Here is a 69,705-nt window from a genome sequence, read left to right on the forward strand (position 1 = left end):
AAAGTGCCGTCCTTGAGTTGCTTCACTTGGAACCCAAGGAAGTAGTTCAACTCGCCCATCATCGACATCTCGAATTTCTGCGTCATCACCCTGCTAAACTCTTCACAAGACTTTTTATTAGTAGAACCAAATATTATGTCGTCGACATAAATTTGGCACACAAAAAGATCACCATTACAAGTCTTAGTGAAAAGAGTTGGATCGGCTTTCCTAACCTTGAAAGCATTAGTAATTAAGAAATCTCTAAGGCATTCATACCATGCTCTTGGGGCTTGCTTAAGTCCATAGAGCGCCTTAGAGAGCTTACACACGTGGTCGGGGTACCGTTCATCCTCGAAGCCAGGGGGTTGCTCCACGTACACCTCCTCCTTGATTGGCCCATTGAGGAAAGCGCTCTTCACATCCATTTGGTACAACCTGAAAGAATGGTGAGCAGCATATGCTAGCAAGATACGAATTGATTCTAGCCTAGCCACAGGAGCAAAAGTCTCCTCAAAGTCCAAACCTGCGACTTGGGCATAACCTTTTGCCACAAGTCGAGCCTTGTTCCTCGTCACCACCCCATGCTCGTCCTGTTTGTTGCGAAACACCCACTTGGTTCCCACAACATTTTGCTTGGGACGAGGCACCAGCGTCCAAACTTCATTTCTCTTGAAGTTGTTGAGCTCCTCCTGCATGGCCAATACCCAGTCCGGATCTAGCAAGGCCTCCTCTACCCTGAAAGGCTCAATAGAAGAGACAAAGGAGTAATGCTCACAAAAATTAACTAATCGAGATCGAGTAGTTACTCCCTTGCTAATGTCACCCAGAATTTGGTCGACGGGATGATCCCTTTGAATCATCGCTCGAACTTGGGTTGGAGGTGCCGGTTGTGCTTCTTCCTCCATCACATGATCATCTTGTGCTCCCCCTTGATCACATTCCTCTTGATGAACCTGTTCATCATTTTGAGTTGGGGGATGCACCATTGTTGAGGAAGAAGGTTGATCTTGCTCCAATTGTTCCTGTGGTCGCACATCACCAATCGCCATGGTGCGCATAGCGGCCGTTGGAACGTCTTCTTCATCTACATCATCAAGATCAACAACTTGCTCTCTTGGAGAGCCATTAGTCTCATCAAATACAACGTCGCTAGAGACTTCAACCAAACCCGATGATTTGTTGAAGACTCTATACGCCTTTGTGAAAGGGAAATGTGCCCTTGGGCCATTTCTAAGTATTTTGGTGATTAAGTGCCAACACAAGTGTTTAAATGTGAACAAAGTAAAAATCAAGAGCAAAGGTATGTTTCTAAGTCTTAGTACATTGGTTTTGTGTACTAATATATTTGTCTAAGTGTTAGAAACAGAGAGAAGAAGAAAAGGAGAAGGTTAGCTGTGTACAGCCAACAGGCTGGTTCGGTCTGGGGCACCGGACTGTCCGGTGGTGCACCGGACAGTGTCCGGTGGTGCACCGGACAGTGTCCGGTGAGCCAGGCTGCCTCGGCCGAAGAGGCCGCTCTCGGGAATTCGCCGACGGCGTACGGCTAAAATTCACCGGACTGTCCGGTGTGCACCGGACTGTCCGGTGAGCCAACGGTCGGCCAGGGCCAACGGTCGGCCACGGATTCTGCGCGTGACACGTGGTCTGGCCAACGGTCGGAAGGAGGCACCGGACTGTCCGGTGTGCACCGGACTGTCCGGTGCGCCAGATCTGCAACGGTCGGCAACGGTCGGCTGAGCTGTTTATGGAAATAAATCGGGCACCGGACAGTGTCCGGTGTGCACCGGACTGTCCGGTGCGCCCGACGACAGAAGGCAAGGATAGCCTGCCAGATGTGTTCTCAACGGCTCCTAGCTGCCTTGGGGCTATAAAAGGGACCCCTAGGCGCATGGAGGAGTACACCAAGCATTCCAACAACCTTTCTAAGCACCAAGACATTGCTCTAGCGCATTCGATTCATTGTGATAGCATATAGAGCTCTTGTGGAGTTGTGTACTCTTTGAGTTGTGTTGCGAGCTCTTATTGCTGCTTGTGTGCGTGTTGCTCTGATCTTTTGAAGTCTTGTGTGTGTTGCTCATTCCCTCCCTTGCTCCGTGATTCTCTGTGAACATCTTTTGTAAGGGCGAGAGGCTCCAAGTTGTGGAGATTCCTCGCAAACGGGATTGAGAAAAGAAAAGCAAGAACACCGTGGTATTCAAGTTGATCATTGGATCACTTGAGAGGAGTTGAGTGCAACTCTCGTCCGTTGGGACGCCACAACGTGGAAGTAGGCAAGTTTTGTACTTGGCCGAACCACGGGATAAATCTCTGTGTCTTCTCTGTGATTGTCATATTGTGCAAGATCTCCTCCTTAGCCACTTGGCAATTATTGTGCTAACTCTTAACAAGTTTTTGTGGCTTAAGTTTTGAAGTTTTACAGGATCACCTATTCACCCCCCCCCCCTCTAGGTGCTCTCAATTGGTATCGGAGCCGTTCTCTTCAAGAAAGGGACTAACCGCCCGAAGAGATGGATCCTAAGGGGAAGGGAATTGTGATCAACGACAAGGAGAAGGAGTCTTTCGTCAACGAGCCAAGGGATGACAAGTCCAACAACTCGGGCTCGGGCCACAAGCGAAAAGATGGGAAGAAGAAGAAGACAAGACGCATCAAGGAGATCGTCTACTACGACAGCGATGAGTCCTCTTCTTCCCAAAAGGACGACGACAACGACTACAGGAAGACGGTCAATTCGAACTTTTCATTTGATTATTCTCGTATTCCACATAGTTCGAATTCGCATTTGCTTTCCATTCCTCTTGGCAAACCTCCACACTTCGATGGGGAAGACTACGGATTTTGGAGTCACAAAATGCGTAGTCATTTATTCTCTCTCCATCCAAGCATATGGGAGATTGTAGAGAATGGAATGAAATTTGATAGCTCGGATAGCCCTATGTTTATCAATGAACAAATTCATAAAAATGCACAAGCTACTACTGTTCTCTTAGCATCTTTGTGCAGGGAAGAGTACAATAAGGTGAGCGGCTTGGACAATGCCAAGCAGATATGGGACACCCTCAAGATCTCTCACGAGGGGAACGACATCACCATGCTCACCAAGATGGAGTTGGTGGAGGGCGAGCTTGGACGATTCGCCATGATAAGGGGAGAAGAGCCAACTCAAACTTACAACCGGCTCAAGACCCTTATCAACAAGATAAGGAGCTACGGAAGCACGCGTTGGACGGATCACGACGTCGTCCGCCTAATGCTCAGGTCATTTACCGTTCTTGATCCTCATCTCGTGAACAATATTCGTGAGAATCCCAGGTACACGATGATGACGCCCGAGGAAGTACTTGGAAAATTCGTGAGCGGGCGGATGATGATCAAGGAGGCAAGATACGTCGACGACGCGTTGAACGGTCCACTCCACGAGCCTCAACCCATTGCTCTAAAGGCAACAAGGAGCAAGGAGTCGCTACCTAGCAAGGTGGCACAAGTTGAGGCGGCCGGACTCAACGATGAAGAGATGGCTCTTATCATTAAACGCTTCAAGACGGTACTAAAAGGTCGCAAGGGGCAGCCAAGCAAGACCAAGACAAAGGGGAAGCGCTCATGCTTCAAGTGCGGTAAGATTGGTCATTTTATCGCTAACTGCCCCGATAATGATAGTGACCAGGAACAGGGAAACAAGAGGGAAAAGAAGAAGAATTACAAGAAGGCAAAGGGCGAGGCGCATCTAGGCAAGGAGTGGGACTCGGACTGCTCCTCGTCCGACTCCGACAACGAAGGACTCGCCGCTACCGCCTTCAACAAGTCATCCCTCTTCCCAAACGAGCATCACACTTGCCTTATGGCAAGGGAAAAGAAGGTAATCACTCGTAACACTAGTACTAATGATTCTTCTAGTGATGAGTCGAGTGATGATGATGACATAGACTGTTGGGGTCGTGCTTCGGTACGCCGAAGGTCTCACACGAAGAAGCAGCTTCGGCCAAAGTCGTCTCTAAGAGATGGCCGAAGGTCCCTTTTTATGGAGCTTCGGCGTTTTAAACCGACATAGAGGCAGAATGACCTTTTTATCCATAGAGGTCTAACATAATGTTGTAAACTTTTGTAAAGGGCATAATTGTAATTCGTCACAGGCTGCGTCCTGTGTCTATAAATAGATGAACAGTACCCCCGTACTGTTCACGCTGACTTGGCATTTGCTTTGGCGTCACGCTAGTACTTTTCACCTTCTCTCAGGACCGAAGGTACACTTGTAATTTAAAATCATTTCTATTTTTCCATGTTAATAAAATAGAAATGATTCTATGTTGATGCTTATATTGTATTTCATGCTTTATATGAGTCCTTCGTTATTACTTGTTATGTATACGAAGGTATGTCTCTTATGACCTTCGTCCGAAATTCATTATTTCCCGAAGGGACATAATGCTTCGAAGGACGAAGGACTTTGACACTTAACACTTTTTATGTTGCCTTGTTCTTAACTCTTGGCATTTGAGAACAAGTCCCCAACATTGGCGCCCACCTCCGGTGAACCCACTTCCACTTCGAGTTTTTTGAACACCTTCGGAAGCTATAGACTCTCGCTATGGCGCCGAAGAAAGCTTCAGCGACTGGGGCTGCAGCACTGCAATCGCTGGACCCCAACCAGCTCAATACTTTGCTAGGAAGCCTCCTCAGACCCTGGAGAAGCTGCTCCAAAGGATGGACGAGTACATTCGTGCTGACAATGACTTTCGTCAAAGAAGGGAGGAGGCCTTCAGATTTTCTGAAATGACCAGGGGCTTCGGAGGAAGATCCTATCCGAGGCTTCGGGGCAACAACAAACTTTCTTCCGGACACCAGCTCCAAAAGGCAGAGGCGCCAGGGGCTTCGGCGGAAGATTCGGAGATCAATCAAGGAAACTGTTTTGCTTGTTCTGTGGAGAAAGCAAGGGCCATACCACCAGGACGTGCTATATTACAATCCAGAAGCAAAAGGAAATAGCCGAAGCTGCATCTCAACAAGCTCAGCCGAAGCAGGTCATGCATACTGCTTCGTATCATCCACCTTACATCCCACAATACATAGACAACCACCCTGCAGCTTCAGTAGCTTCGGCAAGTCAACCTCAAGCTTCCTGGCAGCAGCCTCCGTCTCCACCTCCACTGCAACAGGGTCAACAGCCAGAAGGGAGTCAATATGCCCCATACCAAAGGGACTTCAGAGAACAATCCGAAGCTCACACAGTCAACAGCATTGTGCCAGAGTCGAAGCACATTTATTGACACATATCCTACCTTTGATAGTAGTCTTTTCTATTCAGTTTTATTTTCTGTGAAACAAAGAACATTGTTAGTTTTCATGTAATAATTTCGCTGTTTCCCACGAGGAAAACCCATTTTCTTCACAGACTTTACCCCATTCAACTTATTATTCGGAGACGAAGCAATAACCCCGAAAGAAGCCAAAGCTGGATCAATAAGTGGTAGCTTCGGCAGAATCAGGTCCCGAAGATACTTGTCTCGTGGAAAAAGATGCCTTAGAAGGGATCAGGCTTCAGGCCGTGGAGAATATCAATAAGTACCAGGCTGAAACAGTTAAATGGCGAGATAGAAAGGTCCGGCTAAAAAATATTGAGCCAGGACACTTGGTGCTTCGGAGAGTGGCCAATCCGGATACAGTGGGCAAATTGCAACTGAAATGGGAAGGGCCTTTCTTAGTAGCATCTTCGTCAAGGCCTGGTTCGTACAGACTGAAGGACATGGATGGCAATGAAATTCCAAGATCTTGGAATGCGGATGAGCTTCGGCGGTTTTATGTATAACTCGATGTAATTTTGACTTTTCTTTTCTTTTTCATGGCACCCTTTTCCTTTCTAAAGGGGGAGAAAGGTTTTTAATGGGGCCATCTTATGTAATTTCCTTTTTAGTTTTATAAGAGCAAAATCCCCCAAAGAATGTAAATGTAAAAGCTGAGAGCGCACCATCGAGTGCCGAAACTAAAAAAGAGAAGAAGCTCCAAAGACGTCCCTAAGGGGATGCAGAGCTCACAGCGAAAAGTCAACGCTGATTCCGCCGAAAGTAAAAGGCGAAGAAGCTCCAAAGTCGTTCCTAAGGGAATGCAGAGCTTATACCGTCTAAGTAAAAGACGAAGAAGCTCCAAAGACGTCCCTAGGGGGATGCAGAGCTTACAGCGAAAAGTCAACGCTGATACTGCCTAAGTAAAAGGCAAAGATGCTCCAAAGTCGTTCCTAAGGGAATGCAGAGCTGACGTGTGTTTTGCTCCTAAGAAAATGATGGATGAGTGTGGCTTCGGATATACGCTTCGGACATTCATTTGCACATTACATTACATCATGGCATTTGCATACATAAGCATTCATTCATAGCATTTATGTACCAAAGTGGTTGCTTCGGCAAAAAAGAGAATTGGTTTTTTATGAATCGTTGTGTAAAAGTAAAAGCTTCGGCAGAAGGAAGAAGTAGTCTTTTATGTTTTGCTATGTAAAAGCTTCGGCAGAAGGAAGAAGTAGTCTTTTATGTTTTGCTATGTAAAAGCTTCGGCAGAAAGAAGAAGTAGTTTTTTATGTTTTGCTATATGAAGAAAAGCTTTGGCAAAAAGAGGAAGCGGCTGTTTAGGCTTCGTTGTGTACGAAAAGAAGGGAAGGTGTTTTTTCGCCTTCGGCTCAAAATACTGATTTCGTCCACATCAAAGCGACTCAATCGAAGGGTAAGAATATATTACAAGGTATGTACAAAGTTCCTTGAGAACAGTTCAATTGTATTTACAAAACTTGTTACAAAAGTATCCTGAGTTTTTTCCTATAGTACATTTCTACTGATCTTCATTAAGCTTCAGCTTCGGCGACAGTTTCGGCGACATAACTTAGGCATCATTTTCACCTTCGTCATCCTACATGAATCAAGGAATCGTGAGTAAAAATCAAGTGCAAAGAAAAAGGTAAGTACGAAGTATTATTTCTTACTGGTTCAAGATGACTTCGGGCTTCGTTTCCAGCCTTCTCTCGCCCGCCCTTTGTCCATACCATTTTTATAAATCTATTGGAGATACTTCGGGCGAGGTCGGGCATATCATCCAGGATTGATGAAGATAAGGTGAAGTTGGGCCTGTTGACAACCTTTCCATGTTCGCAACCGGCCTTCAGAAATGCAGCAGCGGTACCCCGAGAAGCTACCCAGGCACAGAAGTCGCCGTGCCCGGCTATAACTTCGTCAAGCTCTTCGATTTCAGCTTCAATATGATCGAGGGCCTGGGGTAAATTTTCCGCCGAAGGGTTAAATTTCCCACTGCTGGCTCCAACAGAGTAAAATATCTTCTTTAATCGTCCAATACAATTATTGCCAAAGTTCAAGCATTTGTCTTGAAGGCTTGTTAATGCTTTCTTCAATTCTGAGCTGGTCTGGACTTCGGCTTTAAGCTTCGAATTCAGTTCTAGCTTCTCCTGATCAAATTGTTTTGATTGATTGATAAGCTTCGAATTTAACTCTAATATTTTAGCCTCAGTTTCAGCCAGCAAGCCTTCGGTCGATTGGAGCTCGAAGTCTTTCTTTTCAATGATGGCAGATTGTTCTTTTATTTTGTTCTCCAAGTTTTCAATTATAGCTTCGTGCTTTTTGTCCTCCAAGTCTTGTTGCATCTTCAGAGCTTTGCTCAGTAGCATGCTCTGAACAGAAACAACTTATGTTAAGTAATATTTTCATTGTTAACGGCAATAAAAACCAGGAAAAAAAAAAGGTTGTTTACCTTGAAGTTAGAATAAAACAAGCTGCCGACGATATGTTGTCGTCGGTAGCGGCTGATGTCTGTCTCTAGCTTCGGAAAACCGATACTCTTCGATAGAGTACCGATTACCTTAGCTCCAGTCTGGTCTCGAATACAGCCTAGTTTTTCATCATCTACACCCCCAAATAGGAGGGCACCTGACTTGTAGCCGCAAGACTTGGCGTAGTCTTTAAGTTCTTCTATTTCGTCCTTCGTCAGTTTTTGCCCAACTAAGTTCTGGAAAGAGTAGGCTTCGTCGTCCGAAGGGTCTTCGGCTATTTCTTTTCCTTTCTCAGGCACTGTGGCCATGGTTTTTTCAGTAGTAGCACCAGCTTCTTCCGCAGCCATGTCTTCCAAAATCTTGTTGATATTCTTAATCGTGGTTTCTAAGTTTGTATCTTCGGCTGTAGCGGCTTCGGTAGCCGCGACCTCCGAAGCTACGCCTTCGACGATTGCTGTACCTTCGGCAGCTGCCGTTTTTTGGATTGATGCCCTTGGCGGCGTCTTGTCGATAACCTCAGTTACCGCAATAATTCTTTGCCGTTTGGGTTTGTTTATCTTCGGTTGATCCGGCTCGTCCACCTTTTCAAAAAGCTTCGTCAGTTGGAGCCCTAGTGGACTTAGCTTCGTAGGCATGGGTTCAGTCATTACCTTTAAAATTTCCTCCACGTCGCTGGTAGAAGGCGGTGTGGGGGTCTCCTCTTCTTCGGGTGATTTGCGCTTCGGAGCAGATATTTTTCTTTTCTTGAAAACTTTCTTCTCCTTTGCTGGTATTTCTTCATCCCTGATCAGAGCTTCGGCTACTCTTTTTCTTTTGAGGCCCTCGGCGCCCTTGTTCAATTGTTCGTAGTCTGGGTATTCGAAGCCTAGGGCGTCAAGCACTCGGTTCAGCCTTCGTTTCGGTCGGGCACCGAAGGCTGCTGTCATTAGTTGATCCTCTTTTTTGGAGTAATTCCCCAGGATTTCGTTGCACATCACCTCAACAGTGTCTAACCATTCTTTGCAGGGTTTTTTGAAGAACTTCTTGAACTTGAAGTAATAGGGAAGCCGGACAAGCTCCCCCTTCTTCTTCTCTCCCTCCAGCTTCGGCATCTCCCACTCTTTTAGAGTAGGGAAAACTCTGAATGCCAAGAACTCTTGAACTAGATCCCTGGTGCCAATATGTTCTGAGATAATTTCAAATTCACCCAGAGCAGCCCAGGTGGGACCTTTTAGGTCGCCAATGTGGCATTGTGGCCTTGTCTCTCCGAAGATTAACTCCAGAGGGCTTTGTACCAATTTTTCTTTGTCTTCATCGACTTTTACATAAAACCACTCAGATTTCCAACCTGCTGGCCATTTGCTTCGGTAGCTGATGACAGGACACTTTGTTGTCTTCCGGTAGGCAAAATTATAGCAACCGAAATTATCATGAAGCCCATCCTTTCTGGCTTTTGTTTGGTAATGTAATTCGTGAGCTCGGCAGAAGCTGTCAGCAAATGGTTCCACAGCTTGGCTTCGGAGGGCCCAGATATAAACATTGAGCCTAACGATGGCGTTAGGAGTCAATTGATGAAAGTAGATACCAAACCTCCTTAGTATCTCCGCAACAATACCGTGGAGAGGGAATCTAAGCCCGGCTTTTAAAAAACTCTTGAAAATAACAATCTCATCCTTCCTTGGCTTCGGGGTGGTTTCTTCTTCCCCGAAGCGGAGTAGCTTCTTCTGGTCCTCATTGAAATAACCTGCTTTCACCATCTTCGAAAGGTCAGCTTTTGAAACAGTTGATTTCCCAAAATCCAGGTGACTGGGCTTGCTGGGCGTAGCAAGGTGATAGTCATCTTCGGAGTCAGTCCCTTCAATGTTTTCTTCTCCTTCGGCAGTTGTTGGGCCTGCTTCAGCAGCAGGCATTTCTTCTGTAAGTAGACCGGAACGCTGCATTGCTTCGGAGATGGGCACAGTGTCTGAACCTTCGGCTTCGTCTCCCTCACGTACAACTTTGGCAGTAGATCGTATTCTCGCCATTTGATTCTAAGTTTGGGAAGTCAAAAACTTTTTCCTTTTTTCTCTCTCCGAAGCTCTTCTTTCTGACGAAGCGGACGTTGAGAAGCACCTTCGTTCGATTCTGAGACTTAAGCTTCGGCTATGGTGGAAAATTTTGGCAGCGAAACAGTGCAAATAGCAATGAATGCTGTGGTAACTTCACACCCACCTGTTTGTTTATATAGTGCTGCAGGTAGGAAGGCGAAGCGGTGGAACTGTTACACCAGGCGCGCAGTAACTCATACCCGCTGTGCAGTGGACCGCAAAGACCAAACAGTAACTCTACAAAGTGGGCTTGGCACGCGCTCGGAAGTCGGATCGTTTCTCCGCAACGAGCTCAGGGAAGGTGTTTTTTGGACCTTCGGCTTCCCGAAGCTGAAGAGTTTTTTTTCACGGGTCAAGCTCGTTACGAAGAACGATCTAGCACCGCGAAAGGGGCTACTGTTGGGGTCGTGCTTCGGTACGCCGAAGGTCTCACACGAAGAAGCAGCTTCGGCCAAAGTCGTCTCTAAGAGATGGCCGAAGGTCCCTTTTTATGGAGCTTCGGCGTTTTAAACCGACATAGAGGCAGAATGACCTTTTTATCCATAGAGGTCTAACATAATGTTGTAAACTTTTGTAAAGGGCATAATTGTAATTCGTCACAGGCTGCGTCCTGTGTCTATAAATAGATGAACAGTACCCCCGTACTGTTCACGTTGACTTGGCATTTGCTTTGGCGTCACGCTAGTACTTTTCACCTTCTCTCAGGACCGAAGGTACACTTGTAATTTAAAATCATTTCTATTTTTCCATGTTAATAAAATAGAAATGATTCTATGTTGATGCTTATATTGTATTTCATGCTTTATATGAGTCCTTCGTTATTACTTGTTATGTATACGAAGGTATGTCTCTTATGACCTTCGTCCGAAATTCATTATTTCCCGAAGGGACATAATGCTTCGAAGGACGAAGGACTTTGACACTTAACACTTTTTATGTTGCCTTGTTCTTAACTCTTGGCATTTGAGAACAAGTCCCCAACATAGACTATTCTAGTTTGTTCAAGGGATTGGATAGAAATAAAATTGATAAAATCAATGAATTGATTGATGCATTGAATGAGAAGGATAAACTCTTAGAGAAACAAGAGGATTTATTGTATGAAGAGCATGATAAATTTGTAGAAGCTCAACGATCTCATGCTCTAGAAGTTAAAAGAAATGAAATGCTTTCTTGTGAACTATCTTCTTGCCATGAGACAATTTCTAAATTAAAGAGCATTAATGATGACTTAAATGCTAAACTAGTAGAAGCAAATAGATCCAACTCTTGTGTTGAACATGTTGAAATTTGCACTAGGTGTAAGGATGTTGATATTAATGCGTGCAGTGAACACTTAGTCTCCATTTCAAAATTGAATGATGAATTAGCTAGTCTTAATAACCAACTTAAGACTAGCAAGAGTGAATTTGAAAAACTAAAATTTGCAAGGGATGCCTACACTATTGGTAGACACCCCTCAATTAAGGATGGGCTTGGTTTCAAGAGGGAAGCCAAGAACTTAACAAGCCATAAGACTCCCATCTCCACCAAGGAGAAAGGGAAGGCTCCTATGGCTAATAGTGTTAAGAAGAATCATGCTTTCATGTACTATGGTAGGAGATATTCTAGAAATGCTTTTAGAGGTCATGATGTTTTTGATTCACATGCTTATGACTCTTATGCTATGACTGCTTCTAGTTCTCATGTTATGCATGGTAGAAATGTGCTTAGAAGAAATGTTGTTCATCAAATGCCTAGGAGAAATGTTGTTAGGAAAGTAGTGAATGAACCTTCTACAATTTATTGTGCTTTGAATGCTTCCTTTGCAATTTGTAGAAAGGATAAGAAAATTGTTGCTAGGAAGCTAGGGGCAAAATGCAAGGGAGACAAAACTTGCATTTGGGTCCCTAAGGATATTTGCACTAACCTTGTAGGACCCAACATGAGTTGGGTACCTAAGACCCAAGCCTAAATTTGCCTTGCAGGTTTATGCATCCGGGGGTTCAAGCTGGATTATTGATAGCGGATGCACAAACCATATGACGGGGGAGAAGAAGATGTTCACCTCCTACGTCAAGAATAAGGATTCCCAAGATTCAATCATATTCGGTGATGGGAATCAAGGCAAGGTAAAAGGGTTAGGTAAAATTGCAATTTCTAATGAGCACTCGATCTCTAATGTGTTTTTAGTAGAGTCACTAGGATATAATTTACTATCTGTTAGTCAATTGTGCAATATGGGATATAACTGTCTGTTTACAAATGTAGATGTGTCTGTCTTTAGAAGAAGTGATGGTTCACTAGCTTTTAAGGGTGTATTAGACGGCAAACTTTATTTAGTTGATTTTGCAAAAGAAGAGGCCGGTCTAGATGCATGCTTAATAGCTAAGACTAGCATGGGCTGGCTGTGGCATCGCCGCTTAGCACATGTGGGGATGAAGAACCTTCACAAGCTTCTAAAGGGAGAACACGTGATAGGTCTAACTAATGTTCAATTCGAAAAAGATAGACCTTGTGCAGCTTGTCAAGCAGGGAAACAGGTGGGAGGCTCTCATCACACCAAAAATGTGATGACGACATCAAGACCCTTGGAGATGCTGCATATGGACCTTTTTGGACCCGTCGCCTATCTGAGCATAGGAGGAAGTAAGTATGGTTTAGTTATTGTTGATGACTTTTCCCGCTTCACTTGGGTGTTCTTTTTGCAGGAAAAGTCCGAAACCCAAGGGACCCTCAAACGCTTCCTCAGGAGAGCTCAAAATGAGTTTGAGCTCAAAGTGAAGAAGATAAGGAGCGACAACGGATCCGAGTTCAAGAACCTTCAAGTGGAGGAGTTCCTTGAAGAGGAAGGAATCAAGCACGAGTTCTCCGCTCCCTACACACCACAGCAAAATGGTGTGGTAGAGAGGAAGAACAGGACGCTCATCGATATGGCGAGGACGATGCTAGGAGAGTTCAAGACCCCCGAGTACTTTTGGACGGAAGCCGTCAACACTGCTTGCCACGCCATCAACAGGGTATACCTTCATCGCCTCCTCAGGAAGACGTCGTATGAGCTACTAACCGGTAACAAACCCAATGTATCGTACTTTCGTGTATTTGGGAGCAAGTGCTACATTCTAGTGAAGAAAGGTAGAAATTCTAAGTTTGCTCCCAAAGCTGTAGAAGGGTTTTTGTTAGGTTATGACTCAAATACAAAGGCGTATAGAGTCTTCAACAAATCATCGGGTTTGGTTGAAGTCTCTAGCGACGTTGTATTTGATGAGACTAATGGCTCTCCAAGAGAGCAAGTTGTTGATTGTGATGATGTAGATGAAGAAGATGTTCCAGCGGCTGCTATTCGAACCATGACGATTGGAGAAGTGCGGCCACAGGAACAAGATGAACGAGATCAACCCTCTTCCTCAATTATGGTGCATCCCCCGACTCAAGACGATGAACAGGTTCATCAAAAGGAGGCGTGTGATCAAGGGGGAGCACAAGATGATCACGTGATGGAGGAAGAAGCGCAACCGGCACCTCCAACCCAAGTTCGAGCGACGATCCAAAGGGATCATCCCGTCGACCAAATTCTGGGTGACATTAGCAAGGGAGTAACTACTCGGTCTCGATTAGTTAATTTTTGTGAGCATTACTCTTTTGTCTCTTCTATTGAACCTTTCAGGGTAGAGGAGGCCTTGCTAGATCCGGATTGGGTATTGGCCATGCAGGAGGAGCTCAACAACTTCAAGCGCAATGAAGTTTGGACACTGGTGCCTCGTCCGAAGCAAAATGTTGTGGGAACCAAGTGGGTGTTCCGCAACAAACAGGACGAGCACGGGGTGGTGACGAGGAACAAGGCTCGACTTGTGGCAAAAGGTTATGCCCAAGTCGCAGGTTTGGACTTTGAGGAGACCTTCGCTCCTGTGGCTAGGCTAGAGTCCATTCGTATCTTGCTAGCATATGCCGCTCACCATTCTTTCAGGTTGTACCAAATGGATGTGAAGAGCGCTTTCCTCAACGGGCCAATCAAGGAGGAGGTGTACGTGGAGCAACCCCCTGGCTTTGAGGATGAACGGTACCCCGACCACGTGTGTAAGCTCTCTAAGGCGCTCTATGGACTTAAGCAAGCCCCAAGAGCATGGTATGAATGCCTTAGAGATTTCTTAATTGCTAATGCTTTCAAGGTTGGGAAAGCCGATCCAACTCTTTTTACTAAGACTTGTAATGGTGATTTGTTTGTGTGCCAAATTTATGTCGATGACATAATATTTGGTTCTACTAACCAAAAGTCTTGTGAAGAGTTTAGCAGGGTGATGACGCAGAAATTCGAGATGTCGATGATGGGTGAGTTGAACTACTTCCTTGGGTTCCAAGTGAAGCAACTCAAGGACGGCACCTTCATCTCCCAAACGAAGTACACGCATGATCTGCTAAAGCGGTTTGGGATGAAGGACGCCAAGCCCGCAAAGACGCCGATGGGAACCGACGGACACACAGACCTCAACAAAGGAGGTAAGTCCGTTGATCAAAAAGCATACCGGTCAATGATAGGGTCTTTACTTTATTTATGTGCAAGTAGACCGGACATTATGCTTAGCGTATGCATGTGTGCTAGATTTCAATCTGATCCTAAGGAGTGTCACTTAGTGGCGGTGAAGCGAATTCTTAGATATTTGGTTGCTACGCCTTGCTTCGGGCTCTGGTATCCAAAGGGGTCTACCTTTGACTTGGTTGGATACTCAGACTCCGATTATGCTGGATGTAAGGTCGATAGGAAGAGTACATCGGGGACGTGCCAATTCTTAGGAAGGTCCCTGGTGTCATGGAACTCTAAGAAACAAACCTCCGTTGCCCTATCCACCGCTGAGGCCGAGTATGTTGCCGCAGGACAGTGTTGCGCGCAACTACTTTGGATGAGGCAAACCCTCAGGGACTTTGGCTACAATCTGAGCAAAGTCCCACTCCTATGTGATAATGAGAGTGCTATCCGCATGGCGAAAAATCCTGTTGAACACAGCCGCACAAAGCACATAGACATCCGGCATCACTTTTTGAGAGACCACCAGCAAAAGGGAGATATCGAAGTGTTTCATGTTAGCACCGAGAACCAGCTAGCCGATATCTTCACTAAGCCTCTAGATGAGAAGACCTTTTGCAAGTTGCGTAGTGAGTTAAATGTCTTAGATTCGCGGAACCTGGATTGAATTGTAGCATACATGTACTTATGCTTTTGATCATGTTCCTTTTTGCATTTTGTTGCGTATTATGGTGCTCAAGTTGTACAAACACTCCCTGGACCTCACAAGTCCGTTGCAAAGTAATGCACATGTTTAGGGGGAGATGTGTTACAACTTGACCCTTTGAGACTAACCACATGCTTGAGTTTGCTTGATCTAGTCTCGAAGGAGAATTGAAAAGGAAAAGGTGGACTTGGACCATGAAAGACTTCCACTGCACTCCGATGAGAGGGTAATTACTTCCAAGTTCATCTCATGAACTCTTATTGCCATTTGCTCTTAATTGAAAATTTTGGTGAGGCAATGGGGTTCAAGGGCCAAGATTGATCCCGTTTTGGTGCTTGATGCCAAAGGGGGAGAAAATAAAGGCCAAAGCGATAAATGGATCAGCTACCACTTGAGAGATTTTGAAAATAGTAGAATAGAGTTTTTGTTTTGTCAAACGCTTTTATTGTCTATTATTGTCTCTCTTGTCAAAAGTTGGCTTCTTGTGGGGAGAAGTATTGATTATGGGAAATAGGAGGAGTTTTTGAAATCTTTGATCAATCTCTTTTGGAATGACTCTCTTCATGCTTCAACATGTGTGTTTGACTTAGAGATAGAGATTTGAGTTTGATTTGCAAAAACAAACCAAGTGGTGGCAAAGGATGATCCATATATGCCAAAATTGAATCAAAATCAATTTGAGTTTTATTTGAAGTGATTTTGCACTTGTTCTAGTTGCTTTATGTTGTGTTGGCATAAATCACCAAAAAGGGGGAGATTGAAAGGGAAATGTGCCCTTGGGCCATTTCTAAGTATTTTGGTGATTAAGTGCCAACACAAGTGTTTAAATGTGAACAAAGTGAAAATCAAGAGCAAAGGTATGTTTCTAAGTCTTAGTACATTGGTTTTGTGTACTAATATATTTGTCTAAGTGTTAGAAACAGAGAGAAGAAGAAAAGGAGAAGGTTAGCTGTGTACAGCCAACAGGCTGGTTCGGTCTGGGGCACCGGACTGTCCGGTGGTGCACCGGACAGTGTCCGGTGGTGCACCGGACAGTGTCCGGTGGTGCACCGGACAGTGTCCGGTGAGCCAGGCTGCCTCGGCCGAAGAGGCCGCTCTCGGGAATTCGCCGACGGCGTATGGCTAAAATTCACCGGACTGTCCGGTGTGCACCGGACTGTCCGGTGAGCCAACGGTCGGCCAGGGCCAACGGTCGGCCACGGATTCTGCGCGTGACACGTGGTCTGGCCAACGGTCGGAAGGAGGCACCGGACTGTCCGGTGTGCACCGGACTGTCCGGTGCGCCAGATCTGCAACGGTCGGCAACGGTCGGCTGAGCTGTTTATGGAAATAAATCGGGCACCGGACAGTGTCCGGTGTGCACCGGACTGTCCGGTGCGCCCGACGACAGAAGGCAAGGATAGCCTTCCAGATGTGTTCTCAACGGCTCCTAGCTGCCTTGGGGCTATAAAAGGGACCCCTAGGCGCATGGAGGAGTACACCAAGCATTCCAACAACCTTTCTAAGCACCAAGACATTGCTCTAGCGCATTCGATTCATTGTGATAGCATATAGAGCTCTTGTGGAGTTGTGTACTCTTTGAGTTGTGTTGCGAGCTCTTATTGCTGCTTGTGTGCGTGTTGCTCTGATCTTTTGAAGTCTTGTGTGCGTTGCTCATTCCCTCCCTTGCTCCGTGATTCTCTGTGAACATCTTTTGTAAGGGCGAGAGGCTCCAAGTTGTGGAGATTCCTCGCAAACGGGATTGAGAAAAGAAAAGCAAGAACACCGTGGTATTCAAGTTGATCATTGGATCACTTGAGAGGAGTTGAGTGCAACTCTCGTCCGTTGGGACGCCACAACGTGGAAGTAGGCAAGTTTTGTACTTGGCCGAACCACGGGATAAATCTCTGTGTCTTCTCTGTGATTGTCATATTGTGCAAGATCTCCTCCTTAGCCACTTGGCAATTATTGTGCTAACTCTTAACAAGTTTTTGTGGCTTAAGTTTTGAAGTTTTACAGGATCACCTATTCACCCCCCCCTCTAGGTGCTCTCACTTTGTATTTGAGTCATAACCTAACAAAAACCCTTCTACAGCTTTGGGAGCAAACTTAGAATTTCTACCCTTCTTTACTAGAATGTAGCACTTGCTCCCAAATACACGAAAGTAAGATACATTGGGTTTGTTACCGGTTAGTAGCTCATACGAAGTCTTCTTGAGGAGGCGATGAAGGTAGACCCTGTTGATGGCGTGGCAAGCCGTGTTCACGGCTTCTGACCAAAAATGCTCGGGGGTCTTGAATTCTCCAAGCATCGTCCTCGCCATATCGATTAGTGTCCTGTTCTTCCTCTCTACCACACCATTTTGCTGTGGTGTGTAGGGAGCGGAGAACTCGTGCTTGATCCCTTCCTCCTCAAGGAACTCCTCCACTTGAAGGTTTTTGAACTCGGACCCGTTGTCGCTCCTTATCTTCTTCACCTTGAGCTCAAACTCATTTTGAGCTCTCCTGAGGAAGCGCTTGAGGGTCCCTTGGGTTTCAGATTTATCCTGCAAAAAGTATACCCAAGTGAAGCGAGAAAAGTCATCAACAATAACTAGACCATACTTACTTCCTCCTATGCTTAGATAGGCGACGGGTCCGAAGAGGTCCATATGTAGTAGCTCCAGGGGTCTTGAAGTGGTCATCACATTCTTGCTGTGATGCGCTCCTCCCACTTGTTTACCTGCTTGACAAGCTGCACAAGGTCTATCTTTTTTGAATTGCACGTTAGTCAAACCTATCACGTGTTCTCCCTTTAGAAGCTTGTGAAGGTTCTTCATCCCCACATGTGCTAAGCGGTGATGCCACAGCCAGCCCATGCTAGTCTTAGCAATTAAGCATGCATCTAGACCGGCCTCCTCTTTTGCAAAATCAACTAAATAAAGTTTGTCGTCTAATACACCCTTAAAAGCTAGTGAACCATCACTTCTTCTAAAGACACACACATCTACATTTGTAAATAGACAATTATATCCCATATTGCATAATTGACTAACAGATAACAAATTATATCCAAGAGACTCAACTAAAAACACATTAGAGATAGAGTGCTCATTAGATATTGCAATTTTACCTAACCCTTTTACCTTGCCTTGATTCCCATCACCGAAAATTATTGAATCTTAGGAATCCTTATTCTTGACGTAGGAGGTGAACATCTTCTTCTCCCCCGTCATATGGTTTGTGCATCCGCTGTCGATAATCCAGCTTGAACCTCCGGATGCATAAACCTGCAAGGCAAATTTAGGCTTGGGCCTTAGGTACCCAACTCTTGTTGGGTCCTACAAGGTTAGTCACAATTGTCTTAGGGACCCAAATGCAAGTTTTATCACCCTTGCATTTTGCCCCTAATTTCCTAGCAACTATCTTCCTATCCTTTCTACAAATAGCAAAGGAAGCATTTAAAGCATGATAAATTGTAGAAGGACCATCCATAACTTTCCTAGCAACATGAACAATATTCTTTCTAGGCATATGATGAACAACATTTCTTCTAAACACATTTCTACCATGCATATAGGAAGAACTAGAAGCAAACATGGCATGAGAGTCAAAAGCATTATAAGCATTACAACTCCTATCATCATGAACATTTCTAGAAAATTTTCTATCATGGTACATGAAGGCATGGTTCTTTTTAGCATTACTCACCATAGGGGCCTTCTCTTTCTCCTTTATGGAGATGGAAGCCTTATGGCTTGTTAAGTTCTTGACTTCTCTCTTGAAGCCAAGACCATCCTTAATTGAGGGGTGTCTACCAATTGTGTAGGCATCCCTTGCAAATTTTAATTTGTCAAATTCACTTTTGCTAGTCTTAAGTTGGGCATTAAGACTAGCAACTTCATCATTTAATTTTGCAATAGAGGCTATGTGTTCACTACAAGCATCAATATCAATATCTTTACACCTATTGCAAGTTTCAACAATTTCTACACAAGATGTTGATTTACTAGCTGTTTCTAACTTAGCATTCAAATCATCATTAATGCTCCTTAAGCTAGAAATTGTCTCATGGCAAGAAGATAATTCACAAGAAAGCATTTCATTTCTTTTAACTTCTAGAGCATGAGATTTTTGTGCTTCTACAAATTTGTCATGTTCTTCATACAACAAGTCCTCTTGTTTTTCTAAAAGCCTGTTCTTATCATTCAAGGCATCAATCAATTCATTAATTTTATCTACCTTGGTTCTATCTAGTCCCTTAAATAAGCATGAATAATCTATTTCATCCTCATCACTAGATTCGTCCTCACTTGAAGAAGCATAAGTAGAGTTTTGAGTACATACCTTCTTCTCCCTTGCCATAAGGCATGTGTGACGCTCGTTGGGGAAGAGGGATGACTTGTTGAAGGCGGTGGCGGCGAGTCCTTCATTGTCGGAGTCGGATGAAGAGCAATCTGAATCCCACTCCTTGCCAAGATGTGCCTCGCCCTTTGCCTTCTTATAGTTCTTCTTTTTCTCCCTCTTGATCCCTTGATCCTGATCGCTATCATTGTCGGGACAGTTAGCAATAAAATGACCAAGCTTACCACATTTGAAGCATGAGCGCTTCCCCTTTGTCTTGGTCTTGCTTGGTTGCCCCTTGCGACCCTTTAGTGTCGTCTTGAATCTTTTGATGATAAGGGACATTTCTTCATCATTAAGTCCGGCCGCCTCAATTTGTGCTACCTTGCTAGGTAGCGCCTCCTTGCTTCTTGTTGCCTTGAGAGCAAGGGGTTGAGGCTCGTTGATTGGACCATTCAATGCATCGTCCACGTACCTAGCCTCCTTGATCATCATTCGCCCGCTTACGAATTTTCCAAGGACTTCTTCGGGCGACATTTTGGTGTACCTGGGATTCTCACGAATATTGTTCACCAAATGAGGATCAAGAACGGTAAAGGACCTTAGCATCAGTCGGACGACGTCGTGGTCCGTCCATCGCGTGCTTCCGTAGCTCCTTATTTTGTTGATAAGGGTCTTGAGCCGGTTGTATGTTTGGGTTGGCTCCTCGCCTCTTATCATCGCGAATCGTCCAAGCTCGCCCTCCACCAACTCCATCTTGGTGAGCAAGGTGACGTCGTTCCCCTCATGAGAAATCTTGAGGGTGTCCCATATTTGCTTGGCGTTATCCAAGCCGCTCACTTTGTGGTATTCATCTCTGCACAATGAAGCTAGAAGAACAGTAGTAGCTTGTGCATTCTTATGAATTTGCTCATTAATGAACATGGGACTATCCGTATTATCAAAGTGCATTCCACTCTCTACAATCTCCCATATACTAGGATGGAGAAAGAACAAGTGACTACGCATTTTGTGACTCCAAAATCCATAGTCCTCTCCATCAAAATGACGAGGTTTACCAAGTGGAATAGATAATAAATGAGCATTTGCACTTTGAGGAATACGCGAATAATCGAAAGAAAAGTTCGAGTTAACCGTCTTTCGTTTGTCGTAGTCGTTGTCGTCGTTGTCCTTGTGGGAAGAAGTGGACTCATCACTGTCGTCGTAGTAGACGATCTCCTTAATGCGCCTTGTCTTCTTCTTCTTCCCATCTTTTCGTCTATGGCCCGAGCCCGAGTCGGTAGTCTTGTCATCCTTCGGCTCGTTGACGAAAGATTCCTTCTCTTTATCGTTGATCACGATACCCTTCCCCTTAGGATCCATCTCTTCGGGCGGTTAGTCCCTTTGTGAAGAGAACGACTCCGATACCAATTGAGAGCACCTAGAGGGGGGGTGAATAGGTGATCCTGTGAAACTTAAAAACTTAAGCCACAAAACACAGTTAATCGTTAGCACAATAATTGCCAAGTGGCTAAAGAGATGTCTTAGCAAAACACAATAACCACAAGAGAACAATCACAGAGATGACACAGTGGTTTATCCCGTGGTTCGGCCAAGACCAACGCTTGCCTACTCCATGTTGTGGCGTCCCAACGGACGAGAGTTGCACTCAACTCCTCTCAAGTGATCCAATGATCAACTTGAATACCACGGTGTTTTGCTTTTCTTTTCTTATCCCGTCCGCGAGGAATCTCCACAACTTAGAGCCTCTCGCCCTTACACTTTTGATGTTCACAAAGAATCACGGAGTAAGGGAGGAATGAGCAACTCACACAAGACTCACAAATCAGAGCAACAACACGCACACAAGTCGCAACAAGAGCTCACAACACAACCCAATGAGTTCACAACTCCACAAGAGCTCTATATGCTATCACAAAGAAACAAATGCGCGGAATCGATGACTTGGTGCTTAGGAATGTTGTGAGTATGCTTGGTGTTCTCCTCCATGCGCCTAGGGGTCCCTTTTATAGCCCCAAGGCAGCTAGGAGCCGTTGAGAGCAATCTAGGAAGGCTGATCTTGCCTTCTGTCGACTGGCGCACCGGACAGTCTGGTGCACACCGGACACTGTCTGGTGCCCGATTCCTTTCCATAAATGGCGCAGTTGACCGTTGGTGGCCAGAGAGCCGTTGGCGCACCGGACATGTCCGGTGCACACCGGACAGTCTGGTGCCCCCTTCTAGCCGTTGGCTCGGCCACGTGTCCCGCGCAGATCGCGCGGCCGACCGTTGGCTCACCGGACAGTCCGGTGAATTATAGCCGTACGTCGCCGGTGAATTCCTGAGAGCGGCCACTTCACTCGAGCCAGCCTGGCGCACCGGACACTGTCCGGTGCACCACCGGACAGTCCGGTGCTCCGAGACTCAACAGAGTCTTGGCTGCTCGAGCCAAGACATTTACAATTGGATTTTTCCTGTTTCCAGCACTTAGACACAATACATTAGTCCATAAAACAATGTACTAAGTCTGAGAAACATACCTTTATCCTTGATTTGTACATTGTCCACCTTTTTACACTTAGGCACTTGTGTTGGACACCAAATCACCAAAATACTTAGAAATGGCCCAAGGGCACATTTCCCTTTCAGGCGGCCGTTGAACCCTTCCGAGGGGCCGGCCATCGAACCTCTGACCAGTAGTGGGCGTAGAACCCAAGCGGTCTGAGGCGGCCGTTGAACCCCTCTGAGGGGCCAGCCTTTGAACCTCTGATCAGTAGGGAGGCTCGGGGCCTGTTTCCTTCACGGAGAAGGATCCTTTTCGGGGTATCCCCCTTTCCCGGTCCCTGTTGTAAGAGAGAGAAAGAGGAAAAGGAAAAGGATACGAAATCGAATGACGTGGCGTACCTTTTTCGACGCGGTCATTATGGCGAAGGCGAAGCGTCGCTTGCTTCTCCCGCCTGAGGCGCCGCCTGTCTTGCCGCGGAGTTAACGCGATGGGGCGAGTGGTTCGCGAGGTGGTCATTGCGCGTGTGCGAGCCGTTCGAGGAACGGTCATTTCGCTTTGAGTCTTTGAATCCCGCGGCGGGTTCGGGCGACGCGTTGAACGGGTCTTGCCTTGGTCTTTATATACTCGAGGGAGGGCCTGGTGGCGGTTCTTTGCTCTGCTTCTTGCCTTCTTCTTAGGTTTTCGTAACCTGAGAGATTTAGCCAGAGAAAAGGAAACCGCTCACCCAGTCCTTTCCGCCGCCACCCCTTCTGCTCGGTGATGGCCGACCGGGTGACCATTATTCCGCCACGCGACCCATGGCCTTTCTCCACAGTCACGGCGGGTGACCTGGAGGACCTCGTTGCTGAGGGTTTACTTCGCCCTCTCTCTGATGAGAGGCAGCCAGAGTGGATTCCCCCCTGAACGGAGCCGCCCCGTCCCTGCCACCGGGGTACGTCGTGAGCTTCGTCTCCTTCCACGAGCGGGGATTCGGCGTGCCGGCAAGCCGCTTCATGCGGGCGATCCTGCATAACTACGGGGTGGAGTTGCACAACCTCAGCCCCAACTCCATCTCGCAAGCCGCCATCTTCGTAGTGGTGTGCGAAGGATACTTGGGGATCGACCCCCACTGGGACTTGTGGACTCATTTCTTCTCTGCGGAGCTTTTTGCTTCGCCGACGGGAGAGAGAAGGGTCCGCGCGGCAGTGCGGGCCGGTGGCTGCATCCTCCAGCTGAGGCAGTCGCGGGCGTCGCAGTATATTCCCACCGTCCTTGCGTCCTCGAATAAAGGGTGGCAGCGCCGGTGGTTCTATCTCCGGAATGACGACGAGAGGCTCCCGTCGTTTTCTCAGCGAGTGGTCACCGTCGCCGCCGACGCTTGGCGCTACGGGACCCCGCACGACAGACAGAAAAATCTCAAGCCCCTTCTCAAGGCCCTGGAGGCGTTGCGGAAAGGAGGGCTCACCGCTGCGGGAGTGATTGCCGCCATTCATCGCCGAAGGGTGCTTCCCTTGGCGGAGCGGCGGTTGCCGCTTTGGGAGATGACGCTAGAGGCTGACTTGGAGGGATCGCGGATGTCCTCGGATCCCCTTCTTATCGACGTTCTCCACGGGCGGGTGGCCGCCGCGTTGGGAAAACCGGACGCCAGCGCCTTCTCCCAGCCCTTGATGCGCCCCGACCGCGGGTGTGTGTCCCTGGTGAGTGTCCGCTCCTTCTTTCTCCTTGCATCGGATTGCCCTTGGTCCTTACGGTCGAGACTTTTCATCTGTCTCCAGGAGGTAGGGTGTCACAAGCCTTCCCGGCCACGGGTCCCAGAGGACGCGGTGGACCGAGCAGCGCGGCGGGTTGCCGCGGAGGAGAAGAAGAAGAAAATGGACGCGAAGAAGGCTCAGGCCCGCGAGCGGACGCGGGCCCGAGACGCCTTGGAAAAGCTCCATCGCCGGCAGGAGAGGGATGGACTCCCGAGGGAGCCGTCGTCGGAAACGCCTGACGACGACGACGATGATGAAGACGATGACGAGGATGACGACACGGCTGCCCGCCTTGGCCTCAGCCCGGGTTTGAGGCTAGGCCAGGAGTCGTCAAGCCAGCCCCCGAGCGGGCTGGCGCCGTCAGTTCCCGGGGTCGGGACGGCAAGGTCCTGGCCCAAAGAGCGGGGGCAGACCGAGGGGGTACTCGACCCCTCGGCTGGGGAAGTTGAGGTGACCCCGGGGAGTCAGGCCGAGGCGCCTGTTCCCCGAGAGTCATCGCCCATGCCGGCAGCGCAGGAGAGCGACCCTCAGATCGCCGTGGCAGCGCCTGGGCAGTCCGTCTCCCGGGCGTCCAAGGTGCCCAAGGCGAGGATGGTACCGAAGCTGGCGGCGAGGCGGACCTCGGCGGTATCTTCGAGGGTCGAGATCCGGGAGACCTCTCCTCAGGCACGGTTGATCATGGCCCGGAGCGGGTAAGTACCTTAGAACGTCTTTGTCCTGGCTCTTCATCTGTATGTCCCGACCGTGACTTTCCTTTCCTCCTCAGCAAGCGAAGCCATGGCCTGACCGATCTGGCTCCCCGGAAAGTCCTTAAGACGGCATCGGCTTCCGCAGCCGGTGCCGCGCCGGGCCTCGCCGTTCAGCTGACCTTCTTGCAAGGCGCCCCCAGCGAGGGGCTCAGGCGCCACCAGTCGCCATGGCGCGAGTTCCCGAGGCCGGCTCTTCTGTCGAGGTGGCCGTCGCGCTGGGGGAGGCGGCTGGCGCGGACGTGACCTCGGGCCCACCAGTCATGTCGCCGGCGCTGGCGCCAGCTGCTGCCGAAGCCACTGCCGTCCCGGTCGGGGAGCGACCTGTTGCCGCCGGTGCTAAGATGGCCGAGGCGTCGGCGCTTGGTGCCTCGGAGGAGGGGGCGTGGAACCGCGACTCGTCCTGCCGAGCGGAGGCCTTGTCCCTGCACGGCGGATCTTCGAGGGGCGGCGCCAGTTGCTCCGGTTCCGGAACCGTGGGGCTTCGGATCCCTTCTTCGTCCTTGACAATGAGCGGGAGGAGCAGTCTTGGGACGAGCTCCGCGAGTGTGCGGAAGCAACGGTGGGGTCGCTCCGGTCATCCTTGGAGGTCTTTTGCAGGGACGTCCCCAAGATCCTCCAGGTAATGATTTCAGGCATACCTTTTTTGTGATCAAGGCGTCCTTTGTGACGCCCCGCTTCCTTCCCTCAGGATCTGACGGATCTGAGCGCCGCCAAGTCGTCGTTTATCCGCCACGAGGTCGATGTCTGGGGCTCGCTGCGATCCCTGAGGACCTCGCTCGCCGGGGCTACCGTGCGCCTCTCCCAGCAGGGCGCCGAGGTGGCGGACCTTCGGTTGCTCTGTGCCGATCTGAGAGCAGAGGCAGCAGCGGCACGCGCAGAGGTACAGCGACGGCAGTCGGAGTTCGACCAGGTCGTCGATGAGCGAGATCAATCTCGGGGTCGGGCTGCCGAGGTCGAAAGCCGGGCCGAAGCCCTTGCAGCAGACCTAGCCGTAGCCCAAGCCGCAGCCTCGGAGCAGCGTGCCCGAGCCGGAGGTATGTCCTGGCTGTTTTCGGTTTCCGTTTCAGCTTGTTTCCTCCACTTGTGTTTGAGGCCTTGCGCTCTGGCTGTTCGCAGAGCTCGAGTCTGCCCTTGATGAGTCCACCAGGGCGCTTGCCCAGGTGGCCGAGCAGAGGGAGGCCGACCACGCGGCCATGTCCGAGGCCATCTCGGACTTCTGCCGGGTCTTTGGCTTCAGCGACGTCCCCTCAGGAAGCTCCCCTCAGAGTCGCCTGCAGGCCTTGGGTGACCACATGCGCGGCAGACTCCGCGAGGCGCTACACCACGGCGTCAGGCGGGCCTTCGCCGTGCTTGCTTCCCACTACGTCGTGGATCTGGAGCGGGTCAGCGAGGGGTATTGCCTCCCTGATGAAGATGAAGCCGCCCTGACTGAAGTCTAGAGGCTCGACGCAGCCGCCGCGGGCCCGAGCGTAGTGCTGGCGACCACCTTCGAGGCAGAGATCCTCCCGCCTGCGCCGTCGTCCGAAGCCGAGGTGGACTTTGCTGAAGGCGGGGACGAAGCCGAAGGCGCGGCTCCTTCCCCGGGCGACGCCTAACTCTGCCGGAGCAGTTTCCTTTGAATGCACGTGTGTCTTTTGCGGCCGCTGAGACCCGAACACTTTATTATCGTAGTATAAAGTCGTGGCCCTTTTTCTTTCATTTTGCGTGTCCGGCCCCGTTCGTCAGTAGCAGGGTGGCTTGCCCAAGTAGGAGTCATTTTTCGTGGTAGGTGACGAGTGAGGTGTCCGTAACCCAGAGGCGTAGGAGTCCCTCAGCTCAGTCAGCCTTGCCACTTACATGCACCCGTGTTCGCTTCTTGGGGTCCTGCTACCGACATAGCCGGGGGAACGCGGAAGCCTTTTTGATTGAAAATTTTGACGCAGAGGGGGTTCCCCCCTTTTAGCCCCCGAGGGAGGGTCGGGCTTTGCCGAGGCAAGGCTGACCCTTTCTCGATGATTAAACTTTGCGTGGGAACGAGGTATACGAACAACTTGAAAGCATCTTAAGGGTAGAAGCGACGTAGCTGTTGGATGTTCCAAGCGTTGCTGTAGACCTCGCCTTGACTGTTGGCCAGCTTGTATGTTCCGGGCTTCAGAATTTTGGCAACGACAAACGGCCCTTCCCAGGGAGGCGTGAGTTTGTGTCGCCCTCGGGCGTCTTGTCGCAGCCGAAGCACCAGGTCGCCCACCTGGAGGTCTCGGGACCGAACCCCTCGGGCGTGGTAGCGTCGTAGGGACTGCTGGTATCGCGCCGAGTGTAGTAAGGCCATGTCCCGAGCCTCTTCCAGCTGGTCCAGTGAGTCTTCTTGATTAGCTTGATTGCCTTGGTCGGCGTAGGCCCTCGTCCTCGGGGAACCGTATTCTAAGTCTGTGGGCAAGATGGCCTCGGCCCCATAGACTAGAAAGAACGGTGTGAAGCCCGTGGCTTGGTTCGGCGTTGTCCTCAGACTCCAGACCACCGAGGGGAGCTCCTTCATCCATCGCTTGCCGAACTTGTTGAGGTCGTTGTAGATCCGAGGCTTGAGTCCTTGCAGAATCATGCCGTTGGCACGTTCTACCTGTCCATTCGTCATGGGGTGAGCCACGGCGGCCCAGTCCACCCGGATGTGGTGATCCTTGCAGAAGTCCAGGAACTTTCTGCCGGCGAACTGGGTGCCGTTATCGGTGATGATGGAGTTCGGGACCCCAAAGCGATGAATGATATTGGTGAAGAACGCCACCGCCTGTTCGGACCTGATGTTGTTTAGGGGTCGGACCTCGATCCACTTGGAGAATTTGTCGATGGCAACCAGCAGGTGCGTGTAGCCCCCGGGTGCCTTCTGCAAGGGGCCGACGAGGTCCAGACCCCATACAGCAAACGGCCAGGTGATGGGTATGGTCTGCAGAGCCTGAGCGGGCAGATGGGTCTGCCTTGTGTAGAACTGACACCCTTCGCAGGTGTGGACAATTCTAGTGGCGTCGGCCACCGCCGTTAGCCAGTAGAAACCTTGTCGGAAGGCGTTTCCAACAAGGGTTCGAGGTGCTGCGTGATGGCCGCAAGCCCCCGAGTGTATCTCTTGTAAGAGCTCCTGACCTTCGGCGATGGAAATGCATCGCTGGAGGATGCCCGAGGGGCTGCGGTGGTAGAGCTCCTTCCCATCTCCCAGCAAGACGAAAGACTTGGCGCGCCGCGCCAACCGCCGAGCTTTGGCTTGGTCGAGGGGTAGCTCTCCTCGGTGGAGATATTGCAGGTACGGGGTCTGCTAGTTTTGATTAGGCGTGACCTCGCTCCGCTCCCCCTCGACGCGCAGTGCCTCACCCTCGGGGGCCGAGGGTACCTTGGGCCGAGCCGAGGGTACCTCGGACTGAGCCGAGGGTGCCTCGGGCTGGGCCGAGGCCTTCTCGGGCTCGGGCGCGTCGTCGGTCTTGACGGAGGGTTGATGCAGGTCTCGGGAGAATACGTCCGGGGGAACCGTTGTTCGCCCCGAGGCTATTTTAGCCAGCTCGTCCGCAGTCTCGTTGTAGCATCGGGCGATGTGGTTGAGCTCGAGCCCGTAGAACTTGTCTTCCAGGCGCCGAACCTCATCGCAGTAAGCTTCCATCTTCGGGTCACGGCAATGGGAGTTCTTCATGACTTGGTCGATGACGAGCTGCGAGTCACCGCTAGCGTCGAGGCGTCGGACCCCTAGCTCGATGGCGATCTGCAGCCCATTTACCAGAGCCTCGTACTCAGCCACGTTGTTGGACGTCGGGAAGTGGAGGCGTAGCACGTAGCGTAGGTGCTTCCCGAGGGGCGAGATGAAGAGCAGGCCCGCGCTGGCCCCCGTCTTCATCAGCGACCCATCGAAAAACATGGTCCAGAGCTCCGGTTGGATCGGAGCTGTTGGGAGCTGGGTGTCGACCCATTCAGCCACGAAGTCCGCCAAGACCTGGGACTTGATGGCCTTCCGAGGGGCGAACGAGATCGTCTCGCCCATGATCTCCACCGCCCACTTTGCAATTCTACCCGAGGCCTCTCGGGACTGGATGATCTCCCCCAAGGGGAAGGATGACACCACAGTTACCGGATGAGACTCGAAGTAGTGTCGCAACTTCCGCCGCGTCAGGATCACCGCGTACAGCAGCTTCTGAATTTGTGGGTAGCGGATCTTGGTCTTGGACAGTACCTCACTGATGAAGTAGACTGGCCTCTGGACGGGCAATGCATGCCCCTCTTCTCGTCTCTCAACCACAATCGCGGCGCTAACCACCTGAGTGGTCGCGGCGATGTAGATCAAGAGGGCTTCTCCGGCAGCGGGGGGCACCAAGATGGGCGCGTTCGTGAGGAGCGCCTTCAGGTTCCCGAGGGCTTCCTCGGCCTCAGGGGTCCAAGCGAAGCACTCGGCCTCCCTTAAGAGGCGGTACAGAGGCAGGCCTCTTTCGCCGAGGCGCGAGATGAAACGGCTCAGAGCCGCGAGGCATCCCATGACCCTATATACGCCTTTCAAGTCCTTGATGGGCCCCATGCTGGTGATGGCCGCGATCTTCTCCGGGTTGGCCTCGATGCCCCGCTCGGAGACGATGAACCCTAAGAGCATGCCTCCGGGATTGAGCTTCACGCCTTTCGCCTTGAGACATCGGAATGTCACTTCAAGGTCGGAAAGGAGGTCGGAGGCTTTCCTCGTCTTGACTACGATGTCATCGACGTAGGCCTTGACCGTTCGGCCGATGTGTTCGCCGAACACATGGTTCATGCATCGCTGGTACGTTGCACCCGCATTCCTCAAGCTGAACGGCATGGTAACATAGCAGTACATGCCGAAGGGCATGATGAAAGATGTCGCGAGCTGGTCGGACTCTTTCATCCTGATCTGGTGATACCCTGAGTAGGCATCGAGGAAAGACAGGGTTTCACACCCAGCAGTGGAATCCACGATTTGATCGATGCGAGGCAGAGGGTAGGGAACTTTCGGACATGCTTTTGTTTAGACCAGTGTAGTCTACACACATCCGCCATTTTCCCCCTTTCTTTCTCACAAGCACAGGGTTGGCAAGCCATTCGGGATGGAATACCTCTTTGATGAACCCTGCTGCCATTAGCTTATGGATCTCCTCGCCTATGGCTCTGCGCTTTTCTTCGTCGAATCGGCGTAGAGGCTGCTTCACGGGTCGGGCTCCAGCTCGGATATCCAGCGAGTGCTCGGTGACTTCCCTCGGTATGCCGGGCATGTCCGAGGGACTCCACGCGAAGACGTCGGCGTTTGCGCGGAGAAAGTCGACGAGCACTGCTTCCTATTTGGGGTCAAGCTCGGAGTCGATCCGGATCTGCTTGGAGGCGTCGTTGCAGGGGTCGAGAGGGACGGACTTAACCGTCTCCGCTGGCTCGAAGTTGCCGGCGTGGCGCTTCACGTCTGGCGCCTCCCTAGAGAGGCTCTCCAGGTCGACGATGAGGGCCTCGGACTCGACGAGGGCCTCGGCGTACTCCACGCACTCCACGTCGCATTCGTACGCGTGTCGGTACGTGGGCCCGACGGTGATGACCCCGTTGGGGCCCGACATCTTGAGCTTGAGGTAGGTGTAGTTGCGGGGAGATGGCGCTCGTCTTCGTCTCAGACGCGAGGCCGATGCCCGACGCACTCTCCGTTGGGGCACCGGCGCCATCGACTCGCTCGACAGCCAACGAGGTGCCGCCTCCTGCTTGGCCTTGGTTGCCCCGCCTCCTCCTCCGTCGACGGGGGAGGGGACGGGACAAGCCCGAATGTCGTCCTTCCACCACGTGGGGAAGGCGTCGTCGATTTCCCCGCCAGCGGGCGGATCGTCGACCGCCATTGTCGCTGTCGTGCGGCGAGGGAAGGAGTATCATGTCGTAGCTGCCGTCGAGGGACATGAACTCAAGACTCCCGAAACGGAGCACCATCCCGGGTTGGAGAGGTTGCTGGAGACTGACCATCTGGAGCTTGACGGGAAGTTGTTCGTCAACACGCAGCAGGCCCCTACTTGGCGCGCCAACTGCCGGTGTTTCAAAACCCGGGGGGTCCCTGGACCAACGAGTGAATTGTCGCCGCGTGCCCCAGCCCAGATGGGTCGGCGCGAGGCGGAACGCGAAGGGGGAGAAGCAGCCGGAGGGAGACAGGCGTGGGAGGTGGAACCCGCGGCCTTCGTGTTAGCCCCGCGCCCAGGTCGGGTGCGCTTGCAGTAGGGGGTTACAAGCGTCCACGCGGGAGGGAGCGAGCGGCCTTGCGCGAGCGCCGTCCCGTCCTTCCCCGCGCGGCCAACCCTCTGTAAGAGGGCTGTGGTCCTCCCTTTTATAGGCGTAAGGAGAGGATCCAGGTATACAATGGGGGGTGTAGCAATGTGCTAACGTGTCTAGCGGAGGAGAGCTAGCGCCCTAAGTACATGCCATCGTGGCAGCCGGAGAGGTTTTGGCACCCAGTTCGCGTGGTGTCGTGGCCGTCGGAGGAGCGTTGGAGCCTGGCGGAAGGACAGCTGTCGGGGCTGTCGAGTCCTTGCTGACGTCCTCTTGCTTCCGTAAGGGGGCCGAGAGCCGTCGTCGTCACAGGGCATGCAAAGGGCGCCATCATTACTCGTATAGTAGAGCGAGCCAGATGGGACGCCGGTCTTGTTCCCCGAAGCCTGAGTCGGCTTGGGGTAGGGTAATGATGGCGCATCCTGTTGACGTGGTCGGTCCTTGCCCTAGGTTGGGCGAGGTGGAGGCTCCTCCGAGGTCGAGGTCGAGTCTGTCTTCCAAGGTCGAGGTCGAGTCCGAGCCCCCGGGTCGGACGAGGTGGAGACCGTCGGCTAAGGCCAGGGCTGAGTCCGAGCCCTGGGGTCGGGCGAGGCGGACTTCGTCGTCCTTCGGGGCTGAGCCTAAGTCTGAGCCCTAGGGTCGGGCGAAGCGGAGTTCGTCGTCTTCCGGGGCTGAGCCCGAGTCCGAGCCCTGGGGTCGGGCGAAGCGATGTTCGTCGTCTTCCGGGGCTGAGCCCGAGTCCGAGCCCTAGGGTCGGGCGAAGCGGAGTTCATCGTCTTCCGGGGCTGAGCCCGAGTCCGAGCCCTGGGGTCGGGCGGAGCGGAGTTTGTCGTATTCTGGGGCTGAGCCCTGGAGTCGGGCGAAGCAGAGTTCGTCGTCTTCCGGGGCTGAGCCCGAGTCCGAGCCCTGGGGTCGGGTGGAGCGGAGTTTCCTATGACGCCTGAGGCTGGACTTGGCTGTTGTCAGCCTCACTTTGTGGAGTGGCTCAGCAGTCGGAGCGGCGTAGGCGACGCTGTCCTCTTGTCAGACCGGTCAGTGGAGCGGCGAAGTGACTGCGGTCACTTCGGCTCTGTCGACTGGAGGGCGTGCGTCAGGATAAAGGTGTCAGGCCATCTTTGCATTAAATGCCCCTATGATTTGGTCGGTTGGCGTGGCGATATGGCCAAGGATGCTTCTTGGTGAAGACCGGGCCTCGGGCGAGCCGAAGGTGTGTCCGTTGCTGGAGGGGGTCCTCGGGCGAGACGTAGATCCTCCGGGGTCGGCTGCCCTTGCCCGAGGCTGGGCTCGGGCGAGGCGCGATCGCGTCCCTCGAATGGACCGATCCTTGACTTAATCGCACCCATCAGGCCTTTGCAGCTTTGTGCTGATGGGGGTTACCAGCTGAGATTTAGGAGTCTTGAGGGTACCCCTAATTATGGTCCCCGACACCGAGCGATGGATGAAAGGTACCAACCTCCACAAGGTTGCGCTCCTTCCACAACAAGACGAAAGCGACGCAAGCGCTCCCCATCCGGGGGCTCGGAAGGTGGAAGGACGCGATGCATGAAGGGAGTGCGAAGACATGGTTGCCATCCAAGGGGGTGACCCTCCTTTTAAAGGCGACTCTCCCCACTTGCGTCCTCAGCCGTCGCGGACGGAGTCTTCACCAACACGCTCCAAGGTCTTCCCCTACGACACGGGGGGTAGGTCCCACGCATCATGCGAGCTGCCCCAGGACAGAAGAAGCCAAACCGCCGCCGCGCGCGGAGCGTTTAACCGCCCAGCGGTTACAAGCATTCCTCCGTCTTCGCCCAAACCAGCGGGTGAAAGGGCGGACCGCCATGCAGGCGGCATGCAACTGCACCAAGGGGGCGCACCCTTTCAACTTCGACGCATCCAGCATGGAGGCCCAGGCCCACACGTCATGTAACCGGCGCGCCGGTTACTACGTGCAAAAAACTGCAGCGCCACTTGCGCCAGCGCCGCGCCTTCTCGACTACGAAACCGGTGCCGCGACTCGAGGCAACCCTGCGCACGGGCCAGCAGTGCCAACCAGGCACGCCGGTCACGGGTCTATCAGCCGCGGGAGAAGGCGCGACGGTCAACATGGCCAAAAGTGGGCCGGCAGTAATGGCGGTGGCAGGCGGGCGGAAGCAGCAGTCAAATCGTCTGCAGGCTCACGTCCCCTCCTGGAACAGCGAGAGAGCCCTCTCCCACGGTGTGAAGACGACGTGCCAGTGTTCCGTTCCTCGAACGGCTCGCGCATACGCAACGGCTGCCCCGCGAATCACTCGTCCTGTCACATTAACTCTACGGCAGGACAGGCGACACCTTTGGCAGGCGAGGCGGGCGACGCTTCACCTCCGCCATAATGACCGCGTCAAAAAAGGTGCGCCACGTCGTTCAATTTCGTATCCTTTTCCTCTTCCCCTTTCTCTCTCTTGCTACAGGGACCGGGAAAGGGGATACTCCGAAAGGGATCCTTCTCCGCGAAGGAAGCGGGCCCCGAGCCCCCCTACTGATCAGAGGTTTGAAGGCTGGCCCCTCGGAAGGGTTCGACAGCCGCCTCAGGCCACTCGGGCTCCGCGCCCACTACTGATCAGGGGTTCGTAGGCTAGCCCCCCGACGGGTTTGACAGTCGCCCTAGAGCACGTAGAGTGAGGGATGACTCTGGGTACGTTCGATACATAACCAAGGCTTGGGCTACACTCCCGAGGTACCCTAGGACATTTCCGAGACTAGCAGGAACGATTCTGTAACAAAATCCCATCAAAGGGAGGCATCGAGCCCTCGGACCCTATCGAACGGGACCAGGTCCGGCAAATCACCTGCAGGTACTTTTGGAGCGCGCCTCTGGGCCACTAGCCGACCCTTATCGAACGGGGCATGGGCGTCCACTCGGATCACCTGTTAGCAGCTCACTGGAGACACCATGTTTGGCGCCCACCGAGGGCAACATGGCGCTTTCCCCCCTCCTCCTTGCGAAAAGGCGACGCAGGGGCGTATGAAAAAAGCCGAGTCTGCCCTTGACCGTCCTCTCGCCCTGTGCAGAGGCTCGGGGGCTGCTCTCGCAAACCCGGCTCCGGCCAAACCGTTGACAGCATCAACATACCAGCCTGAGAACTCGGAACCTGACTATGCACCCGGGCAACGACCAGTTCGCATAAGAGAACAACCAGACCGGCCGAGCCATCACGAAAGGCATTAAGACCTCGAAGGAGTCAAACCACTCCTCCGAGGCCTCGGGGGCTACACCCGGCGGGTGCGCTCACGCGCACCCACCGGAACAAAATGCAACCAAGAAAGGTCGGTCCCCTTGCAAAAAAGTGCGACAAAGCCTCCAAGCGAGTACCCACACTCCCTTTGAGGCTCGGGGGCTACTGTCGGGGACCGTAATTAGGGGTACCCCCAAGGCTCCTAATCTCAGCTGGTAACCCCCATCAGCACAAAGCTGCAAAGGCCTGATGGGCGCAATTCCGGTTAAGGCTCCGCCCACTCGAGGGACTCGATCTCGCCTCGCCCGAGCCCAGCCTCGGGCAGGAACGGAAGACCAAGGAAGATTCGCGCCTCGCCCGAGGGTCTCCTCAAGCAACGGGCGCACCTTCGACTCGCCTGAGGCCCAGCTCGAGTAGGCTTCACGGAGAAGCAACCTTGGCCAGATCGCCTCGCCCGCCGACCGGATCGCAGGAGCATTCAATGCAAGGATCGCCTGACACCTTATCCTGACGCGCGCTTTCCAGTCGACAAGGCCGAAGTGACCGCAGTCACTTCGCCCCTCCACTGACTGACCTGACAGGAAAACAGCGCCGCCTGCACTGCTCCGACTGCTGTGCCACCCGCTAGGGTGAAGCTGACAGCAACCAAGTCCAGCCTCGGGCGCCATAGGAATCTCCGCCTCACCCGACCCCAGGGCTCGGACTCGACCTCAACTCGGACGATGATCTCCGCCTCGCCCGACCCCAGGGCTCGGACTCGACCTCGCCTCGGAAGACGGTCTCCGCCTCGCCCGACCCTAGGGCTCGGACTCGACCTCGACTCCGGAAGAAGGTCTCCGCCTCGCCCGACCCCAGGTCTCGGACGAGACCTCGACCTCGGAGGAGTCACCACCTCGCTCGGGCCAACCACGCCACAAGGGGAGGCCATCATTACCCTACCCCTAGCTAGCCCAGGCTACGGGGAACAAGACCGGCGTCCCATCTGGCTCGCCCCGGTAAAACAAGTAATGATGGCACCCCGCGTGCTCCATGACAACGGTGGTTATCAGCCCCCTACGGAAGCAAGGATACGTCAGCAAGGATCCGACAGCCCCGACAGCTGTGCTTCTATAGAGCTCAAGCACTCCTCCGACGGCCACGACGCCGCATGAACATGGCTCCAACACCTCTCCGACAGCCACGTCGACACGTACATAGGGCTCTAGCTCCTCTCTACTAGACACGTTAGCACACTGCTACACCCCCTGTTGTACACCTGGACCCTCTCCTTACGTCTATAAAAGGAAAGTCCAGGGCTCTCATACGAAAGAGGTGGTCGCGCGGGAGAACGGGCAGCCTTACGCCCCTGTCTCTCTCTCTCCCTCGCGAACGCTTGTAACCCCCTACTGCAAGCGCATCCGCCCTGGGCGCAGGACAACACGAGGCCACGGGTTCCCCCTTACTATTTTCCCCCCCCTTGTGTCTCCGTCTCGCGCCGACCCATCTGGGATGGGACACGCAGCGACAATTTACTCGTCGGTCCAGGGACCCCCCCGGGGGTCGAAACGCTGACAATGTTAATTTATGCTATACTATGTATGTATTGTGTTGATGCGAGTAGACGAGCAAGCCACTGTGGAATCTGAGGTTCAGCAAGTAGAGATAGCTGAGCAGGAGCTCATTGAAGGCAAGTTGTGCCCTTGATCACTTACTTTTTCACATCCATGTTCTTATTAATTATAATGATCTGCATAGGTTAATTTTGATGGGATCCTTTAGGTTACCCCAGTTTTGGTTATCTTTATACCTTGTTCACCCCTGAAAAGTACCTGCTATTGCTTTATGTGGATTGGGTATGGAGATACAACATTCATGATTACTCTTTTATTATCTTATTATTATTATTATTACTGTTCATGCTAAGATCATTAAATTAATGGGAACATGGAGCGACCACCCGGGAAAACAGTGCTACCACAAGGGTTTAATGGGACACCCTTGGCTGATTAACTAGAAAAGCTAGTGGAGGTCTTCCTTACCCGAAAGGAGCAAGGGCAGTAGGGGAGTGGTCAGTGTAGGGAGGTCCTTGGGTTGATTTTGCTGCGATGACGGTCAGGCGAGGGATTCCTGCACTGGAGCTTCCTATAAACTGTAGCGGGATTTCTGAAGCTAGTGGAACTTTGTAAAGGCCTCGTAGTGTTACCCTGTCTCGCCTCCTCGGTAGAGGTGTATGGGATTGGTCGTCTCTTGGCAGATGGGTAACATGACTTGTGGGTAAAGATGCGCAACCTCTGCAGAGTGTAAAACTAGTAAGCCGTGCTCACGGTCATGAGCGGCTCGGACCCTCACATGATTAATTTATGGAACTTAAATTTAATTTGACATTTGCATCACATTTGGGATTATTTTACTATTACTTTTCTTTATTATTATTAAGGTTTGTATTTACTTACACTTAGTAATTGCTAATAAAATTTTGACCAACTTATAAAAGCAATGCTCAGATTCAGCCTTTATTTCATTGATCAGCCTTACACTTCATGAACTCCCACCTTTGGTGGGTTCATGCCACATTATTCCCCACGACTTGTTGAGCTATGAACGTATGTGAGCTCACTCTTGCTGTCTCACACCCCCCCACAGGAGAAGAGCAGGTGGTTCAGGAGGAGCCACAAGGCGAGAAGTTTGATCTGATCTAGGTGGCGTTTCTCAGTTGACATTGGCGTCGACAATCCTTAGTTCGTTTTATATTTACTCTTTTATTTTGTAATAAGTCTTCCGCTATGTAATAAATACTCTGATGTTATTGTGACATTTATCTCTATACACTCTGTTATTATATATGTTGTCTTCTTGGCGCATGTATGAGATGCACCTGACTTTGTTCCTTAAAGCCGGGTGTGACGGGGGATCTCTATCACCGTTTAAATTATAATTAATACATATGTTCTCTGTTATTAACGTTAAACATTGTCACTTATACACATTGTCAGATGTAAGAAATCATTATGCATACATCAAAATGAATATATTTGTATAATTGGTATTTTCTTGATAGGGTATTTATTTATTTTTGTTGTTAACTTTTAGACAAAAACATAGTCACGTGCAAGGTTAACGAGTCCCCGTGGGGAATAGGGATAGAGAATGCTTCTCCGTCCCTATCACCGTTTACCCATCAGTGGATACATTTTCCCCATTTTTATCCCTTTTTGGAAAATTTCTTTTCCATCCTCATCTTCTAATGGAGAAATTCTCGCACGGAATCGGGCATCGGTCCCCATTGTCATCTCTGGGTTGGAGTTACCCTTAACCATGAGAAAAGGCTAGGTCTCCGATGCCTGTGTGCCTGAGTTGTGCCCAGCCCAAGTTAAGCAAAAGACTTCGGCCCAAATAATATAATGGGCCCTATGCCCGCTTCCTACAAGAACAATGTGGACATGGACCCCACTCCTCCACCAGCCCACCAACGACGTTGATTCCCTCGAGGCCAAGCCAGGCACAAAAAAACCAAACCAAACCAAACCGAAAGCTGTCGCCACCGCTCGCCGGAGAAGGAGCAAACGTTCCCCAACCCACCGGAGCTCCCTCCAAAACCCACCACAAGGCTTGCCCAAGGCTTCCCCTCGCCCATGCCACGCTCGCGCCTCCCCCCGACTCCACACCCGCGGGCATGATCCGCGGCGATGGAGGACTCGGCGCCATCGTCCGCCGCACCTGACCCTCCCCTTTCCCCTCCACCTTCCACGCCCCCGCACCCGCACCCGCACCCGCCCGAGGAGGAGGGGGGCTGCTGGGTGCTCGTTCCGGCCAGCGAGGTCGAGGGGGCCCACGCGCCCAAGGTCATCCACTGGGACGACCTGCAGCAGGAGCTCGCGCGCCTCTGGAGCCTCTCCGCCGCGCTCCAGCCCGCCGAGGACCGCAAGGCGCACCTCACCGCGCGCCTCGAGTCCGCTCTACAGGTAATTGTTAGTGGGCCATGTCGATTCAGGCAGCGCGCTCCTTGCTTGTTTCCGAGCCAATTGCTCGGATCCCTCTGTCATCCGATTCTCCACGGATCTTGGCGCCTCTCTGATCGGCCCTCTCCTCATGCGACGACGGAAATCTTGGCGACTCCTGTTCTTTAACTGATCGAACAGCGTCCATGGAGTCATTCGACATGTATTTTGCTCATGTAACTGGTGTGTGTAATAATACCAGAATATCCCGGATTCGTAACCTAATGGCGTTCGTTGACAGGTTAGGCAGGCGTTTCTCGAGCAGGACAATGAGTTGGCTGAAATGAGGCAGAGACTGCAAGAGCGTACTGACCGTCTGGGGGATCTGAAGACGCGCGCCAAGAAGCTGTCAGAGGATGTTGTGGTTCGGAGGGAACAGCTTTGTGTCAAGATCAGAACGTTGTCAGGGGCAAGCAAGGCTCTCGAGGCTGCACGCAGCAATCTGAAGGTACTTACCCTTTGGAGCTCTAAGGATACCGTCAGCCAGCGGCCAAACCAGAGCGCTACACAAATACACGGGGTGTTATGCGAAGTAGCTTCCTGTTCCTTGATAGATTATCTAACTTTTGTAAGATGTACTCTTAAACACGATGCTTGGTGCTCTTGGGTTCACAAGATGTTGATTCTACAGGGCACATAAATTTCCCTATATATTCAAACTGGATATGATGGAGCCGTTCTATCCCTCTAAATTCTAATCTTACCAGGGTATTTCATTTTTATGGTTATAGGAAGCTAATGAATTGCTGTCAGGGGAAAATGGTTGTGGGCGCCTTAAAGATCTGGAACAGCAGTTACGGATGAGACAGCAATATATGGTAGCGCAAGTTGCTCAGATATATCCTGTGAGGCCTTTGGATGAACAATCTTCAGATCACAAACCTGGATTTACTTCCAACATAACGAAAACAAGTATGCCATTTTCTGCACTTCAACTTCCATGGGGTTTCAGTTCCATATTCAGAATTGCTACAAAATTCTATGGCTATTTTTTTGCAATAAAGTTATTGTAAAAATTGTTGTTCAGTAACAGACCTTGATAATAAAAAAATAAGGGACAGCCAGATGATAGACAAATAATAGTTATAATTATGGCCGTATCAGCATATGATTACAGTTGTTTATTGACTAAGCTACAATTTCCTAGTTGCCCGATAGTACATTTGATAACACAAATCGCTGAAATTAACAAGTGTTTCATTTGTGGAGACAACTTTTGCCAATAGTTAACTGGCTTGCTTGAATTTTTTTCTAAGATACTGAAAGAGTTAGTTGGAACATGAAACTTTTATATTTTTGTCAGATTCGATGGATAGGGAACTAGTCGTCTAAGATATTGTTGCCCGTTTACCTGCCCTAAGACTCTTTGTCCTTGAATATTGTTTCTGCAGTTCTGTCAAAACTTAACTATTGTTTTTTTCAGGTAATGTTGAATCAGTGTTGCCAAATAGCCCCCAAAACAGACCTTTGGTCATATTGGGTCTACAGTTATCAAAGCTTTCTGTGAAAAAGACTGGCTACTTCAGTGACAAGACAGAGGTTCAGAAATCTTCGACTGTTCTTGGATATGCTGCTCATGTATGTATTATATAGTCTGATTAATTATATTATCAAATGATGATTGAATTCAACATTCATCTACTACTTCTAATTTCTTTGTTAGACAATATTTTTTATTACTTTTTGTTCATTTTAGAAAAAAAATATGTTCAGATTAGGTTACACCTGTAACTGAACAGTGGTCTTCATCTTGTACTCTACTTCATGGTGATAGACCTAACTGTGTTTGTTATGAATCATAGGCAGTCTCCCTCATTGCATCCTATCTCAATGTTCCTCTTCGGTATCCTTTGCGCTTTGGAGGTTCACGGTCATATGTTCTCGACCCTGCGCCTTCAGTTGAGCCATCATCTATAACCTCAGTAGGAACGTCTGTCCCTCCCAGCACAAGCATGAGGACAACGGAGTTCCCTCTGTTTCTTGACAGCCAGGAGACAACAAGGTCATCATATGCGATATTCTTGTTGAACAAGGTTGGTCTTCTTGCTATGTGGATATTTATTTACTATTTTAATGTGAAGTGAGCGTTAAATAAAACTGATAATGGTCCTTCACGTCGGTCAATCACGATGTTAAAAGTTAAAACACACTATGGAACAGTACGAACGTTTTCTGTCTCGTCCCCCTGTTTGCATCTGATGTAATTTATTGATTGGTAGATTGAATAGCAGATAGATCTGTGACTTGCCCTCCTTGGAGACTCTGAGCTGCAGTTTGATCTATTTTTTGCTTACCTCAACCTAGGACTCCTTATCCACCTTTATAGATCAGGCGTCTATCAAATCTTATCTAAATAACGAATCCTATCTTATTTCTAAACTCTATCCTAATCTTATCTCTAACTAACTCTATCATTATAGATCTGCTCCAATAGGGCTAACCCAACTGGCCCCATCAACTGCCCATAACAGCAGCATCTGGAAAATTGCCCCTAAGCTAGTAGAAGGTAGAGACTGATTTTAGTGCAATGGAAGATGTTTTCTGAAAGGAAGGTCTGCCTATTTCTGTTTGCAAATCCCCTTGAAGCTTGCTTCAGCCTCAAGTAAACAAATAGGCGGTCTCGAATACTAATTTGGGCAGACCTGTGGTTTGGAACTAGTGCTGGTGATTCAGTTTAGGATAAGAAGTCAATGTTAACTGGATTTGGTAGCATGATGTGGAAGTATCAGAAGTGCCAGCTCACGATATTGCCATGTTTCTGGACAGCATATAAAGCGGTGTGGAGCTATTATCCAACAAAGAAAATAGTGACACATAGAGCAACTGATAAACTGCATAGTAGAGATCTATATATTCCCAGGGTCCCCCCACCTCCAAGGAAAATAAGAGAAACATTTGTTTACTGCAACCACCTGGAATACCAGACTTTCAGAAATCATACGAATGTATCTCGTACTCTATTCCTTCCTATCTCTTTTTTGTTTTTTGCATCACTGTTTTTTCCCTCTTTGCAGGATATCGAGCAACTTCTGAATTACATTGGCGCTGAAAGCCTCGGGCCAAGACATGTCCTAGCAAACCTGAAGCAGCTGACAACGATCATCCAGTCACAAGGATACATTTCTGATGGTTAGTTTAACCCAGATACAGTTTTGGTGCTGTGAGTTTAGTCCAGAAGACACAGGCACCCTTTTTTTTAACCCCCCTTTGAGTCTTGAGTCTTGACACACAAGAGTTGGTCGCTGTCTCTGTGCTGACACGCTCATTGTAAATGAGCAAAATGGAGTCACTACCAGGTTGTACAGGAAAGATGTGGATCATACTACTGTACTGTGCTATATACGCAGCAACCGGAGGCGCTTGTTCATGGGAAAATTATCCATGTTGTAGCGTGTTTCTTGATGTGGATAGCGCTGGTGAGAAACACGGCCCTGGTTCAACTGCGCATGGCTGCGGATGGTCGTGCTGTGATCCATTGGCCGACGTGTGGTCGACAGCACTGGTACTGAAACCTGCTGACCCAAGTTCTAGCTTAGGTTGCTAGTGGGGATTAGGGACACATGGGCGGATGCGCGATGCGTGCCAAGATGAACTAGGTCCTGTCTCGACACGCGATTGCGTGCATCTCTACCCTGGCGCGGCACGCTTTTGTGGCGGTGAAGCTTGCGACCTGACCAGTTCGTTGGTTGCTCGTGCGTGCATCCGTTCAAAAGGATGGAGACTTGTTCATCCAATCCCTCAGATATATTACTGCATGCAGCTGGAATTCGTCTGGAGTGAAGAGCATGACATGACCGTTTCCTTCCTCGACCATGTCCCTCTCCAGCTAGCTTCCTCCCCTCCATGTCGTTTCTTCTTCGTCGTCGCCGGCCGTCGTCACCACTTTTTGACGCGCTAGCGCCTAGCTGCTGCTCGTTCTTCCACCTCGCCAGTCTCCATCAACGCGGCTCCGTCGCCCTCACGCACGCGCGCATAGATATAAACATAAACGCCGGCTGGCACTGGTAGACATTCTTCACTCCCACGCTAGCTACGCCCACTCCCCCCGCGCTATGCCTATGGCCGACCGCGTCCACCCCATGCCATCTCCCTCCTCCCCGCCGCTTCCACCTCCGCCAGGGCGACGGCGACCTGACGCCGACCCCGCCACGGAGACGACGCCGCTGCACCCGTCCTTCTTCCACGACATCCCGCTGTCGCCGCCCCCAGCAGGCACGTACATCGTGCAGGTGCCCAAGGACCAGGTCCTCCGCGAGCCACCCCCGGACCGCGCGCGCCGCTACAAGAAGCTCGCTGGCCAGCCCGCGCGGCGCCGCCGCCTCCGCCGCGCGTGCTGCCTCTCCTGCGCCGCGCTCCTCGCCATACTCCTCGCCGCCGCCGCCTTCGCGGGCGCCGTCTGCCTCGCCTTCCGCCCGCGCGCGCCGTCCTTCTCCGTGCCCTCCGCGCTCGCCATCCGCGGCCTCGCCAACGCCACCGCCACCGCCACCGGCGCCGCAGCCCCGCTCTCCCCCGCGCTCGACGCCGCCGTGCGCGCCGACAACGGGCGCAACGGGAAGGTGGGCGTGGAGTACCGCGCGGGCGGCGCCGTCGCGGTGTCCTACGCGGGGCAGCGGCTGGCCGCGGGCCCGTGGCCCGCGTTCCGCCAGGCGCCGCGGAACGTCACGGTGGTCGCGGCCGCCATGCGGGGCCAGGGCGTGCGCCTCTCGGATGCGCGCAGGCGGCAGCTCGCCGCGGACCGGGCCGCGGGCGCCGTGCCGCTCACGCTGGAGGCCAGGGTCCCCGTGCGCCTGCGCTTCGGCAAGGTGCTGCGGACGTGGACCGTCCACGTCAGGGCCCGCTGCGAGGTGGCCGTCGACAGGCTGGACGGGGATGCCACCGCGGTCAACAGGGGCTGCAGGGTCAGGGTCAAGCCGCTATGGTGGTGGTGGTGATGTGATAGCCGGCGCCGGCGCCGGCGATCGTGTGTCTATACAACGTTGACGTTGTGAATGCCGCCTCAACGTAAACGCCTAGTAATTTATAAGATCTCTTATTTTCTCCTCATTTTATATGGTATCCAAGCAGCTAAACACCATCATCTCTTCATTTGTGAGTCAGTTTATATATATGTATACATACATGTGTATTTGTTCTCAGCTAGGCCTTGAATATACATGCAGATAACAAAAACAATAAGAGAATATATCTGATGCACACGATACACATATTAAATCATCACCACTTATTTTAGATCTAACGTCTCTAGTTGATCGTTCAATTTATAAATAAGAGATTGGAGGGGGTTTTTAGTAAAATGTATCAAACAACTAGAGACGTTAGATCTAAAATAAATAGTGATGATTTAATATGTGCACCATATACGTCAATATTCCATGTGCACCAGATATGTCCTCAAACAATAATAGCGTGTCTAACGAGACGTTCCCAGACGCGAGCCAGCCTGATTACTCCGCCAATTGCATACTATGTAAAATGAAGAAAAAAAAAGTATAGATGGGCGTGTTCGGCTGGCTACAAGCCGACACTGTTGCAGCTGTTTGGACTGCTGCAGCTGCAATCCATAGAGAGAAAAATACTGTAGAAGCCGCAGCCGCAGCCGGATTGCAGCCGCAGCAAGCCGCAGCGAACAAGCTAGATAACTTTAACTTGAAGGAGCTGCCAATTGCAAGCTACAGCATGCATGTCATGCCTCAATCCAGAATCAACAAATGCAAGCGACAGCATCCCATGCCCTCAAGTTTTTCAGTGCTCCAAGATGTTCTCTACTACCATAACAAACAAGTAATAATATGGGAATGGCTTCACAAGATAAATAACTTAGACGTCATGAGAGCTCCACCAGTCTACGAGTCCCTACTGTAGCAAAGAGCAGAACTAGAAGGCTCTTTTGCCCTGGCACTTGAAAAACTACCCACTGGATACCAGCACGTCTACTGTAGTATCTACACATGGCAAAGGAGGAACATTTGCAATCTCCCTCCTTTATAAGCATGCATCATCAGTCATCACTCACTTCTTCCTTCTTTTAGAACCCCTGCCTGGCTGTGAAGCTGCGGTAGAAGACGCCTCTTGATCGGCCTCGACTGCTTCGGCTTTAGCGCTTCTCAGGGTCCTCCTAGTCCTAGGCACCTCCGTCGACGGGCCTGCGATGTCGTTTTCCTCCACCAGCTCAGCTTTGACTCTACTGCGCTTCTTCCTCGAGGGATGGTTAGCCGGCGAGGCTAGATCCTCCTCCCCAGGTTCGTTCACTTCATCGGCCTCGCCCTCGCCATCTTGACACGGCCATCCAGTACCGCAACTAGGACACGCTCTCGAGGCCTACATATCCAGGTAGAATTAGCAAACCATGACTCTACCATCAACATGAGATAGCAATGTGAAGTTGGTTGTAATCTAGGCAGGTACCTTTCTCTGTGAGAATTTCTTCTTCAAGCAGTACTCGTGAATTCTAACATCGCATCCCTCGTTCGGACAACTCGATGCCTGTTGTGGAACAAAAACAACACTAGCAGCAGGTTATACGACGACAACAACAGAAGCAAGACAAGCCAAGTGGAAAACCCATAGAATCGCCGCATATCAGTACCTTTATACAAGCTTCGTTGCAGACAACACAAGACGGGATATCGTTACCACGGAACCAGCTCCGGAGGTCAAGAAATGACCTGGTGCCCAGACCGATCTTGCCTGTGGCGGTGTACGACAACCAGCGGTCCCGTATCAGCTCATCGAGAGTTTTCTCCTTCTGGCTCATTGAGAAGTTCTTTATGGAGCTAGGAAGGCGAGACTGGCTGTCCTGTGAACCGTCTAATACTGCGACCTGCAAACAGAGCAGTCAATAACTCGTGATGCCACAATTTCCAATCGAGATTAAACTGTCAATCAGTAGATACAACAGTGCTGCTGTGCCATGCCACAGAAACAAAAGGCGATACCGTTGATGACATGATAGCTGCAGAATACATGAAACTGTAAAACGCTCGCATAAACGCTTGTAGGCCATACATAAGTATTATGAGCTACACTAAGCACTTGACCAGTAGTACATGCTGATATGAAAAACCAATAAATCATGTTCCCAGAATCACTGTGCAGCTAACCTGGTTATCAAGCCGGACATTGAGGGCGTCGATACTGGTTATGCTCCCATCATTTCCAGCTTCCTGAACTATTGCTTCTAGCTGCCACAGTAATCATTAGTCACATACTCACATCTCCATACGTGCGAAGGTTCAACACAACATATGCAGTGTCAGACTGAGGAATGCAAGGCGAGGTATCACGTACCAGTCCCTTGTAGAATGCGATCTGGGGCACGGAGTACTTTGTTCCAAGCTTAGACTCTTCGTCAGCAATGTTATTAACCACCCCGTAGTAAACCATTCCATCATATTGGTTAATGCATGCCCGCAACTCGAACTGCAAGTAGGCAAGGTCCTTGTTGATCTTGAGAAGTGTATCATTGAACAGTTGTTGGTGAGTGGCTGCAAGTAATGATATGACATCAAATAAGTGGCTGGAAAGTAGGCATTTGGTCAAATGAATCAAGAGAAGCTTGCGTCACATAGGCTATGGACTCTCTTCTATAACTGGTAACTGGTATCAGGTATATGATTCAGCCAAGTTGGCAACCAGGTGTTAGTCGGGCTGATTGATTCAAATACCATGTGGAATCAAGACCACTGTTTCAGGCAATTCTATAATGCAACTTTGAATTGATTTCGCTGTTTTTACCAAAACTCTGAAGAAATTCTGACCGGCTCAGGTGATCAGGAAACAGACAGTAAAAATTTCATAGATCTACCTTAGGTGTGAAAGTAAGTGTAGCTACTTCTGGATCAAACAAACAAAAAAATCCACTAAATAGTTTGTTCAAGGTACATCATTCACTTGTAAACAGATTTATATTGTGGGCACGAGCAGGTCAAGAAGAGGCCAAAATAAATAAGGAATGATGACTTAGGCCAACAAAGAAAAAAGAAAAGAATGTCTACACAGAATGCTTAGAAGTTAATATTGGGAAAGGCAGCCTTTTTTTGAGGCAAAGGAAGATAGAAGCAGCATGAGACTTTGTATACAGCAGCATTGCCTAACAAAATCATATGGGGACCGAACTAGCACTCTTTTCCCCCGACGAAACAAACAGCATTGCCACGGTAATTAGTTGTCAGCTGGGAGGAGCATTCTGCCCGCTTCACAAACGAGATAATTGGATTTTTGCCACTCACAACGTTGTCTTCTTGTTATAATTACCACTGTGTTTATGAATTGTGGGTCCAGCTGGGTCTATGAAATGTGGGTCTAATGGCAATTTTACAAACCTGTTTGTTGCTGATGGCAAATATCAGAATCTCTCGGCTTTCCATGGAACAGATGCGAAGAGAAGATGGAGAAAGACTAGAGCTAAGAGGGGAGAGAGTTGCAAGCATCGCGGCATAGGTAGGTACCAGGGTCCCTGTCGGAGACAGCAGTGAACAGCGCGCGGAAGTCAGGCTCGGCAAGGGGGCCGCGGGAGAGCAGAGCCTGCAGCAGAGTGTGGTGCCGTTGCCGCCACGAGGGAGGCGCCATTGCTGCTGAAGTTGACGAGTATAGCGTAGCAGATGCACGGGTTCTCGGCCTGAAGAAGATACGTTATATGTACTAGTGGAGCTTTGGCTTACGCTGGAAGGAGGTGGGCAGGGATGGGGGTGGCTTGCAGTGTAAGATCCAGTCTGTAGCTCTGGACAGACAGAGCCGACCAATAAAGGCGTCCAGAGTTGCCGTCCGTCCATATCCTCCACAACCCTACGGCCCCGATAACGAGGATGCGCTCCAGCACCCCTACGGTCGAGAACGCGGATGAAGAGCAGGAGTTGTGGGGTGGGTTCGACCCTACGCGGCGGCAGCCTGAAGCTGCTTGTGCTTGTACGCACCCCCGCCGGCATGAGAGTATAGACTATAGAGATAGGCACGGCACGGCAGCTGCAGAGACGCATTTCGTCGAGCGCTTGTTGGGCCGTGGCGCGTAGAGAGAATAGACCGAGAGAGACGACGGGATGGGAGCAAAGCGTACGGCGTACCGGGGTTCTTGCCGGAGACGCCAGCGAAGATGGCGTGGAAGTCGCGTTCGGAGAGGGGACCGCGGTGGAGCAGCGACTGCAGCAGCGTGTGGTGCCGCCACGACAGCGGCGCCATGCTCCGGGCTCGGCTTACCTGGGAACTTGGGAACCCGGGGACGCGGATCGGTCGAACCCACCAACCTAATCCGCGAATTCCTCCGCCGCCCGCGGGAAAGATTTCTCCTTGTGAGAGGGGCAGTTTTTGATCGACGGAGGAATTGGTTGGCGTTTCGCGGGAAGCGCGTGGTGAAGAGCGGGAGACGGCAAGGAATCCTACCCCGCCGCCCGGGGAAGGAAGGGAATGTTGGGCCGTGCATGCTGAATGGGCTAGGCCGCCAGCCCGATGAACTGGACTGGGATCGTCACTTTCGGCTTTGCTTCGCTTCGCTTCTGTCTCGTCGGACGTGGCAGTTTGTCCAGAAACAGCCTAAAAGAAACCAAATCCTACAAAAAAATACAAACAACTTCCTTACCAATAAAATATTTAGAGTAAAAAATATTAATCCCTTAGATAAGCCACTGTTTGGGGGAATAAATATATAATCAGACGCTGTTGTCAGTTGTCGTCCGCTTCCCCAGTAAGTATTTGAGTTGGAAAACCCAGATTGAATGAGAGGAGAAGTGCTGAACCCCCAAGTTGTCACAAAAATCTAGTTATCTAACACGCAGACACCAATAAATTATTTAAGTTTTTAAGATGGACAAACATATAATTCCTGGATATTAAGCATGTAGTTAAAACTATAATTAGGATGCTTGATTACATAGGTTGTCCCTTATATTTCGTGTGTAGAAACTTGTGCTGCAATTTGATATTCTAACATATGATTTTGTGCTCCTATCAACACACATAGCAAGACTCAAAAAATGTGTGGAACATATGATTTGGTGCTCTAACATATATGATTTGGCATTCACGTGATATTGTATTCCTTCTAAGCTCATAGATGCGATCCTTTATATCCTTAAAAGTTTTTTATAATATCCTCTCTCCATGCGACGTTGGCTTTCGCTCAAGTCCATAGCACATAATCCTACCGTAAACATCCTTGATCTAACTTTTACGTTCATACAAAGGTTTATACACCTATTGAACGCAAAACCATTCTAGACACTATCTTTTCTTTAAGCCCATATAGATATAATCCCTTGTACCATAGTGAAAGGGAATTAGGCTTACACCTAGTCCCTAATTAATTTTGGTGGTTGAATTGCCCAACACAAATTTATTGGACTAACTAGTTTGCCCAAGTGTATAGATTATACAGGTATAAAAGGTTCACACTCAGCCAATAGAAAGATCAAGTTTTGGATTCAACAAAGGAGCAAAGTGGGAACCGAAGGCCCTCTGGTCTGGGAGCACCGGACTGTCCGGTGTACACCGGACAGTGTCCGGTGCACCAGAGGACTCCAACTTAAACTCGCCACCTTCGGGAATTTCCAGAGGCGACTCCGCTATAATTCACCGGACTGTCCGGTGTACACCGGACAGTGTCCGGTGCGCCAAGGGAGGTCGGCCTCAGGAACTCGCCAGCTTCGGGAAAACTCCAACGGCTAGTCCGCTAAAATTCACCGGACTGTCCGGTGTGCACCGGACTGTCCGGTGCGACTCCGAAGCAACGGCTATCTCCGCGCCAACGGCTCTCTGCCGCGCATTCAATGCGCGCTCTGCGCGCGCAGATATCAGGCGCGCCCATTCCGGCACACCGGACAAGGAACAGTAGCTGTCCGGTGTGCACCGGACACCCAGGCGGGCCCACAAGTCAGAAGCTCCAACGGTCAGAATCCAACGGCAATGATGACGTGGCAGGGGGCACCGGACTGTCCGGTGTGCACCGGACTGTCCGGTGCGCCATCGTGCAGACAGGCTCCCAACGGCCACTTTTGGTGGTTGGGGCTATAAATACCCCAACCACCCCACCATTCATTGCATCCAAGTTTTCCACTTCCCAACTACTACAAGAGCTCTAGCATTCAATTCTAGACACACCAAAGAGATCAAATCCTCTCCAAACTCCACACAACGCCCTAGTGATTAGAGAGAGTGATTTGCTTGTGTTCTTTCGAGCTCTTGCGCTTGGATTGCTTTCTTCTTTCTTGATTCCTTCATTGCGATCAAACTCACTTGTAATTGAGGCAAGAGACACCAATCTTGTGGTGGTCCTTGTGGGAACTTTGTGTTCCAAGTGATTGAGAAGAGAAAGCTCACTCGATCCGTGGATCGTTTGAGAGAGGGAAGGGTTGAAAAAGACCCGGCCTTTGTGGCCTCCTCAACGGGGAGTAGGTTTGCAAGAACCGAACCTCGGTAAAACAAATCTCCGTGTCTCACTTGCTTATTCGCTTGGGATTTGTTTTTGCGCCCTCCCTCACGGACTCGTTTCTTCATTACTAACGCTAACCCGGCTTGTAGTTGTGTTTATATTTGTAAATTTCAGTTTCGCCCTATTCACCCTCCCTCTAGGCGACTATCAATTGGTATCAAAGGTCGGTGCTTCATTAGAGCCTAACCGCTCGAAGTGATGTCGGGAGATCACGCCAAGAAGGAGATGGAGACCGGCGAAAAGCCCACTACAAGCAACGGGAGCACTTCATCGGAAGAGTCCCGCACCAAGAGGAGGGAGAAGAAGAAGATCTCCTCCAACAAAGGGAAGGAGAAGAAATCTTCTTCTCACCACAAAGAGAAGAAGGAAAAATCTTCTTCCCACAAGCCGCATCAGAGCAGATACAAACAAAAGAGGATGAGGAAAGTGGTCTACTACGAGACCGACACTTCATCAACATCGACCCCCGGCTCCGACGCGCCCTCCGTAACTTCTAAACGCCAAGAGCGTAAGAAGTTTAGTAAGATCCCCCTACACTACCCTCGCATTTCTAAACATGCACCTTTACTTTCCGTCCCATTAGGCAAACCACCAACTTTTGATGGTGAAGATTATGCTAGGTGGAGTGATTTAATGCGATTTCATCTAACCTCACTCCACAAAAGTATATGGGATGTTGTTGAGTTTGGTGCACAGGTACCATCGGTAGGGGATAAGGACTATGATGAGGATGAGGTGGCCCAAATCGAACACTTCAACTCTCAAGCGACAACGATACTCCTTGCCTCTTTAAGTAGAGAGGAGTATAACAAAGTACAAGGGTTGAAAAGCGCCAAGGAGGTTTGGGATGTGCTCAAAACCGCGCACGAGGGAGATGAGCTCACCAAGATCACCAAGCGGGAAACGATTGAGGGAGAGCTCGGTCGGTTCCGGCTTCGCAAAGGGGAGGAGCCACAACACATGTACAACCGGCTCAAGACCCTGGTGAACCAAGTGCGCAACCTCGGGAGCGTAAAATGGGATGATCACGAAGTGGTTAAGGTTATTTTAAGATCTCTTATTTTCCTTAACCCTACTCAAGTTCAATTAATTCGTGGTAATCCTAGATATACTAAAATGACCCCCGAGGAAGTAATCGGGCATTTTGTAAGTTTTGAGTGCATGATCGAAGGCTCGAGGAAAATCAACGAGCTTGACGAACCCACCACATCCGAAGCTCAACCCGTCGCATTCAAGGCGACGGAAGAAAAGAAGGAGGAGGCTACACCAAGTCGACAACCAATAGACGCCTCCAAGCTCGACAATGAGGAAATGACGCTCGTCATCAAGAGCTTCCGCCAAATCCTCAAGCAAAGGAGGGGGAAAGACTACAAGTCCCGCTCCAAGAAGGTTTGCTACAAGTGTGGTAAGCCCGGTCATTTTATTGCTAAATGTCCTATGTCTAGTGACAGTGACCGAGGCGACGACAAGAAGGGGAGAAGAAAGGAGAAGAAGAGATACTACAAGAAGAAGGGCGGAGATGCCCACGTTTGTCGGGAGTGGGACTCCGACGAAAGTTCAAGTGACTCCTCCGACGATGAGGACGCCGCCAACATCGCCGTCACCAAGGGACTTCTCTTCCCCAACGTCGGCCACAAGTGCCTCATGGCAAAGGACGGCAAAAAGAAAAAGGTTAAACCTAACTCCTCCACTAAATATGAATCTTCTAGTGATGATAATGCTAGTGATGAGGAGGATAGTTTGTGTTCCCTTTTTGCCAACCTTAACATAGCTCAAAAGGAAAAATTAAATGAATTAGTTAGTGCTATTCATGAAAAGGATGACCTTTTGGATTCCCAAGAGGATTGTCTAATTAAAGAAAACAAGAAACATGTTAAGGTTAAAAAGGCTTATGCTCTAGAAATTGAGAAATGTGAAAAATTATCTAGTGAGCTAAGCACTTGCCGTGAGATGATTGACAACCTTAGACATGAAAATGCTAGTTTAAATGCTAAGGTTGATTCACATGTTTGTAATGTTTCAATTCCTAATCCTAGAGATAATAATGATGATTTGCTTGCTAGGATTGAAGAATTAAACATTTCTCTTGCTAGCCTTAGAATAGAAAATGAAAATTTAATTGCTAAGGCTAAAGATTTTGATGTTTGCAAAACTACTATTTCCGATCTTAGGGATAAAAATGATATTCTTCATGCTAAGATTGTTGAACTTAATTCTTGCAAACCCTCTACATCTACTGTTGAGCACACTTCTATTTGTACTAGATGTAGAGATGTTAACATTGATGCTATACATGATCACATGGCTTTAATTAAACAACAAAATGATCATATAGCTAAATTAGATGCTAAAATTGCCGAGCATAACTTAGAAAATGAAAAATTTAAATTTGCTCGTAGCATGCTTTATAATGGGAGACGCCCGTGCATCAAGGATGGCATTGGCTTCCAAAGGGGAGACAATGTCAAAATTAATGCCCCTCCTAAAAGATTGTCCAACTTTGTTAAGGGCAAGGCTCCCATGCCTCAGGATAACGAGGGTTACATTTTATACCCTGCCGGTTATCCCGAGAGCAAAATTAGGAGAATTCATTCTAGGAAGTCTCACTCTGGCCCAAATCATGCTTTTATGTATAAGGGTGAGACATCTAGTTCTAGGCAACCAACCCGTGCTAAGTTGCCTAAGAAAACTCCTAGTGCATCAAATGAGCATGACATTTCATTTAAGACTTTTGATGCATCTTATGTTTTAACTAACAAATCAGGCAAAATAGTTGCCAAGTATGTTGGGGGCAAGCACAAGGGGTCAAAGACTTGTGTTTGGGTACCCAAAGTTCTTGTGTCTAATGCCAAAGGACCCAAAACCATTTGGGTACCTAAAGTCAAGAACTAAAATTGTCTTGTAGGTTTATGCATCCGGGGGCTCAAGTTGGATACTCGACAGCGGGTGCACAAACCACATGACTGGGGAGAAAAAGATGTTCTCCTCATATGAGAAAAACCAAGATCCCCAAAGAGCGATCACATTTGGGGATGGAAATCAAGGTTTGGTCAAAGGCTTGGGTAAAATTGCTATATCTCCTGACCATTCCATTTCCAATGTTTTTCTTGTTGATTCCTTAGATTACAATTTGCTTTCCGTATCTCAATTATGTCAAATGGGTTACAACTGTCTATTCACTGATGTAGGTGTCACTGTCTTTAGAAGAAGTGATGATTCAATAGCATTTAAGGGAGTGTTAGAGGGTCAGCTATACTTGGTAGATTTTGATAGAGCTGAACTCGACACTTGCTTAATTGCTAAGACTAACATGGGTTGGCTCTGGCACCGCCGACTAGCTCATGTTGGGATGAAGAATCTTCATAAGCTTCTAAAGGGAGAACACATTTTAGGACTAACAAATGTTCATTTTGAGAAAGACAGAATTTGTAGCGCATGCCAAGCAGGAAAGCAAGTTGACATTCATCATCCGCATAAGAACATAATGACGACCGACAGGCCACTGGAGCTCCTGCACATGGATCTATTCGGCCCGATCGCTTACATAAGCATCGGCGGGAGTAAGTACTGTCTAGTTATTGTGGATGATTATTCTCGCTTCACTTGGGTATTCTTTTTACAGGAAAAATCTCAAACCCAAGAGACCTTAAAGGGATTCTTGAGACGGGCTCAAAATGAGTTCGGCTTAAGGATCAAGAAAATAAGAAGCGACAACGGGACGGAGTTCAAGAACTCTCAAATTGAAGGCTTCCTTGAGGAGGAGGGCATCAAGCATGAGTTCTCTTCTCCCTACACGCCTCAACAAAATGGTGTAGTGGAGAGGAAGAATAGAACTCTATTGGACATGGCAAGAACCATGCTTGATGAGTACAAGACTTCGGATCGGTTTTGGGCCGAGGCGGTCAACACCGCTTGCTACGCCATCAACCGGTTATATCTACACCGAATCCTCAAGAAGACATCATATGAACTCCTAACCAGTAAAAAGCCCAACATTTCATATTTTAGAGTCTTTGGTAGCAAATGCTTTATTCTTGTTAAAAAAGGTAGAAAATCTAAATTTGCTCCTAAGACTGTAGAAGGTTTTTTACTTGGTTATGACTCAAACACAAGGGCATACAGGGTCTTTAACAAGTCCACTGGACTAGTTGAAGTCTCATGTGACGTTGTGTTTGATGAGACTAATGGCTCTCAAGTAGAGCAAGTTGATCTTGATGAGATAGGTGAAGAAGAGGCTCCATGCATCGCGCTAAGGAACATGTCCATTGGGGATGTGTGTCCTAAGGAATCCGAAGAGCCTCCTAATGCACAAGATCAACCATCCTCCTCCACGCAAGCATCTCCACCGACTCAAAATGAGGAAGAAGCTCAAGTTGATGAAGAAGAAGATCAATCAAATGAGCTACCTCAAGGTGACGACATAGATCAAGGGGGAGATGCAAATGATCAAGACAAGGAGGATGAAGAGCAAAGGCCGCCACACCCAAGAGTCCACCAAGCAATCCAACGAGATCACCCCGTCGACACCATCCTCGGCGACATTCATAAGGGGGTAACTACTCGATCTCGTGTTGCACATTTTTGTGAACATTACTCGTTTGTTTCCTCTATTGAGCCACACAGGGTAGAGGAAGCACTCCTAGATTCGGATTGGGTGGTGGCAATGCAAGAGGAGCTCAACAACTTCACAAGGAATGAGGTATGGCATTTAGTTCCACGTCCTAACCAAAATGTTGTAGGAACCAAATGGGTCTTCCGCAACAAGCAAGACGAGCATGGTGTGGTGACAAGGAACAAAGCTCGACTTGTGGCCAAGGGATACTCCCAAGTCGAAGGTTTGGATTTCGGTGAAACCTATGCACCCGTAGCTAGGCTTGAGTCAATTCGCATATTATTAGCCTATGCTACTTACCATGGCTTTAAGCTTTATCAAATGGACGTGAAAAGTGCCTTCCTCAATGGACCAATCAAGGAAGAGGTCTATGTTGAGCAACATCCCGGCTTTGAAGACAGTGAGTACCCTAACCATGTCTATAAGCTCTCTAAGGCGCTTTATGGGCTCAAGCAAGCCCCAAGAGCATGGTATGAATGCCTTAGAGATTTTCTTATTGCAAATGGATTCAAAGTCGGAAAAGCCGATCCTACACTCTTTACTAAAACACTTGAGAATGATTTGTTTGTATGCCAAATTTATGTTGATGATATTATATTTGGGTCTACTAACGAATCTACTTGTGAAGAGTTTAGTAGGATTATGACACAGAAGTTCGAGATGTCTATGATGGGGGAGTTGAAGTATTTTCTAGGATTTCAAGTGAAGCAACTCCAAGAGGGCACCTTCATTAGCCAAACGAAGTACACTCAAGACATTCTAAACAAGTTTGGGATGAAGAATGCCAAGCCCATCAAGACACCCATGGGAACTAATGGGCATCTCGACCTCGACACGGGAGGTAAGTCCGTGGATCAAAAGGTATACCGGTCGATGATAGGTTCTTTACTCTATTTATGTGCATCTCGACCGGACATTATGCTTTCCGTATGCATGTGTGCAAGATTCCAAGCCGACCCTAAGGAAGCTCACCTTACGGCCGTTAAACGAATCTTGAGATATTTGGCTTATACTCCTAAGTTTGGGCTTTGGTATCCTAGGGGATCCACATTTGATTTGATTGGTTATTCGGATGCCGATTGGGCGGGGTGCAAAATCAATAGGAAGAGCACATCGGGGACTTGCCAGTTCTTGGGAAGATCCTTGATGTCTTGGGCTTCAAAGAAGCAAAATTCGGTTGCTCTTTCCACCGCCAAAGCCGAGTACATTGCCGCAAGTCATTGTTGCGCGCAATTGCTTTGGATGAGGCAAACCCTGCGGGACTATGGTTACAAATTAACCAAAGTCCCTTTGCTATGTGATAATGAGAGTGCAATCAAAATGGCCGACAATCCCGTCGAGCATAGCCGCACTAAGCACATAGCCATTCGGTATCACTTTCTTAGAGATCACCAACAAAAGGGAGATATCGAGATTTCTTACATTAATACTAAAGATCAATTAGCCGATATCTTTACCAAGCCTCTTGATGAACAATCTTTTAACAAACTTAGGCATGAGCTCAATATTCTTGATTCTAGGAACTTCTTTTGTTAAAATTGCACACATTGCTCTTTTATATACCTTTGATCATGTCTCTTTTATATGCTATGACTAATGTGTTTTCAAGTCTATTTCAAACCAAGTCATAGGTATATTGAAAGGGAATTGGAGTCTTCGGCGAAGACAAAGGCTTCCACTCCGTAACTCATACTTCGCCATCACTCCAAGCAACTCTCTACTCCTTGGGGAGAAATGAGCATCAAGGAAAAGAACTTCGTCTTTGGTATACTCTTAACTCATTCATTTATGACCAAAGGGGAAGAAAGCACTTCGAGGGCTCTAGTGATTCCGTTTTTGGCGATTCATGCCAAAAAGGGGGAGAAATGAGCCCAAAGCAAAAGGACTGCACCACCACCAATTTCAAAAACTTAAGTGTTGAATATTTTTCAATTGATATCCTATTGTGTTCAAAAGGGGGAGAAAGTAGTATTTCAAAAATGATATATCAAAACTCTCTTGAACACTAAGAGGAGGATCCCATTTAGGGGGAGTTTTGTTTAGTCAAAGGAAACGCATTTGAAACAGTGGGAGAAAATTTCAAATCTTGAAAATGCTTTGCAAAATCTTATTCATTTACCTTTGACTATTTGCAAAAGAACTTTGAAAAAGATTTACAAAATAGTTTGCAAAAACAAAACTCGTGGTGCAAACGTGGTCCAAAATGTTATATAAGAAAGAAACAATCCTTGCATATCTTGTAAGTATTTATATTGGCTCAATTCCAAGCAACCTTTACACTTACATTATGCAAACTAGTTCAATTATGTACTTCTATATTTGCTTTGGCTTGTGTTGGCATCAATCACCAAAAAGGGGGAGATTGAAAGGGAATTAGGCTTACACCTAGTCCCTAATTAATTTTGGTGGTTGAATTGCCCAACACAAATTTATTGGACTAACTAGTTTGCCCAAGTGTATAGATTATACAGGTATAAAAGGTTCACACTCAGCCAATAGAAAGATCAAGTTTTGGATTCAACAAAGGAGCAAAGTGGGAACCGAAGGCCCTCTGGTCTGGGAGCACCGGACTGTCCGGTGTACACCGGACAGTGTCCGGTGCACCAGAGGACTCCAACTTAAACTCGCCACCTTCGGGAATTTCCAGAGGCGACTCCGCTATAATTCACCGGACTGTCCGGTGTACACCGGACAGTGTCCGGTGCGCCAAGGGAGGTCGGCCTCAGGAACTCGCCAGCTTCGGGAAAACTCCAACGGCTAGTCCGCTAAAATTCACCGGACTGTCCGGTGTGCACCGGACTGTCCGGTGCGACTCCGAAGCAACGGCTATCTCCGCGCCAACTGCTCTCTGCCGCGCATTCAATGCGCGCTCTGCGCGCGCAGATATCAGGCGCGCCCATTCCGGCACACCGGACAAGGAACAGTAGCTGTCCGGTGTGCACCGGACACCCAGGCGGGCCCACAAGTCAGAAGCTCCAACGGTCAGAATCCAACGGCAATGATGACGTGGCAGGGGGCACCGGACTGTCCGGTGTGCACCGGACTGTCCGGTGCGCCATCGTGCAGACAGGCTCCCAACGGCCACTTTTGGTGGTTGGGGCTATAAATACCCCAACCACCCCACCATTCATTGCATCCAAGTTTTCCACTTCCCAACTACTACAAGAGCTCTAGCATTCAATTCTAGACACACCAAAGAGATCAAATCCTCTCCAAACTCCACACAACGCCCTAGTGATTAGAGAGAGTGATTTGCTTGTGTTCTTTCGAGCTCTTGCGCTTGGATTGCTTTCTTCTTTCTTGATTCCTTCATTGCGATCAAACTCACTTGTAATTGAGGCAAGAGACACCAATCTTGTGGTGGTCCTTGTGGGAACTTTGCGTTCCAAGTGATTGAGAAGAGAAAGCTCACTCGATCCGTGGATCGTTTGAGAGAGGGAAGGGTTGAAAAAGACCCGACCTTTGTGGCCTCCTCAACGGGGAGTAGGTTTGCAAGAACCGAACCTCGGTAAAACAAATCTCCGTGTCTCACTTGCTTATTCGCTTGGGATTTGTTTTTGCGCCCTCCCTCACGGACTCGTTTCTTCATTACTAACGCTAACCCGGCTTGTAGTTGTGTTTATATTTGTAAATTTCAGTTTCGCCCTATTCACCCCCCCCCTCTAGGCGACTATCACATAGAAGCCCTCCTTTTCATGTTACAATGCAGCCCTTTCAAGTCGCAATACACGATTTGATCAGTGAGCACTCCTCACCTAGCCAAGGTGTTTTCGCGCGAAGGTAGTCCCCTTTATACCCATTGAACATAAATCTATCGTTGTGTCTCCTACTTTAACATTCATGCAATTATGTATTCCTTTTAAGCCCATAGATACAACCTCTCCCGTCCACATAAGCTATTGGCAGACCCTCTTCTTTACATGTCAGTGGCTTCCTCTTTTCTCCGCAGCAAACAATAATATCATGTACATTCTTGGCCTAAATTTGGCGTTCACTTGAAAAATGTTTCTATCTACACAGATACTCTGTCAGTGGCTTCCAGAAACAATTTTGCACTATCCAGCGACTTATAAAAAGAAACGGAGGGAGTATATCGTTAGTCGTCTCCTTTTTCTAACTCTTACATTTGATGCAGTCTTCTCTCTAGACCCACGAGATATGATTCTTGTCTATCTATAAATTTCTCTAGCAGGCATTACTCTCGTGATGTTGGTAAGGTAGGGTTTGTTTCCAAAGTATGGTGGAATGGAGCCGCACCGCTCTCAGTTTGTTGTTGTTTTTGGTTCCGTGTAGGGCAGAGTGAGTCTAAAAAGGAAAATTATGCTCATATGTTGAACCATTCCGCTCCCAAAACCTTATAGATTGATCGCTCCTAGCATGGAACAACTCTATCCCAACTAGCTCCGCACCCAAACACTACCTAAAGGCTAGTTTGGTGACCAGAGAAATGGAAAGGATTTATAGGGAGGAACCGACCTGCTATTCAAAGGAAAATAAAGGTGGTCCATAGTGGAGGAATCTCATAAATTGTATAGCAAGAGAATTACTCTCCTATAGATATCCCCTTATTGACCAGGTCACCAAATCAGCATAAGGTCAATATTATAGATTCCAGTTTATGGATTATATAAGCACCTAATAACTTACTTATGAATTACCATAATCTAGATATCTAGATTGTATAACCCAACTAATAATCTAGGTAGTTTGTTTGTTTTTAATTTATTTAAGTTAAATTATACTCCCTCCGTTTCTTTTTATTTGTCGCTGGATAGTACAAAATTGCACTATCCAGCGACAAATAAAAAGAAACGAAGGGAGTATAATCTAGAGGGTAAATAAACAATGCTAGTCTATAGTGCATAATCCTACTGTGACCATTTCTTTCCTAACTTTGACGTCCATATAATCGGTAGTTTCTCTTTTTCACTTGGGCAACGTATTTTGTTTTCTTTCCGCCTTAATTTACACGGCTGTTTTTTATATTTAAGCTCACGACCACCTCCAAAAGCACTATAGCGATCCTTTTAAAACCCTTATTATTCGGACTTTCACACCCAAAATAAAAGAAAAAAAGACATCCAAGGAAGGAAAGGGTGGAGGTGGAAGCCGCAAACCAAACCCTCTCTGCCTCGTCCTCCCTCCTCCTGCTTCGTGCTTCCCCTTCCCCTTCTCGTCTGCGGCGCCAAGCTCGAGCTCATCGCCCGGACTCAGCCTCGACATCGGAGGAACCTTCGCCTCGCCCGACCTCAGGCTCGGACCCTCCACGTCACAGGGAAGGTCATCATTACCCTACCCCTAGCTAGCTCAGGCTACGGGGAACAAGACCGGCGTCCCATCTGGCTCGCCCCAGTAAACAAGTAATGATGGCACCCCGCGTGCGTCATGACGACGGCGGCTCTCAGCCCCTTACGGAAGCAAGGAGACGTCAGCAAGGATCCGACAGCCCCGATAGCTGTACTTCCACAAGGCTCAAGCGCTCCTCCGACGGCCACGACATCACATGAACAGGGTACCAAAACCTCTCCGACTGCCACGACAGCATGTACTTAGGGCTCTAGCTCCTCTCTGCTAGACACGTTAGCACACTGCTACACCCCCCATTGTACATCTGGGCCCTCTCCTTACGCCTATAAAAGGAAGGCCCAGGGCTCTCGTACGAGAAGGTTGGCCGCGCGGGAGAACGGGCTGGCGGACAGTCTCTCTCTCTCCCTTGCGGACGCTTGTAACCCCCCTACTGCAAGCGCACCCGACCTGGGCGCAGGGCAACACGAAGGCCGCGGGTTTCCCCTTTGCCTGTTTCTTCCCCCCTTCGTGCTCCGTCTCGCGTCGACCCATCTGAGCTGGGACACGCGGCGACAATTTACTCGTCGATCCAAGGACCCCCCGGGGTCGAAACGCCGACAATATGAATTGACATTCACGTGATATTGTATTCCTTCTAAGCTCATAAATGCGATCCTTTATATCCATAATTTTTTTATAATATCCTCTCTCTCCACGCAACGTTGGCTTTCGCTCAAGTCCATAACACATAATCCTACCGTGAACATCCTTGATCTAACTTTTGTGGCCCCTATACACCTATTGAACGCAAAACCATCATAGACACTATCTTTTCTTTAAGCCCATAGATATAGTCCCTTGTACCATACAAGCCCTCCTTTTCGCGTGACAATGGCAACCCTTTCAGGTCGCAATATACGATTTGACCAGTTAGCACTCCTCACCTAGGTGTTTTCGCGTGAAGGTGGTCCCCTTTATACCCATTGAACATAAATCTATCGTTGTGTCTCCTACTTTAACATCCATGCAGTTATGTATTCCTTTTAAGCCCATAGATACAATCTCTCCCGTCCACAGAAGCTAATGGCAGGCCCTCTTCTTTACACGATACTGGCTTCGTCTTTTCTCCGCAACAGACAATAATATCATGTGCATTCTTGGCCTAAATTTGGCGTTCACTTGAAAAAAGTTTCTCTCTACACATATCTATCGTTAGTCGCCTCCTTTTTCTAACTCTTACACTTGATGGAGTCTTCTCTCTAAAGCCACGAGATATGATTCTTGTCTATCTGTAAATTTCGCTAGCAGGCATTACTCTCGTGATGTTGGTTCCCTTCTTAAGGTAGGGTTTGTTTTCCGAAGTAGTATGGTGGAACGGAGCCGCACCATTCTCAATTTGTTGTTATTTGGATTAGTTTCGTATAGGACAGAGTGAGTCTAAAAAGGAAAATTACGCTCAGATGATGAATCATTCGGCTCCCCAAAATCTTCTAGATGGATCACTTCCTAGCATGGAACAACTCTATCCCAACTAGCTCCGCTACCCAGACACTACCTAAGGCTAGTTTGGTGACCAAAGAAATGAAAAGAATCCATACGGAGGAACCAACCTGCTATTCAAATGAAAATAAAAGGGGCCCATGGTGGAGAAATCTCATAAATTGAATAGCAAGATAATTAATCTCCAATGGATCCTCTCTATTTACTTGGTCACAAAATCAGGCTAAGGCTAGTATTATATAATCCGGTTTATGGATCATATAAGCATCTAATAACTTACTTATGAATTACCATAATCTAGATATCTAGGTTGTATAACCCACATAATAATCTATGTAGTTTATTTGTTTTTTAATTTATTTAAGTTAGATTATATAATTTAGAGGGTGAACAAACATTGCTAGTCTATAGTGCATAATCCTTCTGTGACCATTTCTTTCCTAACTTTGAGGTCCATATAATCGGTGGTTTCTCTTTTTCACTTGGGCAACGTATTTTGTTTTCTTTCCGCCCTAATTTACACGGCTGTTTTTTTATATTTAAGCTCACGACCACCTCCAAAAGCACTATAGCGATCCTTTTAAAACCCTTATTATTCGGACTTTCACACCCAAAATAAAAGAAAAAAAGACATCCAAGGAAGGAAAGGGTGGAGGTGGAAGCCGCAAACCAAACCCTCTCTGCCTCGTCCTCCCTCCTCCTGCTTCGTGCTTCCCCTTCCCCTTCTCGTCTGCGGCGCCAAGCTCGAGCTCATCGCCACCGAGGTACGCATCTCTCCCCCGAAGAACTCCGAGCTCTAATCTCTCACCACAATCCCCAAATTTCTGATTTTCTGGTATGTTTTTTTTTCTGTTTTTTTGCGCGCAAGGTCGTTTCGATCTGGGTTTTAGCCTATCCGCGAGGAAGGTAAATTAGTTGGAGACTTCGTGATGGCTGCTGCGAAGTCGGGCGTAGACGTGGAAACGAGGGACGGCGGCGGCGGCGGCTCCTTCAGCGAGGAGAGGTTTGTTGATAAGCTCAACAAGCTCAACAACACAACAGCGAGCATTCAGAGTATCCTTTCTTTCCCATGGTTACATTTATGCGTTGCTGACTTGCTGCCTGTTACTTCCTGTTCCAGTTAATCTACTATATACAGTAAAGCCCTAACTTGCCAATTGGAATGCCTATGTGAGAACTGGATATGAGATCGATTGTGCATACGAGACACACCCTTATCTGCTTAGCTTCGTACAGTGATTGCTGTGTTGGTAGATTGTTGGTGCACATAGATAGAAGTTATAAACCCTCTTGAGTATGGATTTTTAATGTGTTCGTGTTACTGTACCCCCTGAAAATTACCTTGACTTTAGTGCCTTTTTTGGACAGTTTGCCTGAGAACAGTGTTTCTCCTATATCATAAATGTGATAGGTTAGGCAGCATATTCTAGATTTCTAATTTGCTTTCGTGCTGCAGTTCAATTTATTCTTTTTTTTATCCTTGAATATAAGCGCATACAAATAAACTTTCACGTCCTCAAACGGTGAGCTAGGTTACTAATCTCTTTTTATTACTAGTACTATCACCATAATTATGTCACTAACACCCTTTTCATTTTATTTCTTTATACTTTTTGTTGGTGCTCTTGTTGGGTGGGTTTCATCTCTAGCCCACCCTAACTTTCTCGGGACTATTTTTTTGTTACTCTCATTTTTTCCTTTCATTTAGTTGTATTTACGACTTTCATTGTCATTTGAGGCTGTTCATTTTGTGAAATGGAAAATGGTAACAAGAACTCCTAGGAGTCTAAATTTTATCAGTAATTACTAGATTATATATGTCTCTTGTTTCTTGGGTACTCGATTTTGCTGTCATGTTTACTAAATTAAGTGAGCAGAACAATTTTATGCCACATCTTTTAATAAGGACCTAAAGTTTTAGTCATGTGATCCTAACTGCCATCTACTCCCCTCTGGTTGCTGTTATTCATGCAATAGTACGGTAGTAACTAGTAAGCCTGTTTTACTCTTGGTTAGATCTCTGAACAATCTTTATGGCATTCTGCTGCTCTTTTCTGTTTTGTGTTCAAAACAAATTTTGCAGCATTTGTTGCGCTGAAAATGTATTTCTCAAAACAACTCTGCCTTTTACATTATGGATATATATGAACCAACTAACCAGTGGAGTAAAGGAATATCCCACACCCTGTCCTCTTATTGCATAAAAAACATTCTGTGAGGCATGCTTTTGGAGTTTGATGTACAGGTGCAGAAAAAATGTATAATTGTTTCGATATCAATGTGCTTGCTTGTGCATGAAAAATTCCATGCCATATGTGGAATATGACATCCATTTCTAAGCAAGTTGCTATGACATATACTGCATGTGTTGCTGTGTCTCTTAGGAATATCAAATATCAAATCATACTAGCAATTTATGCCTTGTTAACTTTTCACGCTTAAAAAAACTCGACCTGTGGGGGGTAAGACAACCCCCGAGTATTGTATTAAGAAGACCTTCTCACACAGGTCGAGAAACCCCCCGAACCCCTGCCCCACCCATACACAGCAGCATCGAAGCCCATGTGAGAACGACCGCGACCAGGGTCGAGCCTTAGACCTGTGCTTTGGTGTGGAACAGACGAGTGGATTTTTTAACCACAGCCTGAAATTCGCTCCCACGGGGAGCCGAACCCAAGACCTGAGGAGTGCTACTCAGACCACCTAACCAATTCAGATAGAGGCTCTTTCGCTTTTTACGCTTATATTCACCTAATTTGATCTCCACATCTAAACCTTAGGTTTTAGAGCAACGTTGTTATTTTGTTTCCCTCAGAACATGTTCTGCTTCTTGAGATTTAATATGACACTCACTGTAAAACTGGAAGGAAATAGCAGAACTTTTGAAGACTTCAGGCCTAGTTCGATTATTCCTATCCCATGTGGATTGGATGTGATTGAAAAAAATATGAAAGATTTTGTCTTGTTTGGGATTTAAACCCACTCAATTCCACCCAACCCATATGGATTGGGAGCAAAACGAACAAGCCTTCAGTGGGAATCTACAGGGTAGGTAGAGTTCATAGATGGCACCTATATAATACCTAGGATCTATGCTACCCCTTTTTTCATGTTGAGGATCGGTGGACTCAATTTGTGGTTTATATACCTTGCATTCTTTAAGTAGTAAATGGCTAAACTTGTTATTTATTTCCTCATTTCCTCTATCTGTTCATACATCAAATTTAATATGTAAAGTTGCATCTAAATATTGCATGACCAGTTTTTCTTGTATTCCTTAATCCTTGCGCAGCACTTTCACATTGGTGCATTTTTCACCGCAAGAGGGCCAGAAGGATTGTGGACACATGGGAAAAGCATTTCAGTACTGCAACAAATGATAAGAAAATATCATTCCTGTTTCTATCAAATGATATCTTGCAAAACAGTAAGCGCAAGGGAGGAGATTATGTGCATGAGTTCTGGAGGGTTCTACCCAGATTATTGAAACATTTCTACGAAAATGGGGGAGAAGAAGCAAAGAAACTAGTGGCAAGACTAGTAAGTTTTATCTTGTTTCACTATTACAAGATTAATTCTTTGCAGTGAGCAGCTCTTAGAGTTGTTCTAGAGCCTTGTCCAAGAATGCAGGAATATCTAAATGTGTTAGTAGTTTAGTACAATCAAAGTACTATAGTACCATTGAATCAATGACCAATTTAGTTTAACTGTAGCAAACTATTGGAGTTACATGCTATTAGTTGCTTTATGTTATTCAACTATCCTTATTACTCTTCTGGTACACTTTTCTGGATCCCAGATAGTACTTGTTTGTTCTGATCTCTTTTGAAGCCATGATCATGGTCATGTCCATGGTGCATTCGATTTTGGTATATATAATTGCATGCAAAGAAAATGTGAGCTTAAACTAACGAGCAGAATCAATTAGTAAAGCAACTAGCGTTTTTAGTTTGTAGCCTAATTTCCTCCGTTTCCAATAGCATTGGTTTTAATATGTTGTTTTCTTAAACATTGTCTTTTGGTAAGTTGCTACTCATCTGCTAGAAGCAATGATTCAAGTTTTCTTCATCTGTGTTTCTGATGTTATAAATATTTGGAAGGGTTGTTCAATTTTAATCATAGTTTGTTTGGACTTTCATTAATACAGTGTGAAGAAATTTGCTGCAAATTCTGCCAGAATAATGTGCACCATAGGACATGATACTTTATTGAAACTAAAATTTTAGGGATGGCAGTGGCCAGTGGGTAAGGTATCCAATGGGCACACAAAGTGTGGGCGGCGGCCGGCAGCAGGGCAGGAGTGGGTGGGGGCGGCGGCTGGGTGGGAGGAGGGGAGGAAGGAAAGAAAACTTGGCTCTATATCATGTGGGAAACCTTAACCCTAATGAGGGGTTGGGAGATGTATTAATAGACTGTTAGGTGGGTCTGGCCTATTACATGGGTGAGATGGTAAATACATGGGGTAGAACCCCAAACCCTAAACGGGTACACTAACACAAATCTATACCCATACTCACTATATAAAAAATGTCCCATACCCACTACCCATTATGGATACAAAATTACGCCATACTCATACCCACCATGGGTAGCGGGTATCTATACAACTATACCTGCTAACATCACAATAGACATGATCATTTCAATCGCAAAGTAAGTACCAAATAAAAAAGGATGAAACCCCATACCTTATCAATATTGAAAGATGATAAAATAATATATTATCTTTGTGCCAGCTTGACAAATTCATCAAACCTAACATAATTTTATCACAAGGTCAACAACATTCAACATTAAATGACAACATCATACAAACCCATGAATGAGAGAGAACAAGCCCCTTAATCAGGACCCACATGCCATATGTTAGCGGGTTTCCCATCGGGTGGCGGGTATGGGGCAAGAGAGAACATACCCACACCCACCATACCCGATGGATATAACAAATGCCATAATAAAATACTCACGGGTATCAAAATTCGCCATACCCGCGTCCTAATAGGGTTTTTACCCATCGGGCACCCATTGCCACTGAATATTGGATGACTGATGGCTAATTTGATTTGCTTTGTTTTTGTTGGAAATCCAGAATAAAAAATATATCTAACTTATCTTTTGGAATTACAGATAGGAATTTGGGATGACCGCAAAGTTTTTGGAACCCGTATTGAAAGTCTGAAAGACGGCATTTTTGGTGACAACCCTCCTATATTCGATCACAGTGGGAATAATAATAATTCAAATCCTAGCTCTAACCCCTTAAATTCCAAAGTTGGAAGGAAAGATTCCAGTACAGTACTAAAAGTAAGCTATTTGTTATCCTATGCCACTCTACTTTTTGTGTGGAAACATATTGAATTGGATATGAGAGTATTAACTTCTTGTTGAATTCTTATGTAGAAACTGGCTGTTGGTGGTATGCCTGAAAAGATTGTGACTGCATACCAATCTGTGTTTGATCAGCATTTTGATGAAGACACAGCTTTAAACAAGTGTAAGAGTACTGTTAGTGTTCTGGAAAATCTAAAGAAGGATATAGACCTTGCTAGTACCGAAGGTAAGGGTTTATCTAGCTCACTAGTTATGGATATCTTCTGTTGAAGAAAGTTCGACACTATTCTTATCTGTTCTGCTTTTTTTTTGGCCTGCATGGTTTTTCATAAGGTGATCCGCCTGCCTCAACAATGATTTCTGACCTACAAGAACAGGAAACAATCCTGAAACACTGCATTGCACAACTTGGAAGTGTAGATGCAGCGAGGATATCACTGATAAACCAATTAAAAGAAGCTCTCACCGAACAGGTCTTGAAGCACACTTCCATTATATTCCAAACGTTTCATCTCAGTTACATATGCCTCATGTTTTTTTCAAAATTGTCGTTCTTATTTCTATAACAGGAGTCAAAGTCAGAGGTTCTTCGCAGCCAGTTGCAAGTAAGAATTATTCTTTATGCACTATTGCATGGTGGCTTTTCATCTGTTGTTGTTCCTTGCATGAACATGTCGGTCCACAGCTATTAAAGTGGGTACTAATAGAGAATATGTGCAGAACTTCAAGTAGAGATACCTAATCTGTTCATTCTGAATTGAATCCTTGTTTCCATAAATGACACCTGCGCTAGTAAGCCATGGGCATGTGTGTTGTCTGAGCCATCTAACACCTTCACACCACAAGTATGCCTTTGCGTTTCTCTGTCTGATTGGGCATGTGCTAATTGTATGAAGCTTTTGTGCCTTGGGTGATGCCGACATGCATGTCTCAATTAGCTCTTTTTTTTTGCTGAGATTCATCTATGGTGTAATAATCTTTTAGCTGTCTTATGAAATTATTGGTAATCCCTTGTCTGATTGCCATAACAGGTTGCTCGAGCAGAGGCTGAACATGCCATTCAACTTAGGCAACGGTTTGGTGGTGCCGTTGTCGCAAATGGCACAGGATCTAGTTCTAGTCCGCTGCTGATGTCTCCTCAGTTACAGTCGCTGAATCCAGCACCCTCACTCGCCCCTCCAATCGGTGCAGCCGGAGATGAGCCCAAGAGAACGGCAGCAGCAATGGCCGACAAGCTGGCATCTCTGTCAGCGCCGGTGCAGGTCCTGAGCTCCATCTTCTCATCTTTCGTCGCCACACACGGCGCTTCGCTATCTTCCATGAACAGCGGATCTCCTCCCAGAGACCAACTCTCCGGGGCACCGCCGGGCTTCCAGGTCGAAAAGAGGCCCAGGCTTGAGAGAACCGTGCTGGCCAGCGACATGGGCGCGCCTCCATTCTCCATGCAAGCACCACGGCTGCAGCAGCCGGTTGGATCGATGCCCACACAAGCAGCGACACAGATGAACCAAGCGCCAGGCCTATTCGCACCACCGCCTCCACCACCGTTGCCGCCTCTTCTGCCACCGCTCCTGCAACAGTTCGGTCAAAGCGCTGGAGGAATGATGGGGATGGGACCGTTCGGGATGATGGCTGGCTCCATGCCGCCTCCTCCGCCGATGTCCAGCATCATGCCAGCAGGTTTTCCAGCGCCAAGCGGTCCACCTCCACCTCCGCTTCCACCGGCTCAGACCCAACCCCAGCAGCAGCAGCAGTCTCCTCCTCAGCCGCCAGCGCCGCAGCAGTCAGCAGGGTTCTTCCAGACATCAGCAGGCATGGGGTACTTCCCAGCAGTGCAGGTGCAGCAATCTCCGTCCGCCCAACGACAATGACTCTATGGTGGCATGACATCCATCGGGGCGGGCTTATAAAAGGCAGCACCTCGTGCTAAATTTTGTACATTAGACATAATTACCTGGTGTCGAGCTTATACGTGACTGGCCCTGCTGCAAGAGAAGCAGCAGGACCAATGGTCACGATTAGAAAAAAAAAGATTGTAGAATAGGCATGGGGGCTTTTGTTTGGTCCGAGTTGTTTTAACTCTTCCTGTTTGTGTCGTGTGTGCAGTAGTTAGACTTTGCATTGATCCCCTGAGGCGCAAGAAAGTGGTGCTGGAATTGTTGCTTAATAGAGCTGCCCTCTGATATAGCAGTGCCCTTTTAGGGGCTGGGGCGCTGGGCTGAAGCAGTGTTAGAACTTAACTGGTCATAGTGTCATAGATATGATGTGAACTGCAAATACTTGTCCTTTTTGTGACTTAAATTTATTTTCTATTTTCTATTTAGTTTTGAATAGAGAGAAGATTTTAGCCCCAAATCCCCTTCTTGCAAATAAGCTATAAAGCTACTCGTACATCGGACACTTCTCCCATCGTGTCTATATTTGAGGTTTGAGGTTCGATCCGACTTATTTTTCTTCGTATTAGGCCATGCTTTAGGTTCTTATTTCCGAGCCATTCCTAGACAGCCCCAAATAGCTTGGTCCAAACCTTTAGGTCTCGCCCCGAGCCCCCGATGCTCCTAGATGGCCCTAGAGGTCTTCGACAACCCTAGATTGCCCCGACAACTCCAAGGGGTCTTGATGCCTTAACACATTTAATATGTACCTAGAATTTATTTAATTTAATTAAATAAAACATAAATTATGGTCATACTTAATCTAACAGTCCTCATCAAATACTAGGACATATATTCAATGTTCTCACTTCTAAGTTGTTTAATATAACCTTATTTTGATGAAGATTGCTAAGTTGAACACATGTCTTAAATAGAGGTTACACTTATTCACAACACTGAAAACAACAACGGCATCCAAATATTTACAAATTACAATCATTGAACACACCATCTTTAAGAGAGTGTGATGGTTACGCAGTGACCATGTAGGCATGTACAAGCATTGTAGCTCATAGGAGCTTGTAGCTCATAGGAACGATAATGGCATCTTAATGATCTATACTTGTGCACAGTGGCGGATCCAGAGGGGCCCTCCAGCCCCCCCTGCGCCTGCTTGCACATGGGAGTATGAAGGGAGAAGATAGTGGATGAGGAAGGGAGAGGAAGAAAGAAGAGGAGGAAGGGAGAAGAGAGGAAGGAAGAAGTCAAGAAGATGATGAAGAGAGAGAGAAAAGAGGAACAACATGAGAAAAGAAGAAGATAATCAGCCTCCCTGCTTGTACAGCTGTGGTGGGTGCCAATTTTACCTTACTATATGACTCACGAGAATATCATCCACCATCCAGAAGTGTCAGCATTTTCTTCATGAACAGCACCATTCACTTTCTTCAAATCAACCACGATCCTCGTCTTTCGAGAACGCTTCCTCCTTTCACTACCCAGGTCAATGTGATGATAACCACCTGTGAAGTAGGAGTGGATCTCCAGCTCTTTGAGCTCAGGGACCTTGCTCACCTCAACCTCGACGCTCTCCAGCACCTCCACGTCGACCGTCTTGATCCTCTTGAGGCGCGGGAACTTGGCCGAAGCGAACACGAGTTTCTTGTCCCTGTACGAGCCAGGGTACAGCGCAAGGGTGGTGAGAGACGGCAGCTCAGACAGCTTGCTGATGAACTCCTGCGTCACGTACGTCTTCTCCAGAGAGAGCATGGCGAGGTTAGGGAGGATGAAGGATTCACCACCGTCGTCTAGATCAGATGAACGCAGCAGGTCCCCGCTCAGGAACATGAACTTGACGCGGCGGAGGGAGGCGGTGGTGAAGACGTTTGAAGGGATGATCTTTCCTTCCAAGATGAGGGTCCTGAGGCTCTCGAGCTTCTCCATGGCAGCGGAGAGAGCCTTCACGTTGGCATGCGAGACGTGCCAGA

General features: G+C 48.5%; 4 protein-coding genes and 1 pseudogene across 8 annotated transcripts in view; 3 read left to right on the forward strand and 2 right to left on the reverse strand.

Moving 5' to 3' along the window:
• Nucleotides 1-37,250: 37,250 nt before the first annotated feature.
• On the forward strand, nucleotides 37,251-41,116 carry LOC100192031 (uncharacterized). 2 transcript variants are annotated; one of them, NR_159694.1, is made up of 6 exons: nucleotides 37,251-37,659; nucleotides 37,937-38,143; nucleotides 38,427-38,607; nucleotides 39,119-39,273; nucleotides 39,502-39,728; nucleotides 40,710-41,066. NR_159694.1 is itself a non-coding variant. In NM_001367075.1 (6 exons), exons 1-6 carry the CDS (start codon nucleotides 37,384-37,386, stop codon nucleotides 40,827-40,829), a joined length of 1,170 nt encoding a protein of 389 aa, NP_001354004.1. In that variant the 5' UTR covers nucleotides 37,301-37,383; the 3' UTR covers nucleotides 40,830-41,116. The 2 variants fall into 2 exon arrangements, 1 of the variants encoding a protein (NP_001354004.1); NM_001367075.1 differs by having other exon boundaries at nucleotides 37,301-37,659; nucleotides 39,498-39,728; nucleotides 40,710-41,116.
• Nucleotides 41,117-41,436: 320 nt separating this feature from the next.
• On the forward strand, nucleotides 41,437-42,755 carry LOC100283622 (LOC100383229-like pseudogene; annotated as a pseudogene). The gene has a single exon (NR_149077.1). The product of NR_149077.1 is annotated as a protein-like pseudogene (transcript).
• Nucleotides 42,756-43,335: 580 nt separating this feature from the next.
• On the reverse strand, nucleotides 43,336-47,074 carry LOC100274498 (embryo defective 1379). 2 transcript variants are annotated; one of them, XM_008663438.4, is made up of 6 exons: nucleotides 46,143-46,429; nucleotides 44,983-45,179; nucleotides 44,796-44,876; nucleotides 44,282-44,515; nucleotides 44,101-44,178; nucleotides 43,336-44,013 (listed from the first exon to the last, which is right to left on the reverse strand). In XM_008663438.4, the coding sequence occupies exons 1-6, from the start codon at nucleotides 46,261-46,263 to the stop codon at nucleotides 43,705-43,707; spliced, it is 1,020 nt and encodes a 339-aa protein (XP_008661660.1). In that variant the 5' UTR covers nucleotides 46,264-46,429; the 3' UTR covers nucleotides 43,336-43,704. The 2 variants fall into 2 exon arrangements, with proteins under 2 accessions (XP_008661660.1, NP_001142328.1); NM_001148856.1 differs by lacking the exon at nucleotides 46,143-46,429 and adding an exon at nucleotides 46,755-47,074 and having other exon boundaries at nucleotides 43,344-44,013.
• Nucleotides 47,075-58,746: 11,672 nt separating this feature from the next.
• Nucleotides 58,747-68,174, forward strand: LOC100382152 (uncharacterized). Of its 2 annotated transcripts, NM_001361622.1 has the most exons (8): nucleotides 61,146-61,276; nucleotides 61,381-61,565; nucleotides 63,805-64,052; nucleotides 65,640-65,816; nucleotides 65,913-66,069; nucleotides 66,177-66,316; nucleotides 66,413-66,448; nucleotides 66,875-68,130. In NM_001361622.1, exons 2-8 carry the CDS (start codon nucleotides 61,442-61,444, stop codon nucleotides 67,712-67,714), a joined length of 1,722 nt encoding a protein of 573 aa, NP_001348551.1. In that variant the 5' UTR covers nucleotides 61,146-61,276; nucleotides 61,381-61,441; the 3' UTR covers nucleotides 67,715-68,130. The 2 variants fall into 2 exon arrangements, with proteins under 2 accessions (XP_008662138.1, NP_001348551.1); XM_008663916.4 differs by lacking the exon at nucleotides 65,640-65,816 and having other exon boundaries at nucleotides 58,747-61,276; nucleotides 66,875-68,174.
• A 419-nt stretch (nucleotides 68,175-68,593) lies between these two features.
• LOC103640675 (putative disease resistance RPP13-like protein 2) overlaps nucleotides 68,594-69,705 on the reverse strand; it is a 4,476-nt gene continuing 3,364 nt past the window's right edge. Inside the window, exon 3 of the mRNA XM_008664157.3 lies at nucleotides 68,594-69,705. This exon is cut by the window's right edge and continues 1,706 nt beyond it. Within this exon, the coding sequence (XP_008662379.1) occupies nucleotides 69,098-69,705 (608 nt within the window). The 3' untranslated portion in view covers nucleotides 68,594-69,097.

This window comes from Zea mays, chromosome 10, assembly GCF_902167145.1.
Source record: "Zea mays cultivar B73 chromosome 10, Zm-B73-REFERENCE-NAM-5.0, whole genome shotgun sequence".
In the NCBI taxonomy this organism is placed as follows: Eukaryota; Viridiplantae; Streptophyta; class Magnoliopsida; order Poales; family Poaceae; genus Zea; species Zea mays.

What these genes read in the sequence shown, in the direction of transcription:
- LOC100382152 (NM_001361622.1), top strand. Translation starts at nt 61,442, where the DNA reads ATGGCTGCTGCGAAGTCGGGCGTAGACGTGGAAACGAGGGACGGCGGC. An exon ending in AGACCTTGCTAGTACCGAAG is followed by an intron (nt 66,070 to 66,176) that starts GTAAGGGTTTAT and finishes GTTTTTCATAAG; the next exon opens with GTGATCCGCCTGCCTCAACA. An exon ending in TTCTTCGCAGCCAGTTGCAA is followed by an intron (nt 66,449 to 66,874) that starts GTAAGAATTATT and finishes TTGCCATAACAG; the next exon opens with GTTGCTCGAGCAGAGGCTGA.
- LOC100274498 (XM_008663438.4), bottom strand. Translation starts at nt 46,263, where the DNA reads ATGGCGCCTCCCTCGTGGCGGCAACGGCACCACACTCTGCTGCAGGCT. An exon ending in TCGCATTCTACAAGGGACTG is followed by an intron (nt 44,877 to 44,982) that starts GTACGTGATACC and finishes TTACTGTGGCAG; the next exon opens with CTAGAAGCAATAGTTCAGGA. An exon ending in ATGTCCGGCTTGATAACCAG is followed by an intron (nt 44,516 to 44,795) that starts GTTAGCTGCACA and finishes CTCTGTTTGCAG; the next exon opens with GTCGCAGTATTAGACGGTTC.
- LOC100192031 (NM_001367075.1), top strand. Translation starts at nt 37,384, where the DNA reads ATGGAGGACTCGGCGCCATCGTCCGCCGCACCTGACCCTCCCCTTTCC. An exon ending in CTGCACGCAGCAATCTGAAG is followed by an intron (nt 38,144 to 38,426) that starts GTACTTACCCTT and finishes TTATGGTTATAG; the next exon opens with GAAGCTAATGAATTGCTGTC. An exon ending in CGATATTCTTGTTGAACAAG is followed by an intron (nt 39,729 to 40,709) that starts GTTGGTCTTCTT and finishes CCCTCTTTGCAG; the next exon opens with GATATCGAGCAACTTCTGAA.